This window comes from Oncorhynchus keta, chromosome 1 (assembly GCF_023373465.1).
Source record: "Oncorhynchus keta strain PuntledgeMale-10-30-2019 chromosome 1, Oket_V2, whole genome shotgun sequence".
NCBI lineage: Eukaryota > Metazoa > Chordata > Actinopteri > Salmoniformes > Salmonidae > Oncorhynchus > Oncorhynchus keta.
In genome coordinates this window covers 15462404-15523461 of record NC_068421.1, presented here as the reverse complement: position 1 = coordinate 15523461, position 61058 = coordinate 15462404, and the positions used below count along the sequence as shown (strand labels likewise).

General features: G+C 44.2%; 3 protein-coding genes across 5 annotated transcripts; 2 read left to right on the top strand and 1 right to left on the bottom strand.

Moving 5' to 3' along the window:
* Positions 1-498: 498 nt before the first annotated feature.
* Positions 499-19982, bottom strand: LOC118391055 (RAC-beta serine/threonine-protein kinase). The gene is made up of 12 exons (XM_035782072.2): positions 19853-19982; positions 12094-12257; positions 11740-11871; positions 11345-11456; positions 10920-11070; positions 7781-7912; positions 6649-6714; positions 6329-6520; positions 5848-5976; positions 4327-4541; positions 2610-2800; positions 499-2421 (listed from the first exon to the last, which is right to left on the bottom strand). Exons 2-12 carry the CDS (start codon positions 12137-12139, stop codon positions 2342-2344), a joined length of 1446 nt encoding a protein of 481 aa, XP_035637965.1. The 5' UTR covers positions 12140-12257; positions 19853-19982; the 3' UTR covers positions 499-2341.
* Positions 19983-23583: 3601 nt separating this feature from the next.
* LOC118390952 (integrin-linked protein kinase-like) lies at positions 23584-41745 on the top strand. 2 transcript variants are annotated; one of them, XM_035781863.2, is made up of 13 exons: positions 23584-23807; positions 24982-25274; positions 34970-35135; positions 35827-35922; positions 36023-36119; positions 36234-36317; positions 36583-36668; positions 36847-36956; positions 37154-37281; positions 39263-39384; positions 39526-39625; positions 39784-39914; positions 40051-41745. In XM_035781863.2, the coding sequence occupies exons 2-13, from the start codon at positions 25186-25188 to the stop codon at positions 40198-40200; spliced, it is 1359 nt and encodes a 452-aa protein (XP_035637756.1). In that variant the 5' UTR covers positions 23584-23807; positions 24982-25185; the 3' UTR covers positions 40201-41745. The 2 variants fall into 2 exon arrangements, with proteins under 2 accessions (XP_035637756.1, XP_035637832.1); XM_035781939.2 differs by having other exon boundaries at positions 23584-23818.
* Positions 41746-42237: 492 nt separating this feature from the next.
* On the top strand, positions 42238-59632 carry LOC118390751 (amyloid beta precursor protein binding family B member 1-like). 2 transcript variants are annotated; one of them, XM_035781733.2, is made up of 14 exons: positions 42238-42448; positions 43075-43728; positions 43877-44085; positions 45833-45892; positions 46265-46341; positions 46437-46497; positions 46683-46829; positions 47250-47377; positions 53754-53868; positions 55311-55395; positions 55485-55565; positions 56925-57040; positions 57152-57328; positions 57513-59632. In XM_035781733.2, exons 2-14 carry the CDS (start codon positions 43092-43094, stop codon positions 57666-57668), a joined length of 2049 nt encoding a protein of 682 aa, XP_035637626.1. In that variant the 5' UTR covers positions 42238-42448; positions 43075-43091; the 3' UTR covers positions 57669-59632. The 2 variants fall into 2 exon arrangements, with proteins under 2 accessions (XP_035637626.1, XP_035637443.1); XM_035781550.2 differs by having other exon boundaries at positions 55485-55580.
* The last annotated feature ends 1426 nt before the right edge of the window (positions 59633-61058 follow it).

Here is a 61058-nt window from a genome sequence, read left to right as displayed (position 1 = left end):
AGCCTTTTTGGTATTTACATAGCCAGTGAAGAGTTCCATATCGATTGTCTGTGTGCAATGCCTACAGGAGAGGTCAGTGGTGTTGGCTTGCATGTTAGATGTACACACTCTGCACGTTGTTGCCGCCTGTGTGGCTTTACTGCCACTGTCAATTTTAGAAAAAGTCTACAGCACCTCCTAGTGGCCATCCTAACATTGAAGGCAGCGTGAAAGAGATCCATCAGAGGGAGGTTGTTCCTGAAATCCAGTCCTGCCTTTACAAGGCGTGATTATGGGCTGGTGAAGATAGGGATGTTTCCCATGGCCTCAGCCCTTGCAAACAGCAGTCAGACTGGACTACCCTACTGCAGGTACAGAGGCTAAAGGAAACCGGCATTGAGCACAGACTAGAGAGCTGTTCTACAATGCCCCATCAACCTGCTGCTGTGCATGAGCACGCACGCACTTTAAGAAAGGAACACATGAATGATCAAAATGACAAACAACCAAAAGGAAAAACATGTTTAAACTTATTTTATATCTTTTTTTATATAATATAAATTTAAATGAGACAATGTCTCCCAAAGTAAGGAATAGTTGGACCACAAATCAATGAAAATAAACATGGTCTTAATGATCCTTGAGTGAAGGAATCTTTGAAAAGGGCAACAAAAATGAAATACATCACACCACTTGACTGTGAAACACAATGTTTGTTTCACCCAAACCACTCCTCTATAGGTCAGCTATAGGTCAGACAGGGGGTGTACACATGCATTCAGGACAGGTGAATAGTGGGAAGTTCACACAGAGAGGAAGAGTGAGGTAATAGAGAAAAATATAAAAATCTGTCCACAAGGGAATACAGTGATAAGCAGAACGACTGCCTTCGAGACAACAACTCCCATTGTTAGGGCAGAGACAAGACCATCTTGTCATTATATACAGCATCTGTTTCACACCAGGGTTAGGGTTTCAATCCATGACGTTAACTCAGTTGACTTCCTACATTAACTGAATTGAACTAACCCCAACCCTAGTTCAATGGTCCTACTCTGACGTCCCGACAAAGGACTTAATCTGTCACTTACATTACCTTGAAAATACGAACCACAACCTTCAATATCGACCGTTAAATAACTGAAGTGTCAATTTTCTATCAGTCAGTCTAGCCTCATCACAAATAATCAGTGATCCATGATTTAATAGTTTGCATTCTTAAATATGGGAACATCCAAATTATCTTCAAAAAAAAAGAAAAAAAATCGATAATTCAAAATAAAAAGTGAAAAGTTTGGAACAAATGATTGACAGCTATTCTCCTGGATATTTCTGCTCAGAACGTGACAGCTACTAGAACAATGTTAATTGCTGTGGTCACTTCTACACTTTCCCCATCTCTTATTTAATCCTGAGCATTCTAACCACCAGAGGAACAAGTCAATCCACACGGAAGCTCCACCACCACTCTTCTTTCCCTTTAAAACTCTCCTCGTTTAGCCGTCATACAGAATCCAAAACAGATACATGCAAATGCATAAACGTAAAACAGATGTTGAGATTCAAATGGTTGTTCATACATTCTCCTTCCACACACTCAAACATACAAACACATTCATTCACACATGCAGTGCAAGCAGGGAAATGGCTGGCCTCCGAGGTACACACACCCCTCATTCTCTCCCTGACCCGCTTTCTCTCTGTAGGAACAGTCCACACGATTTGTAACAGCAAGTTTTCAGCAAGAGCACTCGTAAAATAGAAAACTGCAGAAATATGGCTTTTAAAACCGTAACAATCAAAAGAAAAATAAGTTTAAAAATATTTTTCTCCTTTCATGTGTTTCTACATTTGTTTGGACTTATTTTTTATCCAGTAGTAAAAACAAAATCTGCAGTGTATGGGAGGTTTTAGGGGTTGCTTGTCAAAGTGTGTGTGTTGGATCGGTGAAGCATGCGTTCGGCTGGTGATGTGGTATCTGCTGGCATAACCCAGGGATGGAGAAGTGCTGTTGATGCTTTGATGTGCCCAGTGTAGTGGTAGTGTGGTGGGTAGACAGGCAGGGTCCTGCAGGCATGGCCAAGGCCCTGTCCGGCCCCGTCCGCTTCCACCTGGTCCCGTCAGAATGAGAGACGAGGCCGCCAGTCTATCCACACAGGCCTGCGGAGGTCAGTCATCACGCCATGCTCTTGGATCCATGTTTCCACCGCTTCTCGGTGTCAGAGTGTGTGTGTGTGTGTGTTTGTTTGTTTGTTTGAGAGAGTGTCAGTTTGTGTCATCCCAATTCCCCAGCAGTGCGAGTGTGTGTGAACGTGTGTTAGCCTGCTTGCTCATTTGAGTGTGTGCACGCATGTGAGAGAGGTCACTCCCGTATGCTGGCAGAGTAAGAGAACTGAGGGAAGTGTGTGCGCTGGTTCTGGTCTTCTGAGTCTAAGCTGTCATCTGGATATAACACGAGAGAGAGAGAGAGAGAGAGAGAGAACAACAAAAAAACAAAAAAAACAAGGAGATTTACTACAAACTACTTTTTTTCCCAAAACCTGTTTTACAATAAAAAAATAAAAAATAAATCACCATCCAGATTTTAAGACATTTTTAACAGTGAGACACACAAACACTCCTCAACTTACACTTGTCCGGGGGCGTTACGGTGATGGTTTGTGCTGTGAACTCGTCGTCAAAGTAGCGGGTGTCCGTCTCTGACGTCACCTGGGGCTTGAAGGGAGGCAAGAGCTTCCTCTCTACCACATCCTGCCAGTTGATGCTGGTGAAGAACTTCTGTGTCATCACATCTTTGGCATCTTCTTGTCCACCTCCAAGCCTACAGAATGATCAGCATCACCATTATGTTCTTCACTCAATGTATACTGAAAAAAAATAAAAACGCAACTTGCAGTGTTTGTCCCATGTTTCATGCGCTGAAATAAAAGATCTTAGAAATGTCCCATACGCACAAAAATGTATTTCTCTCAAACTTTGTGCACACATTTGTTTACATCCCTGTTAGTGAGATTTCCTCCTTTGTCAAGATAATTCATCCACCTGACAGCTGTGGCATGTCAATAAGCTGATTAAACAGCATGATCATTGCACAGGTGCACCTTGTGCTGGAAACAATAAAAGGCCACTCTAAAAAGTACAGTTTTGTTACACAGCACAATGCACAGATGTATCAAGTTTTGAAGGAGCGTGCAACTGGCATGCTGACTGCATGACCGCTGTCAGAGAATTGAAGATTAATTTCTCTACCATAAGCCGCCTCAAACGTCATTTCACAGAATTTGGCAGTACGTCCAACCAGCCTCACAACCGCAGACCACGTCTAACCACGCCAGTCCAGAATCTCAACCTGCGGCATCATCTGAGACCAGCCACCTAGACAGCTGATGAAACCGTGGGTTTGCACAACCGATGGATTTCTGCACAAACGGTCAGAAATCGTCTCAGGGAAGCTCATCTGCACGGTTGTCGTCCTCACCAGGGTTTTGACTTCAGTTTGGCGTCGTAACCAACTTCAGTTGGCAAATGCTCACCTTCGATGGCCACTGGCACACTGGAGAAGTGTACTCTTCATTGTTGAATCTCGGTTTTGTGAGGGCGAGTGGTTTGCTGATGTCAATGTTGTGAACAGTGTGCCCTATGGTGGCAGTGGGGTTATGTAAGGGCAGGTATAAGCTATGGACAATGAACACAATTGCATTTTATCGATTGCAATTTGAATGCAGATATGCCGTGACGAGATCTTGAGGCCCATTTTTGTGTCATTCATCTGCCGCCATCACCTCATGTTTCAGCATGATAACGCATGACCCCATGTAACAAGGACCTATCAGCTTCCAGGAATTGTGTAAAATGTCCCAGTTCTTCCATGGCCTGCATACTCACCAGACTTGTCACCCATTGAGAATGTTTGGGATGATCTGGGTCGACATGAACGACAGCGTGTTCCAGTTCCCGCCAATATCCAGCAACTTCGCATAGCCATTGAAGAGGAGTGGGATGACATTCCACAGGCCACAATCAACAGTCTGATCCACTCTATGTGAAGGAGATGTGTCGCGCTGCATGAGGCAAATGGTGGTCACACCAGATACGGACTGCTTTTCTGATCCACAACCCTACTTTATTTTTTTTAAAGGTATTGGTGACCGACAGATCTACACCTGTATTCCAGTCATGTGAAAGTCATTGATAAAGCTTATTGAATTTATTTAAATTGACTGATTTCTTTATACGAACTGTAACGCAGTAAAATCTTTGAAATTGTAGCATGTTGCATTCACATTTTTGTTCGGCTTATATATATATATACATATATATATATTTTTTAAAGACACCACCACCTACCTTTGCTTGGGGTCCTTTTTGAGCAGGCCAGCAAGCAGGGCCTTGGCATCGGGGGCCAGGTTCTTGGGGAAGCGGATCTCCTCCATGAGAATGAGCTCAAACAACCGCTCATGGTCCTGGTTGTAGAAGGGCAGTCGACCGCACATCATCTCGTACATGACCACACCTAGACCCCACCAGTCCACCGCTCGGCCGTAGTCATTGTCCTCTAATACCTGCAGGAGAGGGAGAAAGAGCGAGAGAAAGAGGGGGGAGACAGCGAGAAAGAGAGGGAGAGAACAAAAAGAGAAATAACAAATATAATTATGTGGAAGCCAAGGCACGGTGTCTCTTTCTACCTCAGTTGCAATGTAAACGATTACCTACACTACATGACCAAAAGTATGTGGACATCCGAACCATGAAAAACAGCGCCATACCTTTATTCCTCCTCCACCAAACTTTACAGTTGACACTATACATTCAGGCAGGTAGCGATCTCCTGGCATCCGCCAAACCCAGATTCATCCGACTGAATGCCATATGGTGAAGAGTGATTCATCACCCCAGAGATCATGTTTCTACTGCTCCTGGAGTCCAACGGCGGAGAGCTTTACACCACTCCAGCTGACACTTGGTATTACGCATGGTGATCTTAGGCTTGTGTGCGGCTACTCGGTCATGGAAACCCATTGAACAGTTCTTGTGTTGGCATTTCTTCCAGAGGCAGTTTGAAACTCAGTGGGGTGTGTTGCAACCGAGGACAAACAATTTAGGCGCTACATGCTTCAGTAGTTGGTGGTCCAGTTCTGTGAGATTGTGTGGCCTACCACTTCGCGGCTGAGCCGTTATTGCTCCTCGACTTTTCCACTTCACAATAACAGCACTTACTGTTGACCGGGTCAGCTCTAGCAGGGCAGAAATTTGACAAACTGACTTGTTGGAAAGGTGGCATCCTCTGACGATGCTACATTGAAAGTCATTGAGCTCTTCAGTAAGGCCATTCTACTTACAATGTTTGTCTATGGAGATTTCATAGCTGTGTGCTCGATTTTATACACCGGTCAGCAACGGGTGTGGCTGGAATCCACTAATTTTGAAGGGGTTTCCACATACTTTCGTGTGTGCGTGCTTTGAAGAATTACAAATATTTTGATCTCTGTAACACTTTTTTGGTTACTACATGATTCCATGTGTTTTATTTAATTGTGTTGATGTTTTCACTATTATTCTACAATGTAGAAAATAGCTAAAATAAAGAAAAACCCTTGAATGAGTGGGTGTCCAAACTTTTGACTGGTACTATATGTATATATAGTGTATTTGCAGTCCCGCTGTCTATTCCTGTTGATAATAATTTACTTTCCAATGGCAAAGTCGAGTTATTAACTTTCTTTGCTGGATAGACAATTATTGACTGTAAACCAGGCCAAGACAAGAAACCAGCAAGGAATGCATCTGAAATTGTTAACTGGACACACTGCAATGTACTATTCAAAGCACAACTAGAATGTATGATTTTGTTCACTGTGCTGTAGTTACCTCAGGTGCAAGGTATTCTGGAGTCCCACAAAAGGTCTTCATGGTAGCCCCATCTGTGATTCCCTCTTTACACAGTCCAAAATCTGTGATCTTTATGTGTCCATCTTTATCCAGCATTAAGTTCTCCAGCTAGAAGAGAAAGAGATGAGAACAAGAGTGAGTGAGTGACCACAGGAGAGAGTCAGCAGCAGAAAATACCACTGCTAACATGACAGCTGACTGTAATAAGTTCCACAGGCTTACAGGCTTTTCACCAAGAGACTGGTGCTCTTCTAGTTCAGTCTATGGTAGGATTGAGCCTAGACCAATTCAGAAGCACTTTAAATCCAAGACTGGGCTTAATCTTAAAATCAGCCAATATTTCCTATTGTGCGAAAAGTTAGTCTTGAGAATATACTTTCAATATGAGGAGGTGCGTGTAAAGGTATGGGCGAGTCAGGGAAACATCAGCCAGACATCCAGTCAGGGAAGCGGCCATTACCTTCAGGTCTCTGTAGACAACGTCCCGTGAGTGGAGATACTCCAGGGCAGACACAATCTCCGCACCGTAGAACCGTGCCCGGTCTTCTGTGAACACGCGGTCCCGTGACAAATGAAAGAACAGCTCTCCTCCGTTTGCATATTCCATCACAAAGCATAGCCGGTCATGTGTTTGGAATGCGTATTTCAGTGTCTGTGTGTGTGTGTGTGTGGGGGGGGGACAAGACAGTCAGAATTAGTGACCACTTTTGAATCAGATGGCTACTTGGTGAAATACAATCAGTGTTCAGTAGGGTCAGATGTCGTCAGTTAGGAACTCACCGTTAAGAAGGGATGCCTCGTATTCTGAAGGACTCTGCTTTCTGTTACCGTGTGCGCTACCTCATCCTTATGGAACACATCACACAAAAACACACCATGATGGACAGATACACTCAGCAGTGGACAACTGGATTTGGACTTCTGGGCTACTGAAGAACCCAAAATAGAACCTTGAAGTAAATGTGCATAATTAGTGCTGTGGCTCACTTGGTAATGCAAGGGATGTGGGTTCGATTCCCGCAGGGGACCAGTACGAACAAATATGAAAATGTATGCACTCACTACTGTAAATCACTCTGGATAAGAGCGTCTGCTAAATGACTCAAATGAAAAAGGAAAATGTCATCAAAATCAAGACTTCCAGGGATATGGTGCACGGCTCAGATTCACAAGACTTCCAGGGATATGGTGCACGGCTCAGATTCACAAGACTTCCAGGGATATGGTGCACGGCTCAGATTCACAAGACTTCCAGGGATATGGTGCACGGCTCAGATTCACAAGACTTCCAGGGATATGGTGCACGGCTCAGATTCACAAAACACCTCTAACGCAAAATCTTAAGAAATAAAAAAATATTAATATTAATGACAATGTTTGTTGCTAGGCAACCAGTTTAACTAGCTATCTAGCTAGCAATGGCAATCATGTTAGCATATTTCGTATTGAGATCACTGTTCTAAAACACGTTCTTGGGTTTAAAATAATCAATACTGAATCTTTCAGATTAAGTTTGCGAGTAAATTAAACATGTTCAATTGCTTTCATGAGCTTATTCTCTCACTGCCTAGGACATGGCCACAACGGTTAACCATCTTGGAATTAATTTCCAAGGACATTATTTCTTCTTAACTTTTTGCTTGAGGAGAAACATTAGAAACAGCTAAAGCAAATTTCCAAGAATCTTTTTGAGGAATAGAAACTTTGCTTAACTTTCTTCTTAAGTCTATAGTGAAGGGGAAAAAGTAATTTCTTAAGGTTTTGTGAATCTGGGCCCAGTAGTCTTTTCCCTATGTAGTGCAATACTACTTTTAACCAGCGCCCTATGGGTCCTGGTAATGCCCTATATAAGGAACCACTTTGGACGCATCTGTCTGAGTAACTGCCAGTCTCTTGAATGCCAAATGGTTACCTTAGCGATTATGACTTCTTTCCTCAGGATCTTCATGGCGTAGTACATCCCTGTGGCCTTCTCCTTCACCAGGATCACCTTACCAAACGTCCCCTTCCCCAGCAGCTTCAGGTAGTCAAAGTCACTCATGGTCTGTGGGGGGTGTGGGGGGGGAAAACACATTGAGGGTTCAAATCTCAGTCTTCTTCAAGACAGTTTGGATAACAGGATTTATTTGACCATGACAATTACAGCTTATGAGTAATAAAGAGTTTACATAGACCTGCACAACGGTTTTAGATGAAGAACGGGCAGAGAATGGAGCAGAAAACGCACCAACACACACTATGGCCCAGGTCACATAGGGAGATGGTAAACCAGCTGTGATGAGGTATTGTTACTAAGGAGTAGTAGATACTCTGAACTAGGATGCAGAGGTTCCAATGGACAAAAGCAGCCACATCTAGTGGAGGGCTGTTGGACAAACACAAAGAGCACTGAGAAGTCTGCAAGGTTGGTAGAGGGACAGTAGGACACTGACAGGTCTGCTGGGAGGACACTGACACGTCTGCTAGGGGGACACTGACACGTCCGCTAGGGGGACACGTCTGCTAGGGGGACACGTCTGCTAGGGGGACACGTCTGCTAGGGGGACACGTCTGCCAGGTTGGTAGGGGGACACAGGTCTGCTAGGGGACACGTCTGCTAGGGGACAGGTCTGCTAGGGGACACAGGTCTGCCAGGTTGGTAGGGGGTCAGGAGAACACTGACAGGTCTGCTAGGAGGACACTGACAGGTCTGCCAGGTTGCTAGGGGGACATTGACAGGTCTGCCAGGTTGCTAGGGGGACACTGACACGTCTGCTAGGAGGACACTGACAGGTCTGCCAGGTTGCTAGGGGGACATTGACAGGTCTGCCAGGTTGCTAGGGGGACACTGACAGGTCTGCCAGGTTGCTAGGGGGACACTGACAGGTCTGCCAGGTTGCTAGGGGACACTGACAGGTCTGCTAGGAGGACACTGACAGGTCTGCCAGGTTGCTAGGGGGACACTGACAGGTGTGCTAGGAGGACACTGACAGGTCTGCCAGGTTGCTAGGGGGACATTGACAGGTCTGCCAGGTTGCTAGGGGGACACTGACACGTCTGCCAGGGGGACACTGACACGTCTGCCAGGGGGACACGGACACGTCTGCTAGGGGGACACGTCTGCTAGGGGGACACGTCTGCTAGGTTGGTAGGGGGTCAGGAGAACACTGACAGGTCTGCCAGGTTGGTAGGGGGTCAGGAGAACACTGACAGGTCTGCCAGGGGGACACTGACAGGTCTGCCAGGGGGACACTGACAGGTCTGCCAGGGGGACACTGACAGGTCTGCCAGGGGGACACTGACAGGTCTGCCAGGTTGGTAGGGAGACAGGAGAACACTTGACAGGTCTGCTAGGTTGGTAGGGGGACAGGAGAACACTTGACAGGTCTGCTAGGTTGGTAGGGCGACACTGACAGGTCTGCTAGGTTGGTAGGGGGACAGGAGAACACTTGACAGGTCTGCTAGGTTGGTAGGGGGACAGGAGAACACTTGACAGGTCTGCCAGGTTGGTAGGGGGACAGGAGAACACTTGACAGGTCTGCTAGGTTGGTAGGGGGACAGGAGAACACTTGACAGGTCTGCTAGGTTGGTAGGGGGACAGGAGAACACTTGACAGGTCTGCTAGGTTGGTAGGGGGACAGGAGAACACTTGACAGGTCTGCTAGGTTGGTAGGGGACAGGAGAACACTTGACAGGTCTGCTAGGTTGGTAGGGGGACAGGAGAACACTTGACAGGTCTGCTAGGTTGGTAGGGGGACAGGAGAACACTTGACAGGTCTGCTAGGTTGGTAGGGGGACAGGAGAACACTTGACAGGTCTGCTAGGTTGGTAGGGGGACAGGAGAACACTTGACAGGTCTGCTAGGTTGGTAGGGGGACAGGAGAACACTTGACAGGTCTGCTAGGTTGGTAGGGGGACAGGAGAACACTTGACAGGTCTGCCAGGTTGGTAGGGGGACAGGAGAACACTTGACAGGTCTGCCAGGTTGGTAGGGGGACAGGAGAACACTTGACAGGTCTGCTAGGTTGGTAGGGGGACAGGAGAACACTTGACAGGTCTGCTAGGTTGGTAGGGGGACAGGAGAACACTTGACAGGTCTGCTAGGTTGGTAGGGGGACAGGAGAACACTTGACAGGTCTGCTAGGTTGGTAGGGGGACAGGAGAACACTTGACAGGTCTGCTAGGTTGGTAGGGGGACAGGAGAACACTTGACAGGTCTGCCAGGTTGGTAGGGGGACAGGAGAACACTTGACAGGTCTGCTAGGTTGGTAGGGGGACAGGAGAACACTTGACAGGTCTGCTAGGTTGGTAGGGGGACAGGAGAACACTTGACAGGTCTGCTAGGTTGGTAGGGGGACAGGAGAACACTTGACAGGTCTGCTAGGTTGGTAGGGAGACAGGAGAACACTTGACAGGTCTGCTAGGTTGGTAGGGGGACAGGAGAACACTTGACAGGTCTGCTAGGTTGGTAGGGGGACAGGAGAACACTTGACAGGTCTGCTAGGTTGGTAGGGGGACAGGAGAACACTTGACAGGTCTGCTAGGTTGGTAGGGGGACAGGAGAACACTTGACAGGTCTGCTAGGTTGGTAGGGGGACAGGAGAACACTTGACAGGTCTGCTAGGTTGGTAGGGGGACAGGAGAACACTTGACAGGTCTGCTAGGTTGGTAGGGGGACAGGAGAACACTTGACAGGTCTGCCAGGTTGGTAGGGGGACAGGAGAACACTTGACAGGTCTGCTAGGTTGGTAGGGGGACAGGAGAACACCGACAGGTCTGCCAGGTTGGTAGGGGGACAGGAGAACACTTGCCAGGTCTGCTAGGTTGGTAGGGGGACAGGAGAACACTTGACAGGTCTGCTAGGTTGGTAGGGGGACAGGAGAACACTTGACAGGTCTGCTAGGTTGGTAGGGGGACAGGAGAACACTTGACAGGTCTGCCAGGTTGGTAGGGGAACAGGAGAACACCGACAGGTCTGCTAGGTTGGTAGGGCGACACTGACAGGTCTGCTAGGTTGGTAGGGCGACACTGACAGGTCTGCTAGGTTGGTAGGGGGACAGGAGAACACTGACCACTTTGTTGCGGGACTTGGACATGGCCACCTCCATCTCCTCCATGCCGCTGCAGTCGCTGGGGGAGCCAAACGTTATGTCCATGGGAGCCTCTTCCACTCGCGTCTTCAGGCCGTTGGCCACCGCTTGGATCGCCCGCATCCATTCCTCCCTGGAAGGGGAGAGAGAGTTCAATGTAGACCACTTCAAGCCCAAAAGACATGAATCTACACTGACTGAGTGTGTGTGTGTGTGTGGATACGGTGGGTATGAGGGTGATTAACTAGTGAGGTCACTAATGGGGTCAATTGCAGACCTCTAATCCTGAAAGTTGGTGAAGTAAAAATAACAACTTGTAGAAGGAGGGCATTGCCCATTTTACAGATAAACAAATACCCAGTCAACTCTTCCACATTGTCCCTGCCTCTGGAACTTTCAGTTCTCACCTTTCCTCGTTACTCTCCACGTGGAAGGTGCGCTCTATGACTGTGGTCCACTGTAGGCAGCGGATGACAAACGTGTTGGGCCTGGGCCGTTCCGTCTTCATCAGCTGGCACTCTGCAGACAGGGAGTAATAGAGAGGTTTGAGTGTGCTACTGTAGACACTGGGTGAATCTCAACAGTCTTCCCTCGATTCCTCTCCTCCCATTCTCTCTACACCTCCTCAAAACAGTAGCTCATGAAGTAAGGAGAGGATTCAATGAGAGGAAACTGTTCTTCCTGCTGACGGACACAAGGAATCAAAGGAGAGACAATCTATGTGAACATGACTAGGAAACTCTCATCATCATCCAAGTACCACCAGGCTCTAGAAGTTGGCCCAGAAATGACAGACACCAACCTGCCACAGAGAAGTTGTTGAGGGGTGGGAGGCTGTGGTCGGACGACATCTCTGGCTTCTCCTTGTAGCCGATGAAGGAGCCATCACTCTTCAGGATGAAGTACCGCGGCCTCCACGTCTTAATGTACTCTCCTGCAGGGAGGGAGAAGGGCATGAGTGAGAGGGGGGAGAGGGGCAGAGTGAGAGGGGGGGGGAGAGAGGGGGCAGAGTGAGAGGGGGGAGAGAGGGGCAGAGTGAGAGAGAGAGGCACATAAGCCATACATATTAGGGTTTAACTAATTCTGAGTGGACTCACAGTGTCCTAGAAACAGAGACACTGTGAGACAGCGATGAGTGAAGCTCATCTCAGCTCACCCCTCTTATGGAGCCAGCCCTCTCTGACCACACTGATGTCATTCATGCTGGGGCGGAGGACTGCTGGGGCTCAGGGTGGGGGTCACAGGGGAAATACAGGGAAGGGGAGCTGTGACTGCTGGGGAAGGGAGTCAGATGTGTCTCTGACGAATGTCTCACAGTGCCTAGGGGACAGAAAGATCAAAGATACCAAGATATTAACCACAATTGAAAGAGGATACATTTTCATAATAAACAAACATTTGGAAAATACCTGAATACTTATTGTAGGTTTATGACAATGGAAAATGATTGTCCGCATGACGATTACGTAAATGTCACCGTAAATGTCACCTTTCCAAGATGTATGTAATGTAAACTTTAAATTAGAGGCATGGTCAGATGTCTGACAGTGACTTTCCTATTTTCGGTACCCAGTTTAACTTAACCAGGTACACAGGCCAGGGCGTTTTCCTGGATCAAAAAGGGGCTTAGGTTGTAGACGTGGCAATGAGTGTAGGGCTGTCAGGGCAGCAACATTTTTAGAGAAAAGTTGAGGCCCCCCATTTTTGAGGCAATTTCATGCAATTCTACACATTTCTCCAAGGAGCAGAGATTTATTTTAATTATTAAAAAAACTAATTTCATGCGATTTTACATACTCAGCCATGGAGCTGAGAGAAGATTTTTCAGTTTTAAAAGCTAGTTTCCTGCAGTTCTATGCATTTTGCCATGGCTAATGCTGTGTTCTTATGCTCATAAAAAAATTATTAGTGCCAAATGAATTGGTTTTGGAAATGTTCTATGATATATGCCATTTAGCAGACGCTTTTATCCAAAGCGACTTACAGTCATGTGTGCATACATTCTACGTATGGGTGGTCCCGGGGATCGAACCCACTACCCTGGCGTTACAAGCGCCATGCTCTACCAACTGAGGTACAGAAGGACCATTCTCCCTGACTGTCTAGCTTTTATTTTGACAATTGCTATTTATATAATTTTTAACTCAATCTTTGAGAGAGCGAGATAGATATATTACACACACACACACACACACACTTGAAGTCGGAAGTTTACATACATAGTCAAATACAATAAAACTCAGTTTAACAATTCCTGACATTTAATCCTAGTTTTAAAAAAATCCCTGTTTTAGGTCATGTTGCTTCAATATATCCACATCATTTCTCTCTCTCATGAAGCCATCCATTTTGTGAAGTTCACCAGTCCCTCCTGTAGCAAAGCACCCCCACAACATGATGCTGCCACCCCCGTGCTTCACGGTTAGGATGGTGTTCATTGGCTTGCAAGGCCACCCCCCCCTTCCAATTGACTCAAATGATGTCAATTAGCCTATCAGAAGCTTCTAAAGCCATGACATCATTTTCTGGAATTTTCAGGGTGATTAACAGGGTGATTAACAGGGTGATTAACAAAAGGCTAAGAAGCTGTGCTTCACTATATTTCACTTGTGATTTCATGAATATGAATATTTTCTAGTAAGATAATTAGCATAGCGCAACGGTCAAATAAATGTAGTTGCGGACAGTTCCGAGAGGTTAAACACCACAATGTAACTCCAAGTCAATCACACTTCTGTGAAATCAAACTGTCCACATAGGAAGCAACACTGATTGACAATAAATTTCACATGCTGTTGTGCAAATGGAATAGACAGCAGGTGGAAATTATAGGCAATTAGCAAGACACCCCCAATAAACGAGTGGTTCTGCAGGTGGTGACCACAGACCACTTCTCAGTTCCTATGCTTCCTGGCTGATGTTTTGGTCACTTTTGAATGCTGGCGGTGCTTTCACTCTAGTGGTAGCATGAGACGGAGTCTACAACCCACACAAGTGGCTCAGGTAGTGCAGCCCATCCAGTATGGCACATCAATGTGAGCGGTGGCAAGAAGGTTTGCTATGTCTGTCAGGGTAGTGTCCAGAGCATGGAGGCGCTACCAGGAGACAGGCCAGTACATCAGGAGACGTGGAGGAGGCCGTAGGAGGGCAACAACCCAGCAGCAGGACCGCTACCTCCATCTTTGTGTAAGGAGGAGCAGGAGGAGCACTGCCAGAGCCCTGCAAAATGCCCTCCAGCAGGCCACAAATGTGTATGTTTCTGCTCAAACGGTCAGAAACAGACTCCATGAGGGTGGTATGAGGGCCCGACGTCCACAGGTGGGGGTTGTGCTTACAGCCCAACACCGTGCAGGACGTTTGGTATTTGCCAGAGAACACCAAGATTGGCAAATTCGCAACTGGTGCCCTGTGCTCTTCACAGATGAAAGCAGGTTCACACTGAGCACATGTGACAGACGTGACAGAGTCTGGAGACACCGTGGAGAACGTTCTGCTGCCTGCAACATCCTCCAGTATGACCGGTTTGGCGGTGGGTCAGTCATGATGTGGGGTGGCATTTCTTTGGGGGGCCGCATAGCCCTCCATGTGCTCGCCAGAGGTAGCCTAACTGCCATTAGGTACCGAGAGGAGATCCTCAGACCCCTTGTGAGACCATATGCTGATGCGGTTGGCCCTGGGTTCCTCCTAATGCAAGACAATGCTAGACCTCATGTGGCTGGAGTGTGTCAGCAATTCCTGCAAGAGGAAGGCATTGATGCTATGGACTGGCCCGCCCGTTCCCCAGACCTGAATCAAATTGAGCACATCTGGGACATCATGTCTCGCTCCAATCACCAATGCCACGTTGCACCACAGACTGTCCAGGAGTTGGCGGATGCTTTAGTCCAGGTCTGGGAGGAGATCCCTCAGGAGACCATCCGCCACCTCACCAAGAGCATGCCCAGGCGTTGTAGGGAGGTCATACAGGCACGTGGAGGCCACACACACACTACTGAGCCTCATTTTGACTTGTTTTAAAGGTCATTACATCCAAGTTGGATCAGCCTGTTGTGTGGTTTTAACTTTAATTTTGAGTGTGACTCCAAATCCAGACCTCCATGGGTTGATAAATTTGATTTCCATTGATAATTTGTGTGATTTTGTTGTCAGCACATTCAACTATAAAGAAAAAGTATTGAATAAGAATATTTCATTCATTCAGATATAGGATGTGTTATTTTAGTGTTCCCTTCATTTTTTTGAGCAGTGTATATGTAAACTTCCTACTTCAACTGTGTGTGTGTGTGTAACAGGTTTAAACACCGTTTCCCATTGTTTGTTTCATTGAACAAGCATTCATGAGCATGTACCTGTGGAACAGTCGTTAAGACACTAACAGCTTACAGACAGTAGGCAGGCCTAAGACAGAGCTACAGGGAGACAAGCCGGACAGCTGATCATCCTCGCAGTGGCAGACCACGTAACAACACCTGCACAGGATCGGTACATCTGAACATCACACCTGCGGGACAGGTACAGGATGGCAACAACAACTGCCCGAGTTACACCAGGAACGCACCGTCCCTCCATCAGTGCTCAGACTGTCCGCAATAGGCTGAGAGAAGCTGGACTGAGGGCTTGCAGGCCCGTTGTAAGGCAGGTCTTCACCAGATATCACCGGCAACAACGTCGTCTATGGGCACAAACCCACCATCGCTGGACCAGACAGGACTGGCAAAAAGTGCTCTTCACTGACAAGTCGTGGTTTTGTCTCACCCAGGGTGATGGTCGGATTCGTGTTCATCGTCGAAGGAATGAGCGTTACACTAAGGCCTGTACTCTGGAGCGGGATTGATTTGGAGGTGGAGGTTCCATCATGGTCTGGGACGGTGTGTCACAGCATCATCGGACTGAGCTGGTTGTCATTGCAGGCAATCTCAACACTGTACGTTATAGAGAAGACATCCTCCTCCCTCATGTGGTACCCTTCCTGCAGGCTCATCCTGACATGACCCTCCAGCATGACAATGCCACCAGCCATACTGCTCGTTATGTGCCGGTTTTCCTGCAAGATAGGAATGTCAGTGTTCTGCCATAGCCAGCGCAGAGCCCGGATCACAGGTCCCAGACGTGCTCAATGGGATTGTTGGATCAGAGGGTGAGGGCTAGGGCCATTCCCACCATAAATGTCTGGGAACTTACAGGTGCCTTGGTGGAAAAATGGGGTAACATCTCACAGCAAGAACTGGCAAATCTGGTGCAGTCCATGAGGAGAAGATGCCCTGCAGTACTTAATGCAGCTGGTGGCCACACCAGATACTGACTGTTACTTTTGATTTTGAATCCCTCTTTGTCAGGGACACATTATTCAATTTCTGTTAGTCACATGTCTGTGGAACTTGTTCAGTTTATGCCTCAGTTGTTGAATCTTGTTCAGTTTATGCCTCAGTTGTTGAATCTTGTTATGTTCATACAAATATTTACACATGTTAAGCTTGCTGAAAATAAATGCAGTTGACAGTGAGAGGATGGTTATTTTTTTGCTGTGATTGTGTGTACACACACACACACACACACACACACACACACACACACACACACACTATATCTGGTTATAGTTGTTTAAGTTTACACCTTGTGTTCCATTTTCCATTTAGGCGACCCGAAAAAATAAACACTGAGGCAGCCCACCCAAAGGCTTCAATGGCATAAAAATCCCTGTAGGCTACTTGGTGCTGATCCCCTCACCTGTACAATGGTAAAGTAAGGCTTGGTACATACTCTAAAACAAAAAAAACTGTTTAGTAACAGAATTACAGTAAAATCTCCCTCAGTTTTATATGGTTACCCAACTTTGTATCTGCACAGTTCTACCTGTAAATATGTTTTTGTAACATGTTTTATGGATTGTTAAAAGCAGTGCATTGTTCTATTGTTTGTTAAACTTCTAACAAAAAACATTAATTTAGGTATACATTTTAAAGTGAAAAATCTAAGTCCACGTATTTACCATGGAATTGCCCTACTTCCACTGAAGAACTGCTGAGGGTTGTAAACAGAAATGCAGCCTCTTAAGGCTTCCTCAAACTCATCAGAATAAATGTAAGTTAACTCAATAAATCTGTAATTAATTTAGAAGTTTTTGCTGAGTAGATTTTAGGCTCACAATTTTACACCTAAATAGGATGTTTGGTAGAGTATTTCAAGTAAAATAAATGTGCATGAAAATTATTTGTGTATTGTTGAATGACAAACACCACATTGAAACATCCCTACTGTTGACCAATCACCGATGGCGTTTAGACTTCGGCTTCCGAACTTCAGCTTGCCTCCAGAAAAAAACCTTTGCCAAAAGACCAAAACCACATTTTGTCATAATATATTTTTTATTTAACTCGGCAAGTCAGTTAATTAAGAACAAATTCCCGAACGGCGCTGGGCCAATTATGTGCCGCCCTATGGGACTCCCAATCACGGTCAGATGTGATACAGTCTGGATTCGAACCAGGGACTGTAGTGACACACTTAGATGAAGTGCCTTACATCACTACGTCACTGTCTGTTCCAAACCGTTTTGGATGGGAAGCACGAGGACGCCTTCACAGGCATGCATGCATGTATAAAGTGAGGAGTGCAAAAAATGTGATCATCAAGGTTGACATGTTTTTCAATTAACCGATAAGTCTGTGTTGACAGACTCCTCTTTTTGACCACCCCCTGCCCGTGCGTATGTGGATCCTCATCACCAGACAGTGTTGGGTCTGTGTCTGTTCTGCAGCCAGATCTGCCCAGTTAGAACCCAGCAGACACCTGTCGCAGCTTGCCCTGGCACAGGCTGGCAGCACTCCCGGTCACTATGGGCACCCCACTATCAAATAATCCTCAACTTGTAGTGTAACAGCCGGATGGGCAGTGCATCACTTGGCTACACACCCAAATAACTGCCAGTTACCTCTCAGCTACCTCTCAAACATTAGCTGACATGGGCTAGTTGATCTGGACATTTCATAAATAACTAAAGTATGCAATGACTGACATGACAAGAGGAACTGACGATACAGTAGTAGTCAATAGTCATTTAGGCAGGTTACCTTAGTGTTCTTGGGCACAAGGACTAGGATGGTATGCTTGAAACATGTTATTACAGACTCAGTCAGTTACAGGTTGAAAATATCAGTGAACACACTTGCCAGTTGGGCAGCGCATGCTCGGAATACACATCCTGGTAATCAGTCTGGCCCTGCGGCCTTGTGAATGTTGACCTGTTTAAAAGGTCTTACATCGGCTACGGAGACAGTGATCACACAGTTGTCCGGAACAGCTGATGCTCTCAAGCATCTACCAAAGCACAACTCAAATTGCAGGTCATCATGTCACGGTGCGAATTTCAAGGAATCACAAGCAAAGTTGTTCCACTTTAGAGGATGAGCTTTTCCCCTACATCTTCCTACTAATAGGCCAGTCGTCTGTGGCGATCCTAAACATTCTGCTTCCCAGCTCCATGATCGTGGCAAGATGGCAGAAATAGCATAACATTATACATTTGAGTCATTTTGCAGACAAGCTGATCCAGAGCAACTTACAGAAACAATTGGGGTTAGGTGCCTTGCTCAAGGGCACATCGGCAGATTTTTAACCTTGGGGATTCAAACCAGCGACCTTTGGTTACTGTCCCAAATCTCTCAAAGGAAAACTCCAACCAAAACCTATTAGTCCATTGTTGATATAGTCCCAAAATGTTTTGCATGTCAGCAATCAAGTTCTCAACTTTCAAAATAGAGACTAATTTAAAATAAGTGATAGTTTTTGGGGGAACCAGCATTATGAGTGCTTAGAAACATACAAAGGACAACATGTTCTGCTTCAGGCTAGGCTACATCAATCTAACCATATACTATTGGGTGATTGGAGAGTCGTCAAATGTTCAATGTTTATCTGTTAGCACAATAAAACTACTAACAGTGGGAGGGGCCAGGCATTACACAGAAGTGACTGGTGTGTCTGTTTGAACTGTATTGTTAGCAGAGACACAATCCAATAGATCCATTCCGCTCAGTCAATTCCAAAACTATTATTAAACTAATCAAGTGTAAATCTCTTGGCTATTTAATGGCTTAATTGTTTTAATGGAATTCGGTACTAGTAAGCCACTTGAATTGATACAAATTCAAAAACCGTTAGACTTGAAACAGCATCGACTAGGTGGGTTTCTACTTTTAAAAGCAAAACTATGTTTTGGGTGATACAACTTAGCTAAATAACGTTACTGAATGAAACAGAAATTGGGCTACTTCCACTGAAGCGGACAAGCCTCAAATGCCGGGCCTTTTCAGAGTAACGTTATGTCGAGCAGTGACCCTGGGTCGATATTAGCCGACTCAACTCATCATAAATCGTGGAGTTCAGTTTAATCGGCTAGGTCAATAGCTACACCTGTCCCAGTCATAATGTTGTTGACAGATAAAACGAGACAACTGCATGGAGGTGTGGGTGAATGAACAGCAATGACACCTGGATAATGGTTCGTTAACACACTCTTCGAACTGAGTGTGTCTCGGTCAGACCTGCTGTGAACAATGGCCATTTAGCTAGCCATCTACTGTAGTACTGTTAGCAAGCGTACCTAGCTACCAATGACTGATGTTTACAAAATTAATTGACCTCTACCAGTGATCACACTGCCTCCAAAAAACAACGAACGAATGTCCGCTGAGCTTGTTTTTCTTCCAACAACGGCGGCATGTTGTCGCAGGTTAGTTACCTACTAAAAAGATAGTAAAACGGATGGGTCGCGTGAACTCGCGAAATTGTACGTTAGTTGCGACTAGTCAACTTTTAAATAATTACAAATCTTTATGATTGAGTTACAGTTTATATCTATTCATTTGAAGTATTATTGATCTGCCTTTTACGTTATAAAAAATATTTGCTTTTACCTTCAGTCCCTTGCTATTGCTGGTGCTTCAGTTATATCACAGATACAACAAGGAGACAGATATTTCACTGGATGTATATATGTGAAGCATCCGGTTGACGTTTCCACTCACTACCAAATATGGTAGTGAAAGGAAGCCCACTGGCAATGGGAGAATATGGAACGAGATGGATTTTGGCCGACATAAAGCATCAATGAAACATTTCATCTCAATATAGTTCTGTTCCCAAAACTAGAATATGTTATAAACAGAACGGACTAAGCTTTTTAGACTTCAACATTTGCAAAAGTTTTTAAAAATCGCGCTGTTTAGGAGTGCAAAGAAGAATTGAGTTATTTCACACGCGCACTACAGAGTAGGCGTTCCCTAACGGAAATACGCAGATGTTTACGAGAACGCGCCAATAAGATATCGCTTGCGCATGCTTGGCTCTGCCCTCCTCCTTGCTTGTTCTGCCCACTAAGACTAATTTGTTCACATTGGAAACGACAAGATGTGGTCTATCTTGGTTTATTTATAAAATATCTTTGGTCATATCAGCCGGCCAGGCCCTGTCCAAACCAGACAGAACAGCAACCCTCCACACGCGCACGAACAGGATATGACGTACTGAGAGACATCCCTACATCAAAAAACAATTTGGAAAAAACGATCTCTGACTGAAAAATCTTTTGAATGGTCATCCAATTTCATATTCAATGTCGGAAACTCGGGCTCCGACTTTTCCGTCATGACTTCACCTCATCCCTTTTCCGAGTTCCCAGTTGATAAAACAAAAGTAAGAGTTCCCAGTTGCACCATTAGCGCCTGAAAGTGATCACTGACACTCAAACATAGCATTTGAGTAGTAAGTAAGGCAAGCAATCGACTGTTGAAAATCGATAAAACGCGTAGGTGCTTTTAGATTCCCTAGCGTCGCTTTCAAATGTATTGAGTTCCACAAAAACAGTCCGTGGGAAGCCGAAAGTTAAATATAATTCCATTTAAACTTATTGCACTGGTGGGCAATACGGTTGGTCATTATGAAGGGGAAATTTAAGACAAAATATCTAAAAGGAACGTATTATTAAACAGACTTTCCAAACATGGGTCTGTTGTAGACCCCCCCCCCCCGTTCTTTAAAGTTGTATGGCAGACTACGCTACCTACTGTATGGGTATTGAAACAAATAAATAATAATATATTCCATTGCGGGGGGCCTGAGATAATACAAAAATGAATCAAACAACCATCCCACTCTTTCAGTCACATTCAAATCACATCCCTATGAGGACGGAGCATTAATCAACAGGCTTCCTTGTTAATGGCTCTGTAAAAATCCTTTGAGTCCCAAAAAACGCTGAGCCGCGTTTACAATGATGGCTAATTTCTCCGATTTTTCTCTCTTTCCACTGTGCAGTTGATAACCAAAGTAATAAACGCTACAAAGTCCATCTTCTTAACATGCGACATGTCAGGATCCCTCTGTTGACAAGGAACATCTTGCGTCTCTACTCCTAATACCATTACTTATTCAACTTCACTCTTCTCACTGCCTCCGGATCGGAGACAGCCCTTACTCTTACCACCTCCGTCTCCTTTAGCCTAACAGGACACTTCAGAAATGCAGGTGCATGTTCACCACCACAATTGCAGCATTTAGGCTCTAGGAAAAGTCATAAAATTTCAAGTTGAAAAAATATCATTTAGGGGGTTTTCTCTGCGGTTTAACATGACCCTTAAGACAACAAGGGTTAAGACTGAGTGTAACCTTGATTTTTGAGGCATAACATATTCTAATGTAACACAGTGGAACACCCCTAAACCGCTGGAACAAAGGAGACAAAGGTGCCGTCCTTGGCCAGCTCTCCCGCTATCTCTCTCAGAATGACCTTCTTGATCCAAATCAGTCAGGTTTCAAGACTAGTCATTCAACTGAGACTGCTCTTCTCTGTATCACGGAGGCGCTCCGCACTGCTAAAGCTAACTCTCTCTCCTCTGCTCTCATCCTTCTAGACCTATCGGCTGCCTTCGATACTGTGAACCATCAGATCCTCCTCTCCACCCTCTCCGAGTTGGGCATCTCCGGCACGGCCCACGCTTGGATTGCGTCCTACCTGACAGGTCGCTCCTACCAGGTGGCGTGGCGAGAATCTGTCTCCTCACCACGCGCTCTCACCACTGGTGTCCCCCAGGGCTCTGTTCTAGGCCCTCTCCTATTCTCGCTATACACCAAGTCACTTGGCTCTGTCATAACCTCACATGGTCTCTCCTATCATTGCTATGCAGACGACACACAATTAATCTTCTCCTTTCCTCCTTCTGATGACCAGGTGGTGAATCGCATCTCTGCATGTCTGGCAGACATATCAGTGTGGATGACGGATCACCACCTCAAGCTGAACCTCGGCAAGACGGAGCTGCTCTTCCTCCCGGGGAAGGACTGCCCGTTCCATGATCTCGCCATCACGGTTGACAACTCCATTGTGTCCTCCTCCCAGAGCGCTAAGAACCTTGGCGTGATCCTGGACAACACCCTGTCGTTCTCAACTAACATCAAGGCGGTGGCCCGTTCCTGTAGGTTCATGCTCTACAACATCTGCAGAGTACGACCCTGCCTCACACAGGAAGCGGCGCAGGTCCTAATCCAGGCACTTGTCATCTCCCGTCTGGATTACTGCAACTCGCTGTTGGCTGGGCTCCCTGCCTGTGCCATTAAACCCCTACAACTCATCCAGAACGCCGCAGCCCGTCTGGTGTTCAACCTTCCCAAGTTCTCTCACGTCACCCCGCTCCTCCGCTCTCTCCACTGGCTTCCAGTTGAAGCTCGCATCCGCTACAAGACCATGGTGCTTGCCTACGGAGCTGTGAGGGGAACGGCACCTCAGTACCTCCAGGCTCTGATCAGGCCCTACACCCAAACAAGGGCACTGCGTTCATCCACCTCTGGCCTGCTCGCCTCCCTACCACTGAGGAAGTACAGTTCCCGCTCAGCCCAGTCAAAACTGTTCGCTGCTCTGGCTCCCCAATGGTGGAACACACTCCCTCACGACGCCAGGACAGCGGAGTCAATCACCACCTTCCGGAGACACCTGAAACCCCACCTCTTTAAGGAATACCTAGGATAGGATAAAGTAATCCTTCTCACCCCCCTTAAAAGATTTAGATGCACTATTGTAAAGTGGCTGTTCCACTGGATGTCATAAGGTGAATGCACCAATTTGTAAGTCGCTCTGGATAAGAGCGTCTGCTAAATGACTTAAATGTAAATGTAAATGAGACAAGCAGAATGAAATTTCATATTTTTGTCTCGTTAAATTCTTTGAGTGAACCTATATCTGCAGGCAGCTTGGGGGCTATGCCTCTTCAACTCATCTGCCTATCACTGTAGAGAAGAGCTGGTTTATACAGCTCCCTAGTGGAAATGATGAGGCATTGCATTTATAGTGAGTTATTTATGACATATCTCAGCAATAATTCTCAAAGCGTAAAACTCCTTACTATCTTGGAGTTTCCCCTATATTTTGAATTACCATCCAAGATCCATGGTCACAGACAAAACAAGCTTTTCATCATTAAGTCTGGAAGACACTTTCACTGTTCTCTCCTCAAACTCTCGTCTTCCCCCACAGGAGGACACCCCCCCCCAGAGCCTTCTTAACGGACATGTTTGTTGTCATGTTGGGTTCGGTGAAATTATTATAAAAGCTAGCCTTAGATTAAAGGTGTCATTAAAACCAGAGGGAAAAACGTGCCCTGGAGGAACGGAGGTGTATCTTCACGCAAGAAAGAATAGTATGTTTTCCGGTAGAGGGCGCTAGTATGGGGCATTTGGTAGTGGACGAGGCCAAATCGGTTTTCTCCCACGTAAAACGACGACGAGGGTGTGGACACTGGGGACGTAGACAGTCTGCTTCAATCCCAGTATAACTAACTATTTCTCAGTCGAATTGTCTATGCTGTTTGAATCCATCGGGTAAGTAAAACGTACGTGTATTTTTACATTGATGTATTCACACTTAAATAGTCCTATTTCTCGGGTTTGTTTGCTATCGAGATTGCTAGCTTCAGGCATCTGGTCTGAAGTCAAAGAAGAAGGCGAGGAAAAAGGGACTGGCCAAAGAAGCGTCAACTTGTAACAAACTGATTGAAACTTCTTCAACGGTCTCCCTCCTTACGGGGCCTTTATAATGAAACTATGTATAACTTGTTGTGAAACAAAGTCGTTAGGTACTTAGGACAGTAACTAGCCACAGTATAGTATTGGACTTTTTCAGCAGCCTATTCTCTTACACGGGTATCCAAAACGTTTAAACTACGGCTAACGTTACTAGCCAGCAAGCTATCTGGAAAGCCGGGTTGGAGCATCGGGCCAGCTAGCTTAGTGGCTAGCCATGACAAGTTCATGTTGGTCTGTCTTTAGCTAGTAATTCCTGATTGTGGTTCACACAAGAATACACGTTCTTTGAACACTGTAACTTACACAGAGTAACATTTGGATTCATCCCAAATAAATCGCATCACTAACTAGGCTAGCTAGTAATATGGCTATAGCCAACTAGTAATTGCCAACTAGTAATTGCATACTCTGTCAGGTAAATTGGCTAGCTTTATGGTATTAGCTAACGTTAGTCAAATGGCATTTGGAATGCTCCCTAACAGCCACAGCTCATGCCATGGGTCTCATGGTTTATTTATCTGTATGCATGTAAGCTAATATCCAGGATACGTGTTTAGCATTAATATGTCACCTTGGCTTTACCAATACATTCATCTATGAAGTTAGAATCAGTCTTAACTAAAACAAAAATGATAAATTGTATGTAGCATAGCTATGTAACCCACAGTACACCACAAGGCATATGCATTGACTTTTTCTTTTCTTTTACAGTTTGTATTCTTCTAGTCCTGAGAAGCCTTAAAGAAATTGTTCAAACAGGGTTTCAAAATGTAGTGGGTTACAGCACAGCTCCTCATCTGTCCCAGAACAGATGGTTTGAGTCACGACCAGGTGTTGGGTCAATCACAACATCTATTAGTCTATGCATTGGTTGGAAGTTGAAACAGTGTTCCCTATCATGCTTAGAATGTATTTAAAAGCATGTAGTTATATCCGGTGATTATCATCCTTCTCATGTTTGTCTTTTCAGATATGTGCCACTGGTTCGCTGTAGTGTAGCTGTACATCTCCCGTCTTGTCCCTGACTGTAGCTGTTCTCTCCTTTGAGGGACGAATGCACTCCAGGCCACCCCTGAATTCCTTTGGCTGCCTCCCTTGTGTATTCCAGTTATCACACTCTAGTCCCATCACCGCCTCTCAGTGTAAGTTAACAGAAGAAGCCGAGTGAGCCATCATGGATGATATTTTTACCCAGTGCCGGGAAGGCAACGCAGTAGCTGTTCGCCTGTGGTTGGACAACACAGAGAATGACCTGAATCAGGGGTAAGTCTAACTTATCAGTACTTTGTAAAATAAATTTTTATTGTGCTCAGAGTGTCTCAAAAACAACTTTCTGATGTTGAATTGCATTGTAAAAGGATGTTATGTCACCTGCTATCAAGTCTCAGTATCAAGTCTCAGAATCATGCATGTATATAGGCATCGCAGCAACTTGTGACCAGCTATCAGGAAGCCACATATCTATTGGACTCACCCTTAGATGTCAAAATAGGTTGTCACACCCAAATGTTGGACTGCTCAGTCATTATTCCATAGCAAAATACACAAATGACACAGTTGCTTGGAGGAGTCATTCGAGGGATTCAGATTTAAGCATTTAATACTTTTACGTCTGTTCTTCACCAATCCCCTGTGATGTTATGAGCCTTGAGTTGTGTGCCGATAATTAGTTCCACACAGCTGAAACGGGAAAGCTTCCAGAAATGTACAGAGACCCACCACATCATCCCATGTACAATGAGAGGACATGGATCTCTTTTGGTTTACTAGTACATAAAAAGCTGATGGCAAATATTGCTGGGTAATTAATTGCACAGTCATCGTCTTTCTTTTGATGTTGTCGTCGAGGAGTGTGAGGGTTATTTGTTGCTGGGCTCCCAGCCAGCCCGACTCCCCAACTCTGTGTGAACTTGACCTGAGATTGGAACCCACTGCTTTCCGGACACATGACTTGGCCTGGTATGGGAACTTTAAATGAATGGCAGATGTCTTGGATATGTTTTCTCATTACCACTGCCCTGAAATCTGTTTGTTGACTACCTATTTGTATTAGGTTACTGGGCAAAGACCGAGCAAAGATGCTACAACTACAAAAATAATTGGTGCTTCCTGCCTTAGCTATTTTTGTGTGGCTGTTTTCATTTGCCTCTATTATAGACTGCTAACCTATAGCCTAGCTCTAATGGTTGCATTTGGAGGTCCATTAGAAAGCAGGCTTCATCATGCATCCTGGCCTCTTCTACTGTAAATATCCTCGGGTGACTCAGTAAAGGGAAACTTGGCAGGGCTTGTCCCCACTGATGGAACTCAGACATTTCTGGAGGAGGGTGACATGAGTTCTATATTCATGTCTATCTCTGCATCCAGATAGAACTATAGAGACATATAATTGTTGCCCCCAGGAAATGCTGTCTGAAGCTGTTCATCTCACTCTCATGCGGAGGCTTGATTGTTGACTACCTTGCTTAGACGTTACAGAGCATTATGCTGAGATATTTTGACCAGCTTTCATAGTTTTTTAAAATTAGTTTTCATACTGTAGCCTATGGTATACAGATGCATGGATTGTATTTGTGTGAGTGTACACGGCCACTCGAACACGTGGCCCTTCTCCATTAGCTGATTGCCTGTTAAGTCCTCCTTATTGGTCAGGGTGATGTATATTTTTCCCCGTGGTGAAGACACTTCCATACTGGGCCTTTCAGCCCCTGCTATAACTGTGATTGCATGGGTTTTTATAGCAGACTGTACAAACATCCACATCTTCCCTGTTGAATCCCACCATGTCCTATATTTCCCTATTCCACACTTTCTCAGTTACTGCTAGTTAAAGTAAAGGTGATTGTGAGCTCTTTTCTGTGTCTGTCTGGGTGCAAAAATGTAAATGCAAGATGCAGTGTAGTGGAATGCTAAATGTCCTTACAAGGAATAACACGCAAGCCTCTGGGGAACGGTCTTACAACCCTCCAAAAATGAGCATGTGAAAAGGGGAGGAGTGTAAGCCAGGGAATTGTTGTGGGCTGGACAGAGGAAACAAATGTGTGTGTGTGTGACAGGCAGGCAGAGAGAGAATTCTCCTGTCTGTCTGTGTGGGGCAGCTTTAAGACAAGCAGAGAGAATATCCTCCTGTGTGTCTGTGTGGGGCAGCTTTAAGACAAGCAGAGAGAGAATTCTCCTGTGTGGGGCAGCTATAAGACAAGCAGAGAATTATCCTGTGTGTCTGTGTGGGGCAGCTTTAAGACAGGTGGCTCAGTTATGACCATTTTTTTAGTTTTTCACAAGTTTGTCTTTTGCCCACACCTGGCACTCTGACACAACCTCCTCAGTCTGGGGAGGACAAGGGGACACATCAGTCAGGAGAGAGCTATTCTGACATGACCCTTACTAATACTCTGTGTAACAGAGATGATGGTGTGGATGGTTTAGTTAGTAACTACCTCGCTGGTGAGGATGGTGAGAGACGGGGGTCCAATCCTGCTTCCTTGTGCTGTTCATTGCAGCTACCAAAGCGTCATTGTGTCCACACCTAGGAGATGAGAACGTTCTACTGTTAACAGTATCCTCAAGGTAAACTGCGTGGGAGGAGCCATGTATGCAGTGAAGCAAAACACAGTCCCACGCAGAGCACTGCCAGATGTTTTACTGCACAGTTTCTTCAAGTGCAGTTGCAAAAACCATCAAGTGCTATGATGAAATTGGCTCTCATGAGGACCGCCACAGGAATGGAATACACAGTTAACTCTGCTGCAGAGGATAAGTTCATTAGAGTTACCAGCCTCAAAAATTGCAGCCCAAATAAATGCTTCAGAGTTCAATTAACAGACACATCTCAACATCAACTGTTCAGATGAGACTGCATGAATTAGGCCTTCATGGTCAAATTGCTGCAAAGAAACCACTACTGAAGGACACCAATAATAAGAAGAGACTTGTTTGGACCAAGAAACACAAGCAATTAACATTAGACCGGTGGAAATCTGCCCTTTAATCTGATGAGTCCAAATTTGAGATTTTTGGTGAACCGATCTCTGTATGTGTAGTTCCCACCGTGAGGCATGGAGGAGGTGGTGTTATGGTGTGGGGGTGCTTTGCTGGTGACACTCAAGTGATTTGTTTTAGAATTCAAGGCACACTTCATTCCATGTGTTATTTTATAACTTTTGACTTGTACCTGCATGCATGCATACATACTGAACAAAAATATAAACTCAACATGTAAAGTGTTGGTTTCATGAGCAAAAGACATCCCATATGCGAAAAAAGTTGTTTACATCCCTGTTAGTGAGCATTTCTCCTTTGTCAAGATAATCCATCCACTTGACAGGTGTGTTTTATCAAGAAGCTGATCCAACAGCATGATCATTATACAGATGCACCTTGTGCTGGGGACAATAAAAGGCCACTCAAATGTGCAGTTTTGTCACACAACACAATGCCACAGATGTCTCAATTTCAGCCATTTAGTTTCTTTCTTGTTTCTGACTGAAAAGTTCTGTTAATGAAATCCTTAATTTGTTTATGAAAAACATTTGCTATTCCCTCAACCCTTGCTCTCTTTATGTGAAAGATGTAAGCATCACATGCATCTGACCTATAGCCTAACATGATCACATCAATAAATTGGTTTTAAACTGTGAACACCGTAACACGTGACGTGAAAAATATATTAGAAACGGGCAAATGTTTACTTGTTGCGCAGGACGGAAAGGGGAAGTCAGATCTGTGGAAAACATATGACTTAGTCGTGGAAATGACTGGAGATCAAGAAAGGGGAGGGTATAGGATCAAGCCTTTTGGGAGCATAATGTGTGCCAAACGGTTGTTGTTGTTAGATTAAAATATCACTTTCTGACCATCTCCCTCTGGCTGTCCCTCACACTGACCAACTGTGTAAGCAACATTAAGTGTACCAGAGTCTGTTTTAACAATAAAGATATGTATGGCCTTTATTACAGCATAAAAAACAGTTGCATGCATTTGTGAATTGTGGTTTATTGTTTAGGCTAATTATTCAAAGCTCCCTTTGTTATTCAATTTTAAAATTAGAATGCTTGATTACATTTCAATGCATGAATGTCTCTGTATGCTGTGTGATGGCATGAATGATTGATACAATAGTCTATATATTGAAGTATAGGCTTTAGACTAAACAGGTTGCGCTCTTAGGCCTACAGCTCGATGGTGGTTGTACAAGGATGCTATACCAAGCCTACTAATGATAACGACATTACTTAATATTATTATTATAATAATGATCATAATTGTAATAACAATAAGGAGCTCAAGAAAAATGGGGGCATAGGAGTGAGAGCTGCATGCATATGTGTGACAAACAGGAGCTGTTAGATTTCAATATCTTTCTGCCTGTTTGGTACTGTAAACAGCACTAAATACATTCGTCTGTACTAATGAGAGAGAAAAAGTATAGTCTTTACAGAATAGTAAACATTCAAACAGGCAACAGAAGCAAGACCTGTCTTATTTCTGTAGATATACTGTACCAGTCAAGTTTGGACACCTACCCATTCAAGGGTTTTTCTTTCTTTACAATTTTCCACATTGTAAAATAATAGTGAAGAACATATGTAATCATGTAGTAACCCAAAAAATGTTAGAAGAAACTCAAATATTTTTTGATTTTGTTTAAGTAGTCACCCTTTGCCTTGATGACAGCTTTGCACACGCTTGGCATTCTCTCAACCAGCTTCATGAGTTAGTCACCGGAGTGACTTTACCGTAGATGGAAACATGTTTGTGTGTCTTCAGTTTTTGCAGAAAGAATGCAGAGGCAGTGGCAGAGCCATAACACCTTCCTCTCGTGCATTCTTCTGTTTCCTGTACTCCTCTCCCAGTGGTATTAGATAGTGCCACTCATTTCCCCTCAACATTTCCTCATGGTGGACCAGCTAATTACAAACCTATGCTAATGAGTGCCGTATTTTTTTAAGTGCAGTCTGGTTGGGTATGTCGTGAAGTCTGATCTTCCATTTAGGCCTACTCTATCGTAGTTCTTATTTTATGTCTTACACCTATCTCCGAGTTTTTATTCCTGCACTGAAGATCAAAACTCTTAAAGATAACATTGGCTGCGTCTACACAGGCCAATTTATTGGCAAAAAAAAGCTGATAAATTGGTCAAAAGATATGAATAGAGCTGCCTGTGTAAACGCGGGTGGTTCAGACAGTCGGTGTATTTGGTCCACTTAGCATAAAAAAAATAGCTGACACCAGAACATTACAAAAATGACTCCCTGGCTCTGCCCAACCCCCACTCTTCATAATGTTGTGTGTGTGTGGACTGTTCTTCCAGTCTGCTGGGTGGTAAAGGAGTGTCAACCATGCCTGTAGGCCTACTATCTGTAGGTATAATAAAAGCACATTCAAGAATAAATCATCCTCAACATGAATTATAGTTTCACTTCTGTAGAGTTCTGCTGTGGGTGAACATCATTCAGCCTTAAATCAGTGCTGTGACATACCATGGTAATGAGTTAGAGGCTCCTTGTTTGGTGAAGAGGGAGGGTGGATTGTGTACGGTCACAGAGAATGCTGTTTATATTTAATTCCCTGGGGGAAGGGTGGTAGTGTAGTTAACCCATATAGCCCAGCACCTGACTGGGCAGAGCAGACAGTAGTCTGGGAGGGTCATTAACATAACGTTATGTCTGTGTTGGAGGGGCTGGCCCTGGACTAGTGTGTGAACTGTCGAGCCAGCTGTACCCTCTGGGCCTTCCCAGCTCCCACTGGAGCCAGCTGTACCCTCTGGGCCTTCCCAGCTCCCACTGGAGCCAGCTGTACCCTCTGGGCCTTCCCAGCTCCCACTGGAGCCAGCTCTACCCTCTGGGCCTTCCCAGCTCCCACTGGAGCCAGCTGTACCCTCTCGGCCTTCCCAGCTCCCACTGGAGACAGCTCTACCCTCTGGGCCTTCCCAGCTCCCACTGGAGACAGCTCTACCCTCTGGGCCTTCCCAGCTCCCACTGGAGACAGCTCTACCCTCTGGGCCTTCCCAGCTCCCACTGGAGACAGCTCTACCCTCTGGGCCTTCCCAGCTCCCACTGGAGCCAGCTGCAATTTATCTTACTGGCTACAGTCACACTAAACCAGTATGAGATTTCTCAAATCACGGTCATGCCTCTTTAATTGGTAGCTTGGCTCTCATTTCTGTGGATGGCTTGTTACCTGTGAGTTTTACATTTTTTTTTTTTTACAGTATTCAAATAGACTAGTGTGAAAGAGAATTGAGTAGATCCATATCAGGCCATTGATGTTTGTCATATGATCTCACTGTGAGCTCAGCGTAGTGACAGAGTGTAGACTGAGTTCTTCCGTCTGCCGATCTGAGCCCTGTTGGCAGGTGGAACTGCCTGAGGTAACCCCACCCGGGGGTGGGGGGGGGGGGGCCAGGGCGGCAGGAGAAAGCCCTTCTGAAGCCCCCTGGGCAACCGGCTGGAAAAGGTCGGCGACACCCCCATGTCCTGTCTACACTGACTGATTCATTGGCCTGGGTAAGAGCCCTGCACAGGCATTCACTTTAAGCTTGAGCTCTACCCATGCCCACAATATTCAGGCTCTACACTACTCAGGCCTGATTTCTTCTGCCAAATTTAAGGCCCTGCACGCAATCAGAAATACATTCCTCTGTCACAGGAGTCGCTATTGCGCGATGAGACAAGGACATCCTGGGCCGGCCAGACCCTCCCCTAACCCGGACGATGCTGGACCAATTGTGCGCCACCTCTTGGGTCTCTCGGTCGTGGCCGGCTGAAGTGACTGCGGTGCAGTGCCTTAGATCGCTGCGTCACTCAGGAGGCCCCACCCACATATTTTTTAGTGTGTATTGCGTATACTCACTCTGTCCCCACGATGGGTATCTAAGTCGTGGACATACACCACTTTGATGAATTAGTATTTCTTCACACTAGGTGCAGCAATGTGTACACATGGCGGTAGGTCTATGTGTGAATGTTCCGTAATGCACTTGGTGGGGAAACACTTCAAAAATGTGCACCGCATTTTCATGGACAGAGATGGAAATATCTGTTTGAAATTTTGAGAGGAGAGATCTAAAGATGCAACAATTTATCATGGGTTGCTAATATGACTAGGAATGCTGCCTTTGGCTGCAAGACAATAAAATAAGTGGAAAGAACCAATTGAACAGGAGAATGCATATGAGGAAGCCTCAAATAATTGCCTCCGTGTTTCTATGGTGGGATTTTGGTTATACGCTACTTTAAAGCAAGGTAAGACATTCCTCATAATGTGAAGTAAAATGTCCAGGTTAACCAAACAAATGGTCTAGGTGCCTGTGCATTTGATTTTAAAGGGTAACTAAACAAACTTCCTGTCATCCAGGACATCTATATCAGGGGGTGTGGTAGGAAGGCCCAGAAATGAGTTAGACTCCAACCGCCCAAGCCATAGATTATTCTCTCTGCTTCTGCACGGCAAACGGTACCGGTGCGTCAAGTCTGGCACCAACAGGCTCTTTAACAGCTTCTATCCCCAAGCAATATGATTGATAAATAGCTAACAAAATCGCTACACAGACTATCTGAGTTGACCTTGTATCCTCATTGACCCTTTTATTTTTGTCTCTATGCCCACTCACAGGGCTCTACACACACAGACACCCTGATACTCCAACACACAAACACTCACTCACACATAATATGTACATACATTTATACTGACTTGTGTTTTGATCGTGTGTCAAATTGCAATATTTGGTTAAAATAATTGCAATTATGTACTGCAGCGCCAGCTGTGCCACCAGAGACTCTGGGTTCGCGCCCAGGCTCTGTTGTAACCGGTCCGTGGGGCGATGCACAATTGGCCCAGCGTTGTCTGGGTTAGGGAGGGTTTGACCGGTAGGGAAATCCTTGTCTCATCGCGCACCAGCGACTCCTGTCTAGGGCCGGGCGCATTGTGCGCTAACCAAGGTTGCCAGGTGCACGGTGTTTCCTCCGACACATTGGTGCAGCTGGCTTCCGGGTTGGATGGCTCTGTGTTAAGCAGTGCGGCTTGGTTGGGTTGTGTATCGGAGGACACTTGACTTTCAACCTTTGTCTCTCCCGAGCCCGTATGGGAGTTGTAGCGATGAGACAAGATAGTAACTACTAAACAATTGGATACCATGAAATTGGGGAGAGAAAAAGGGGTGCCTATATCGTGCAGCTGTAGAATGAACTCTGCTTGAGAGCCATTGTCTGTTGGAAAGGCCTCTGTAATAACAGATTTAGCCCATCTATACAACGTCATCCACCCATATTTCCGTATGGTGTGTGTCTGGGGAGGCAGGGTCTCTGTGGTCCTCATTGAGGCTGTTTTCCCTGGAACACAGTCTCCTGTGTGTATGTTGTTGTGGAAGTGGAGGGTTAGGACTCCAGGAAAGGGCCAGCTTTCATCACAATAACCCCTCAGTTCTCAACCACCAGATATAAGCATTCAGCACTTTTCTCTCTCACTGTCTTTCTAGCAAGTGCCGCATGATTTCATTTATACGCAGAGGTTCATACACCTTGGCACAAATCACAAGCTCATCAGAGCCCTATGAAATTCTTCTGAAATTCTGGAATGAGTGGGGAATGGAAATTTTCATCGTCAAATTCCTCTCCAACTGTTGCTCTGTGAGTTGACTGGGGGAGAGAGGGATCTGTGGGGAGGGGCTGAGGTGATGAAGGCCAGTGACAGGAGAACGCAGTAGTAGCCAGAGAAATGTAGGATGACATAGCAGCTGGGGAGTTTGTGTGTGTGTGCCCCTGGTGAAGGAAGTCTCCCCGACCCTTATAAGGCCTGCAGAGAAAGATTGGCCTGTTGTTTTAGTCCCCCTTTCCTGACTACCTCACTACTATACTCTGGCCAGCACTCCCTCTGACTGTCCCTCTTTCTGTTTTTCTGCCTGGGCTGCATTCAGTATGAACAAATGTAATGAAATGTTCAATTAAACATTAATTGTGCTGTTCTGAACGACCAGTTGAAAAATTGGGAAGGGTTGGAGATTGAGGTCAGGAACCGCTGTCAGCATGGCTGCTGCCCCTTTTAATTACATCACTTATTCTTCAAGCCACACCCACCAAACGGAGCGAACGTACGTCAGTCTGAAGAACGTTGAACGTTTTGGAGAAAGGTGTCGTTCAGTAGAAAGCGTTACACAACGTACCAAACTTCAATCGAACTGAACGCACTAACCCAGCTCTCTCTTGCCACTGTCTGGTTGACTGTCGTTGTTACTGTTAGGTTCTCAAGGTCATTGCTGGGATGCTGGAGTAAGGAGGCGTCACTCCTGTCCTGTCACTGAGGCCAGTCAGGCCACTGTCCTAACATGTGTTTCTGTCACTGTGACTAAGGCAGAGTGGGATGAGTTACCACTGCCAGCAGCACATCTTCTCTGTCGCTGTGACTGACTGTAGGGCAGGCTGAGTTCACATTTAGTTCCTCTTTCCTTGCTGGATGTTGACCGAATTTCAGTATCAATCAAGATCAGCTGTTTTTGCCCAGTAGTTTGCTGCACTGCATTCCCCTGTCTACTTCCTAATTCCACTCTGCTGTTTTCTATAGATATAAACACTTTGAAGCCTTACTTCAAGGTATTGTATTGTTTCTATATGCCATTAGGCATCGACACACAGCCATTAGGCCTAGCAGGCACAGGGAGTGTTTGCCTACCTCACATTTACTAACAGGCCTATGCTGTAAGTAGCAGTATCTCACATCCTTTAGCACTGAGAATCCAGATAGTCCTACACCATTACTTAGCAATAAATAGTCCTGCTAGGAAGTTTCAGTTCTATGCTGCTGTTATATTACAGGGTTGTGTGGTGTCATATTTAGCCTCTGGTCATTTTACAAATAAATATGTTTTCACATCATTTCCCTTTCCTCATTGCTAGTAGTAAGCAGTCTGGTGTGAAAGCAGTACGGTGTGATGTTAATGTGGTGCTGTATTCTGTCCTCAGGGATGACCATGGCTTCAGTCCTCTCCACTGGGCCTGCAGGGAAGGCCGCTCCAGTGTGGTGGACATGCTCATCATGAGAGGGGCTCGCATCAACGTCATGAACAGAGGAGATGACACGCCCCTGCACCTGGCCTCCAGCCACGGCCACAGAGACATCGTGGGCAAGGTGGGGCTGATTGGACACATACTGCACACACACACACACTACTTCAAACACACCTACACACAGATACAAACACTTGAGTTCAATTAAGGTCTCTTTAGGTTGATTTTGCTTCCCCTATAAAAGCCCAGGAAGGAACTTATGAAACCAGAGTTGAAAGCTGCTCAACACCCAAACTCACTGCATAGTTAAGACTTGTCTACTCTTGTTGCAGTGCTGACATCAGTCATTTCACGGGGAGAGACACTGGCACCATTTCCCAAATAGTGTTGGATGGAAATTGTTTTTAAACTGTACCAAGTTGCAACATAGCGTCTTCAACTCAAGCCTAAAGTGTCTAAATGAAACACTTTGACACACACACAGTGATTTGCCTTAGGTAATCAAGTCTGTTATTTTCTTTAAAATAATTGTATCTTTCTTTCTGTTCCTTCGAGTAACTCTCAAATCTTATCATTCAATGCAGTAGTGTTAGTCTGCTATGACAGGTTTCTGGTTTCGTAGTGCTGCAGACCAGTTATGATTTGGTTTAATATTAGACATGTCACAATACCTCTGGAATGTATGAGCAGACAGGAGAAATCCTTTTCCAGGCCTGCCATAGGTGGATTACTAGCATCACTATATATAATCCAAACAGGATCTGGACAGCCTTGTGTTGTGTCTAATCTAATCTTGTGGTTTGGTCTCCTAGCTGATCCAGTGCAAAGCAGACGTCAACACTGCCAACGAGCACGGCAACACGCCGCTGCATTACGCCTGCTTCTGGGGTCAGGACCCAGTGGCTGAGGTCAGTATGCCCCCTGGTGGTCTACTGTGGGTACTGTCTATTTCTATGTGAACAACAGTTTATGTATCACTGGAGTTACATTGATGTCTATCTTCCTCAGGACCTGGTGACTAATGGAGCTCAGGTGAACATCTGTAATAAGTATGGAGAAACTCCTCTGGACAAAGCCAAACCTCACCTACGTGAAGCCCTCCAAGGTATTCAACATGCCATTACTCTGCATCATCCATTGTTGGCAAGAAAACTGTGATTTATTATGCGTTAGCCCTGTTACCTAATCAATGCGTGCTTTGTGTTCGCCCCCCTCTCAGAGAAAGCAGAGAAGTTGGGCCAGAGTTTGACCAAGGTCCCCTTCAAGGACACGTTCTGGAAAGGCACCACCAGAACTCGACCCCGTAAGTCCCACAGCTACAAAGCTTTTTACTAGCTGCCTGCTTTTCATTACAAAGCTTGGAGAAAACAAGAAGTGAATATCAGGCACAGTTTATAGGAAGGAATGAACATCCGGTAAATGTCCCACTGGGGTCTCTGGTAGTCTCCAAGGTGCCTGATGACATTTCCACTGCCTTTCAGTGTGCTAAATTGTGCAGAAATAGTAAGGCTTTTTGCCAGACCTCGGGCTTTCGCCATGCTCTTCAACTCTGTCCTCTGTGCGTGCAGGTAACGGCACGTTGAACAAAGCAGCGGGCATTGACTTCAAACAGCTCTCCCTCCTGGCTAAGATCAATGAGAACCAGTCTGGAGAGGTATGGAGCTGTTGTTTCTACATGACTGCTGTTTTATCTGTTACTGATGTCCACAACTCATGTTACAAAGTGATTCATCTCTGAAACACTGACACACATCAGCATATGTTTTGCATCAAGTTATACTGTATATTGTGGAGGTTATGCTGGAACATTGTCTCAATCATTTTTTCTTTAGTTGTGGCACGGACGCTGGCAGGGGAATGAGGTTGTGGTGAAAGTGTTGAAGGTTCGCGACTGGTCCACCAGAAAGAGCAGAGACTTCAATGAGGAATATCCCAAACTCAGGTAATAACTTTTTACCCGCTTGTTGTTCATTGTAGGTGTATTTTCTCCTGTTCTGTGGATATAATGTCTGTCTGCCTCTTACATGTTTTTATTTACTGACCTGTTGATCTGTATGGAAGTTATTTTGGATTGTCCCGCATATGTCCCATCCTATGTGTCTCTTTCCCCGTGACCCTCTTCCTCGGGGCCCATCCCAGGATATTCTCCCACCCCAATGTGCTGCCAATGTTGGGAGCGTGTCAGTCTCCTCCTGCCCCTCACCCCATCATCATCACACACTGGATGCCCTATGGCTCCCTCTACAACGTGCTTCACCAGGGCACTGGTGAGTACCACACTAACCTGCATTGTACTAAAGATTTCCAATGTGGGACAGTACGTTGAGTTAAGGTCATGGAAAGACGAGAAGGGCGCCGAAGGGGATGGCTGATGTTTTATATGCCAATTGTGCTATTTTGTTTGTTTGTTTGCATTGTTTGTATCTTATTTTTTTTAACCTTATTTTGTACATAATGTTGCTGCTACCGTCTTTTATGACTGAAAATAACAGCGACTACTCGAACTGGAAGATTTTTCCGTTAACGAGTCCGACATGAAGGATATACTGCTTTCTTGGGAACAAGCCCTAATCCCCGTCATTTGCGTGAAGAAAAGATGGAGAAAAATGGGGTGAGGTCGTACTGACTTCTGAGAATTCGTAGGCGAGTGAGTTAAACCCCCGCTGCCATCTGTTCTATTGGCCAATGTGCAATCATTGGAAAATAAAAATGATGACCTCTGGTCAAGCTTATCCTGCCAATGGGACATTAAAAACAGTCATATCTTATGTTGGAACGACGACACGGATATAGCTGACGGGATTTTCCATGCACCGGCAGGACAGAGAAGCTATGTATAGTAAGACGAGGGGTGGGGGTGTGTGTCTTTGTCAATAACAGCTGGTGCGCGATGTCTAGTATTAAACATGTCTCGAGGTTTTGCTCACCTGAGGTAGAGTACCTTATGATAAGCTATAGACCACACTATCTACCAAGAGTTCTCATCTATATTATTCATAGCTGTCTATTTACCACCACAAACTGATGCTTGCACTAAGACCACACTCAACTAACTCTTAAGGCCAGAAGCAAAGAAGAAAATGCTCACCCAGAAGCGGTGCTCCTAGTGGCCGGGGACTTTAATGCAGGAAAACTTAAATCCGTATTACCTCATTTCTACCAGCATGACATGTGCAACCTGATAGGAAAAAAACTCTTAACCACCTTTACTCCACACACAGATATGCATACAAAGCTCTCCCCTGCCCTCCATTTGGCAAATGGTCAAATGACGCGGATGCTACGCTACAGGACTGTTTTGCTAGCACAGACTGGAATGTTTTGGGGAATCATCCAATGCCATTGAGGAGTATACTACCTCAGTCATCGGCTTCAGCAAGAAATGCATCGACAACGTCAACCCCACAGTGACCGTACGTACATAGCTCAATCAGAAGCCATGGATTACAGGCAACATCTGCATCGAGCTAAAGGCTAGAGCTGCTGCTTTCAAGGAGCGGGACACTAATCCGGATGCGTATAAGAAATCCCGCTATGCCCTCTGACGAATCATCAAACAAGCAAAGTGTCAATACAGGATTAAGGTTGAATTCTACTACACCATGGCTCTGACGCTCGTTGGATGTGTCAGGGCTTGAAAACTATTATGTACTACAAAGGGAAACCCAGACACGAGTTGCCCAGTAACAGGAGCCTACCAGACGAGCTAAATGTTTTTTATGCTCTATTTGAGGCAAAAAGCATGCATGAGAGCACCAGCTGTCCTGGATGGCTGTGTGATAACGTTCTCGGTAGCCGATTTGAGCAAGACCTTTAAACAGGTCAACATTCACAAAGCCGCGGGGCCAGATTCATTACCAGGACGTGTACTCAAAGCATACGCGGACCAACGCTTCTACACCCTAGCCATAAGACTGCTGAACAAATCATCAAATGGCCACCGGACTATTTACATTGACTTTATTTTATTTGCTAAATGTTTTCTGAACTCTTTCTTGAACTGCACTGTTGGTTAAAGGGCTTGTAAGTAAGCATTTCACATTAAGGTCTACATGTTGTATTCAGCATATGTGACAACGTTTGATTTGATTCATCGAATATGCCTGGATGTTTGTTTTAGAGTTCAGGCTTAAGAATTGGAAAAGATTTAGCTAATCATATTACTGTACTAGTTACTAGAGAAGGAGTACAATGTTACAGCTGTTGCTAATGTGTGAAAATGACTGCCATGGATCTGTTGTCTGTCAGACTTTGTGGTTGACCAGACACAGGCGGTGAAGTTTGCTTTGGACATTGCCTGTGGGATGGCCTTCCTCCACACGCTCGAGCCCATGATCTCTCGACACTCTCTCAACAGTAAGAGCGTCATGGTGAGAGAAGGACTCACATTAACAGTACATATTCACTATGGTGATGTAGTTGTCATGTTTCACTCATGCTTCTTATGCCTTGGTGGATGACTTCATTGTGTTTGAAACCCACTGTTATAATGACCTGATATTCCTTGACAGATCGACGAGGACATGACTGCCAGGATCAGCATGTCAGACGTCAAGTTCTCCTTCCAGTGTCCAGGCAGGATGTACTCCCCAGCATGGGTAGCCCCTGAAGGTACATCACACACAGCCATTTTCTCTCTGTTGCTTACTGCATTTCACCTTTTTTAAGAATGTAAATAATTGGTTTATCTAACTATAATGTATGGAACTCCTATAGCTATGTGTGTGATTCTCCCTCTCTGCCTCTGTGTCTGTCCTGTGCCCATGCAGCCCTGCAAAAGAAGCCTGAGGAGATCAACCGGCGGTCAGCAGACATGTGGAGCTTCGCTGTGTTGCTATGGGAGCTGGTGACCAGGGAGGTGCCCTTCGCTGACCTCTCCAACATGGAGATAGGCATGAAGGTGAGACCACTTGAGTTCAGGGTGCTAGAAGTTATAGGATTCATTACAACATGGGAATCTCAACACAAGTCTCAGTTTAGTCTTGTCCTTCCCAGAGTGTCTCTGACATAGTTCCCTCTCTCTGTTCTGTCCTCAGGTGGCCCTGGAAGGCCTACGACCCACCATCCCTCCCGGCATCTCACCCCACATCTGCAAGCTCATGAAGATCTGTATGAACGAAGATCCAGCCAAGAGACCTAAATTTGACATGATCGTGCCCATCCTGGAGAAAATGCAGGACAAGTGAAAACTGCTTTTTTGCTCTGCCTTGAATTACCCTCCTAAACCCCTAGATATCTTGTCCCAGATATCACCCAAATATGTGGTGCTTACCAGTATTGCCTTAGACCTACTCTCACTCCTTATTGCTGCCCTCAATGCCACTGTAACTTAAGCCTCTGAAAACTAAAATGGCGACAGTCACTTGTTTTACTCTTGATTATGATTTTCTTTTATTTACTTATCAAGATGAGTTATCAGTACTTTCATCTACGTCACTGTCTCATCGTGTCCATGCAGGAGCTAAGAGTTGACTGTTCTGACTGTTGTGCTCTAATCATGTGGACTGAGTACAAGCCTCTATCTTTGACTGAATAACCTGTGGAGGTCAGGATGACAATCTGTCTGTTGCACTGCTTCCTTTCTTTACCTCTGGAGGGGGTCTCACTATCTAGGGGTCAGAAACTGTAAAGTGACCTGTAACCTGTTATTACTGATTAATGAAAGCTCTTACGAAAACATTATGTTGCTATATTAGCCTGAAGCCTGTCTTGTGGAACTGAGTGTGTACTGTATGGCTGGTTTACTTTGTTTCAAGGGCAAATTGTATGTATGCAAACAGGATTATAGGACTGCTCCTGCTTAGACTATTTATCCGACCAAGCATTTCAATGTCCAGTATTCTTCAGGACGTGCAGGGGAATGAGCAGAACCACTTTTTACATGTGCTTAGGTGTCCGCATACTAGGTTCTTGTTGCTCCTAGCAGAACTCGACTAGGCGACCATCTGTGCCTCATACACCCTTAAGATATTTGCTTGAAAAACAAGAAAAAAGCGGCAATATTACTATTTGTCCCTCTTCAGAAGCCGTACAACAACATATCTATAACATTTCCTCAAAATATTCTGAATTCATGTTTAATGTTGACCTTTTTGCAGAGGTCTTAGTCGCTCAATTTTACATCTAAGATGTTTGGTGCAGTATTTCTCAAGTAAAATATTTTTGCCTGAAAACGTGTCATCTCGTTGAACGACAACAAGTCATTGAAGAGTCCCTACTGTTGACCAATCACCAATGAAAGGACGTAGACCAAACTTGCCTCGACAAAAATGTGTGCCGAACAGCCGGGAAAAACACAGGATATTGCCGAACACCAAAATGGAAGAAAAAAAATCTGACATGCTTATTACATTGATAATTTCTAACATTTCATCCACTGTATATTCTGCCCTCAGATCATTGGGATGCGTTTTCTTCAACTCCCAGCTTTGTTGAATTCTGTGGCTATGTTTATGCCTGAGGTGATTCCCAACATTTCACAGGAGAGTGGACAATAAGGGGATAACATTAACATTCTGCATTGTTGTAGCCCCATATGAGTTATTTCATCCTTTATTGACCTATGTAATACTTATTTGTTTTTTTAATATGCATTCTTTCTGTCCACCAGCTTGCTTATTTGTGCTGAATCACCAGGGTAAAAGCCAAAAACGAGCATGTCTTATACAAAACTATGTAATTTATATATAAGTATATTAAAAACAAATAAAAATAATTTATATAGTCTGAAAGATCTTGTATTGGTGTGTTTCTCAATCTAGTGAGTGATAGTGGATGTTCATTCAAGCAGCTTGGTGCAGATGAGCAAAGTGTTTATTGCATAATTATCAACATTTACGAGTGTTCTGTCCAACATGTTCTCAATTGGCCGACTTTGTATTAGGTCCACTATGTCATTGATTTAGTACTAAAGTACCTATTTAAATCTCTTTTGATAATGCATTCTGTAGACTCCGATCAGCGATCATAGCTCCCGAGTGGCGAAGCGGTCTAAGGCACTGCATCTCAGTGCAAGAGGCGTCACTACAGTCCCTGGCTCGAATCCAGGCTGTTTCACATCCGACCGTGATTGGGAGTCTTATTAGGGCGGCGCACAATTGGCCCAGAGTCGTCCGGGCGTGGAAGTAATTGTAAATAAAATTTGTTGTAATTAACTGACTTGGCTAGTAAAATAAAGGTTACAACTTTTTCTTAAATCATCATAATAATCATAAGATGGTTGAGTCAGAGATCCATCCGTACGAGGCAACACATTGACAAATTAGTGATGTACGCCCCCCAACACCAAAACGTCTGTCACAACTCCGCACAACACCGCAGCAGCAGCATCTGCTGGGAATACAGATAAACGACCCATCTCCGCCTTCATAAATGATTGTGTAAATATGTAACAATAACGAGAATATATTTGATCGAAGGACACATACAGCAGAAGTAAGTAGATTTGGTATCTAATGGTGCACATGTTGAATTGCTGTTCTTTGTGGTCGTGTACCAATTATGGCCATATTATTATGGGTTGATGGCGGATGATGCATGTTATTTCAGATGGTCACCTAGCTAGCAAGGAGGCTAACGAAGCCTCCTACCTTGCCTTTTAGTTGATTTAACGTTAGCTTGAACCACAGCTGATATGTTAAATTCATTTACATTGTTATTGATGGCTTGCTAAATTAGTAACTAGTGAGACAGCAAGAGAGGCCTAGCCAACTAATATTAGCTAGTAAGTTAGCCAGCTGTCTAGCGTAGCGATGTGTCATCTCAATGTAGCTAGCTAATGGCGCAGTTAACGTTAGCTACCTAGCTTACTAGGTAGCTATTTTCTAATTTCGATTTAATGAGTCAACGCTAGTTAGGCCGTGTAGCGAGCTAGCTTGCTAACATTACATTTACCTTGCTAACGTACTAACGTTAACGTTACAATGTCAAACAGTTGGCTAGCCAGCCAGGTCACTTGTCTCAAACTGACTCGTAACTAAACATTCGAGTGATCAGATGGGCAAAGGCATATCTTAGCTATCTATTTTCTCTCTAACCATACCCTCCTCGATTCCCTTCAGAGCTGCTGTATAGTACCATGGGTGGCCATGATGATGATGACGTATCTTATCATGTAGCCAACAACCAACATCAAGATGAAGTGCTGAAAAACAAATTGAATGACAGCGGCCTTTGGAGTGACCAAGAATCCACAGACGGCAACAATGCTAAGTGGGTCAAGGAGGGCAAGAACCAACTGAGGAAAGTAGCCGAGAAACATCAGGACCAGGACCAGAATGGGAACCAGGAGGACTTCTCTCCTCATAACACCAACGAGGAGGAGGAGGAGGAGCAGCAGAGGAACGAGGAGCAGACCAAATCTCCCAAGACCGCCAAGACCCTGGGCCTGAAGGAAGAAGAGTCCAATGCCACCCTGAAAGAGCCACTACTCATCAACACCCTGGTGTCTGCAGAGGATAAAGATGATGAAGGCGAAGAAGACGACAAAGAGAAGGAAGATTCATCTGAGGCAGATGAAGAGGCCGGCAGTCTTATAGAGGAAGAGAGGGAGTCCAAGCAGAGGGATGCAGAGGCTGAAAGAGAGGGAAGTGGGGTGGCTAGAAATCCCTGTCTGCTGTTCTCTAATGTGAATGGAACACCAAGTGATGAAGAAACCAACTGGTCAGCACTGTCTCAGGAAAGCACTGTTGAAAGCCCTCCAAATGAAAACAAAAGTATGGGCGTGTTTGTTGAAATCAGCTGTGTGACTGTTTTGTTGGAACAACAATAATGATTATTGTCTAGTCTAACATAACAAGTGCTTCTCATGTTGCAAGCAACGTTAAGACTCCTCGTTCTAACCCTCCCCTTCTCTCCACACAGAGTCCTTCTGGGACTCGGAGGCCTTTGAGGCGGACACAGACCTACCCTCTGGGTGGATGCGGGTTCGAGACACTTCAGGTACCTATTATTGGCACATCCCTACTGGCACTACTCAGTGGGAGCCTCCCTCCACTCTGGACAAGGTGGGAGACTCCATGATGTCCTCCAGTATGTCCCTGGAGACAACACCCTGTGAGGAAGAGCCAGAGGTGAGATCTAACCCATAGGCCTTAGAGATGATGTGTTTATTTTGCAAATGTATACATAAACTGATATCACATTTACATAAGTATTCAGACCTTTTACTCAGTACTTTGTTGAAGCACCTTTGGCAGCGATTACAGCCTTGAGTCTTGAATATGACACTTCAAGCTTGGCAACACCTGTATTTGGGGAGTTTCTCCCATTCATCTCTGTAGATCCTCTCAAGCTCTGTCAGGTTGGATGGGGAGAGTCGCTACACAGCTATTTTCAGGTCTCTCCAGAGTTGTTCGATTGGGTTTAAGTCCGGGCTCTGGCTGGGCCACGCAAGGACATTCAGAGACTTGTCCATGAAGCAACTGCTGCGTTGTCTTGGTTGTGTGCTTAGGGTTGTTGTCCTGTCGGAAGGTGAACCTTCCCCCACAGTCTGAGGTCCTGAGCACTCTGAAGCAGGTTTTCATCAAGGATCTCTCAGTACTTTACTCAGTTAATCTTTCCCTCAATCCTGACTAGTCTCCCAGTCTCTGGTGCTGAATAACATCCCCACAGCATGATGCTGCTACCATCATGCTTCACCGTAGGGATGTTGCCAGGTTTCCTCCAGATGTGATGCTTGGTATTCAAGCCAAAGAGTTCAATCTTGGTTTCGTCAGACCAGAGAATCTTGTTTCTCATGGTCTGAGAGTCCTTTAGGTGCCTTTTGGCAAACTCCAAGTGGGCTGTGATGTGCCTTTTACTGAGGAGTGGCTTCCGTCTGGCCACTCTACCATAAAGTGGAGTGCTGCAGAGATGGTTGTCCTTCTGGAAGGTATCCCATCTCCACAGAGGAACTCTGGAGCTCTGTCAGTGACCATCGGTTTCTTGTTCACCTCCCTGACCAAGGCCCTTTTCCCCCTATTGCTAAGTTTTGCTGGGCGGCCAGCTCTAGAAAGATTCTTGGTGGTTCCAGACTTTTTCTGTTTTAAGAATGATGGAGGCCACTGCTTTTGGGGACTTTCAATGCTGCAGACATTTTTTGGTACCCTTCCCCACATCTGTGCCTCGTCACAATCCTGTCTCGGAGCTATATGGACAATTCCTTCAACCTCATGGCTTAGTTTTTGCTCTGACATGCACTGTCAACTGTAGGACCTTATATTATCAGGTGTGTGCCTTTCCAAATCATTTCAAATCAATTGAATTTACCACAAGTATTCCTCAAGTATTCCTCTTTAAGTATTCCTCCTTTCACCCCCCTTCCGGAATACCTAGGAATAGGATAAGTAATCCTTCTCCCCCCCTAAAAGATTTAGATGCACTATTGTAAAGTGGCTGTTCCACTGGATGTCATAAGGTGAATGCACCAATTTGTAAGTCGCTCTGGATAAGAGCGTCTGCTAAATGACTTAAATGTAAATGTAACAAGTGGACTCCAATCAAGTTGTAGAAACATCTCAAGGTTGATCAATGAAAACAGGATAGATCTGAGCTCAATTTCGAGTATCATAACGAAGGGCCTGAATACTTATGTAAATAAGGTATTTCTGTTTTCTGTTTTGCATAAATGAGCTAAAATGTCTTATGGGGTATTGTGTGTAGATTGATAAAGAAACATTTAATCCATGGTAGAATAAGGCTGTAACGTAACAACATGAGGGAAAGTGGAGGGGTCTGAATCCTTTCCGCATGTACTGTATATGTTCTGAGAACACTTGATCTATGCTCTCCAATTAAGACTATTTTGAGAAAAATGTCATGTTTTTGTCTGACTACTAGGAAACATGGGGGGACCTCTCTAACCCAGATGAAGGGACTAGTGATGGAGAGCTGTGGAAGGTATGCATGGATATTAATAAATACGAATGAGAATCAGGACATGGCCAAGACCTCACATTCAGGATATCCTTTAACACTGACAACACAGTAAAAAGAGAATCATTATTTTCATGTGTATGGAAAGTGTTTTTTATGTCTCTGATTATTCATTGGAAAACATAATTTGAAACATACTTAATGTAAACCCTCCCAACAGATAAATCATTGTTATGTGGGAAATAGTAGACAGAAAAGCAGAAGCACTTGACATTTCATCGCTTCAACCGTCAATATTTCAGTTTTAGAAACAGAGTTTAGAAAGCAGCACATTAGGATTTTGATCAACTTGGTGTTGATGAATTGACTAATTCATTGCCTTCTTGGTGATTGCAGGAGGGAGAGGTGGCATCTGACCAGAGCCTGAAGGAGTTTGAAGGGGCAACCCTGCGCTATGCATCCATCAACCTCAAGTAAGTCATCTCATTCTCAGCCAAAACACTCTTAAACCCTCCTCTCTCCCTCTTGTTCTTTCTCAAATGATAACGGACTGATAACTGTCTCATAGCTGTTCCCAATACGAGGAAGAGGAGAAACTTGATCCCCATGGCACTGACCTGGAGGCTAAGGTAAATTTGAAAATCACATTTACTCTCACTAAAACGTTGAGGCAGGAAGACTAGTCATCTGTCTGTCCCTTCCCTGTTAACGTACAACTACTCTTTCCTTTCCTAATTGGACTGTGTTTGTCGGTTTATCTCTCTCCCTCTCTGGCCCGTCCTGTGTTCTCTCCGGCCTCTATTTGCTATGTCAGTATTTTGCCGTGCGCTCTCTGGGCTGGGTGGAGATGTCTGAAGAGGACATGGCACCGGGAAAGAGCAGCGTGGCTGTCAACAACTGCATTAGACAGCTGTCCTACCATAAACACAACCTCCACGACACTGCTGGCATCTGGGGAGAGGTGAGTCTGAGGAGCAGGGCCACAGGAAGGGACTGGGGTGGGCTCTTCCTGTCTGGGGGAAGAGCCTTGTGATGGGGTTGATGTTTGGGCGTGGAGACCCTCTGTTTACCTTGCTTTGTATTTTTTTTTTTACCCAGCAACTGAAGCAATTACCTCTCACATTGATGCTATTCCCTGCAACTGCTCTGTGTTGAATAATGTTGAATATCAGAGTAATTATAATCATCCATATGGACCACTGCTTGGGAATGTCTCTTCATCTAAACCCGGATCAAGTCCAACAGTTGTTTCCTAGAGTATTATTAGTTGTAGCACAGATGGGCACATAGCAATCTATCAAATTACATTTCAATGTCATTCAATTTGCTGTGCATGGTGGTGCTTCAGGAGGATCAATATATGTTTGTGTTGTGTTACCAGGGTAAGGACATGCTGATGGTCCTGCAGAATGACACTATGAATCTGATCGACCCACTGGGACAGACTCTGCTGCACTCGCAGCCCATCGCCAGCATCCGCGTGTGGGGCGTGGGCCGAGACAACGGCAGGTCAGTGTCCACCAGAACAACCAGACGCTGTTTGGCACCACATCTGCACTACTGTGGCAGTCAGTTAAGTGGTGTAGCTACTTTTACAGGAACAGGAAATGCTGTTTTAACTCTTTAGAAATTGTACTATTTTATATAGTTTTTATTTAGCGCTTTTTGTTAGTTAATTGTCTATCTAGTCTTAGCAGTCAACTTACTATTACTTCATGACCATCCACACCTATTAAGATATATTTGGCACTGGGAATTACATAATAGCTGGTAATTTGTTCCATTTTCTTAAAGGTTCAGAAATCGTTCCTCATTGCTAAAATTCAAATAGTTTACCTAATTTCAGTTTGTGACAAAACAAGCAAGTATAGTGTAGAGCAGGTATTGCAGTTCCGTCGGGGGTACGTTTTCCAACGGGGCTATCTATACATTTGGATGATTATTTATTTTTTTGCCTGAGTTGCCTCATTTCACTGTCCATTTTTTTTAACCATCTAGTGTTGAGCGAAATAACACAATGTCAAATACAAGCAGCCTAGTCAAATAATTAACATCCATTCACATTAACTGCAGGAATTCCACTAATGGTCTCTATGTAGCCAAACGGAGCTGCTGCTCATGTTGGGATCTGTACTGATGGTGCAAAAGCCATGACAGGGAGACATAGTGGAGTGGTAATGCCCGTGCAAGCAGTTGCTCCCGACACCACTTGGGTACCATGCAAATCAAATGTTATTTGTCACATACACATGGTTAGCTGATTTTAATGTGAGTGTAGCAAAATGCTTGTGCTTCTAGTTGCGACAATGCAGTAATATCCAACGAGTAATCTTAACCTAACAATTTCACAACAACTACCTTATACACACAAGTGTAAAGGAATGAATAAGAATATGTACGTAAAAAAATATATGATTGAGTGATGGTATAGAGTACAGAATATACATATGAGATGAGTAATGTAGGGTATGTAAACATATAAAAGTGGCATTGTTTAAAGTGGCTAGTGATACATTTATTACATACATTTTTCCATTATTAAAGTGGCTGGAGTTGAGTCAGTAAAAGTCGCAGCAGCCACTCAATGTTAGTGAAGGCTGTTTAACAGTCTGATGGCCTTGAGATAGAAGCAGTTTTTCAGTCTCTCAGTCCCTGCTTTGATGCACCTGTACTGACCTCGCCTTCTGGATGATAGCGGGGTGAACAGGCAGTGGCTCGGGTGGTTGTTGTCCTTGATGATCTTTATGGCCTTCCTGTGACATCGGGAGGTGTCGGTGTCCTGGAGGGCAGGTAGTTTGCCCCCGGTGATGCGTTGTGCAGACCTCACTACCCTCTGGAGAGCCTTACATTTGTGGGCGGAGCAGTTGCCGTACCAGGCGGTGATACAGCCCGACAGGATGCTCTTGATTGTGCATCTGTAAAAGTTTGTGCTGCTGTGCCTTCTTCACCACGCTGTTTGTGTGGTTCGACCATTTTAGTTTGTCCATGATGTGTACGCTGGGGAACTTAAAACGTTCTACCCTCTCCACTACTGTCCCGTCAATGTGGATAGAGGGGTGCTCCCTCTGCTGTTTCCTGAAGTCCACGATCATCTCCTTTGTTTTGTTGATGTTGAGTGTGAGGTTATTTTCCTGACACCACACTCCGAGGGCCCTCACCTCCTCCCTGTAGGCCGTCTCGTCGAGAGGTTCTTTCTGCTAAGGGAATGCCTGACAGCTTGAAATACGTTTTGGACACTACAGTGAAAATGGTTCACTTTGTTAAAGCAAAGTCCCTGAACTCTTGTGTATTTTCTGCATTATGCAATGATATGGGCAGCGACCACGTAACGCTTTTACAACATACAGAAGTGCACTGGTTATCAAGGGGCAAAGTACAGTTTTTTTAAATCGAGAGACTTCCGGCAAGAAGCTAAAACAAGAAGCTCCCACGCTGAGGTCTGTTCAACGCTGGTCCGACCAATCTGATTCCACACTCCAAGACTGCTTCCATCACGTGGACTGGGATATGTTTCGTATTGCGTCAGACAACAACATTGACGAATACGCTGATTCGGTGAGCGAGTTCATAAGAACGTGCGTTGAAGATGTTGTTCCCATAGCAACGATTAAAACATTCCCAAACCAGAAACCGTGGATTGATGGCAGCATTCGCGTGAAACTGAAAGCGCGAACCACTGCATTTAATCAGGGCAAGGTGACCGGAAATATGACCGAATACAAACAGTGTAGCTATTCCCTCCGCAAGGCAATCAAACAAGCTAAGCGTCAGTATAGAGACAAAGTAGAATCTCAATTCAACGGCTCAGACACAAGAGGTATGTGGCAGGGTCTACAGTCAATCACGGATTACAAAATGAAAACCAGCACCGTCACGGACCAGGATGTCTTGCTCCCAGGCAGACTACAATACAGTGCCACTGACATGGCCTGCAACCAAAATATGCGGCCTCTCCTTCACTGCAGCAGAGGTGAGTAAAACATTTAAACGTGTTAACCCTCGCAAGGCTGCAGGCCCAGACGGCATCCCCAGCCGCGCCCTCAGAGCATGCGCAGACCAGCTGGCTGGTGTGTTTACGGACATATTCAATCAATCTCTATCCCAGTCTGCTGTTCCCACATGCTTCAAGAGGGCCACCATTGTTCCTGTTCCCAAGAAAGCTAAGGTAACTGAGCAAACGACTACCGCCCCGCCCCGTAGCACTCACTTCCGTCATCATGAAGTGCTTTGAGAGACTAGTCAAGGACCATATCACCTCCACCCTACCTGACACCCTAGACCCACTCCAATTTGCTTACCGCCCAAATAGGTCCACAGACGATACAATCTCAACCACACTGCACACTGCCCTAACCCATCTGGACAAGAAGAATACCTATGTGAGAATGCTGTTCATCGACTACAGCTCAGCATTTAACACCGTAGTACCCTCCAAGCTCGTCATCAAGATCGAGACCCTGGGTCTCGACCCCGCCCTGTGCAACTGGGTACTGGACTTCCTGACGGGCCGCCCCCAGGTGGTGAGGGTAGGCAACAACATCTCCACCCCGCTGATCTTCAACACTGGGGCCCCACAAGGGTGCGTTCTGAGCCCTCTCCTGTACTCCCTGTTCATCCACGACTGCGTGGCCACGCACGCCTCCAACTCAATCATCAAGTTTGCGGACGACACAACAGTGGTAGGCTTGATTACCAACAACGACGAGGCGGCCTACAGGGAGGAGGTGAGGGGTCTTGGAGTGTGGTGTCAGGAAAATAACCCCACACTCAACGTCAACAAAACTAAGGAGATGATTGTGGACTTCAGGAAACAGCAGAGGGAACACCCCCCTATCCACATCGATGGAACAGTAGTGGAGAGGGTAGCAAGTTTTAAGTTCCTCGGCATACACATCACAGACAAACTGAATTGGTCCACCCACACAGACAGCATCGTGAAGAAGGCGCAGCAGCGCCTCTTCAACCTCAGGAGGCTGAAGAAATTCGGCTTGTCACCAAAAGCACTCACAAACTTCTACAGATGCACAATCGAGAGCATCCTGGCGGGCTGTATCACCGCCTGGTACGGACACCTACACCACCCGATGTTACAGGAAGGCCATAAAGATCATCAAGGACAACAACCACCCGAGCCACTGCCTGTTCACCCCGCTATCATCCAGAAGGCGAGGTCAGTACAGGTGCATCAAAGCTGGGACCAAGAGACTGAAAAACAGCTTCTGTCTCAAGGCCATCAGACTGTTAAACAGCCACCACTAACATTGAGTGGCTGCTGCCAACACACTGACTCAACTCCAGCCACTTTAACAATGGGAATTGATGGGAAATGATGTAAAATATATCACTAGCCACTTTAAACAATGCTACCTAATATAATGTTTACATACCCTACATTATTCATCTCATATGTATACGTATATACTGTACTCTATATCATCTACTGCATCTTTATGTAATATATGTATCACGAGCCACTTTAACTATGCCACTTTGTTTACATACTCATCTCATATGTATATACTGCACTCAATACCATCTACTGTATCTTGCCTATGCCGCTCTGTGCCATCACTCATTCATATATCTTTATGTACATATTCTTTATACCCTTACACTTGTGTGTATAAGACAGTAGTTTTGGAATTGTTAGTTAGATTACTTGTTGGTTATTGTCGGAACTAGAAGCACAAGCATTTCGCTACACTCGCATTAACATCTGCTAACCATGTGTATGTGACAAATAACATTTGATTTGATATTAAAGTTTTCTTTACTGACCATAATTTTCACTTGTCTGACCGGTTGCATGATGAGGAGTTTCTCACACGACTGGCCTATCTGGGTGATGTTTTTCATGCCTGAATGATCTGAAACTAGGATTACAGGGACTCTTCACAACTATATTCAATGTGAGGGACAAAATTGATTAAGAAGTTGAAGCTCTTCTCTGTCTGCATTAACAAGGACAACACACAGGTCTTTCCATCATTATTTGCACACAAAAAATCATATGAACTCAAGCTTACGGACAATGTCAAATGTGATATAGCGAAGCACCTGAGTGAGCTGGATGCGCAATTACACAGGTACTTTCCCGAAACGGATGACACAAACAACTGGATTCGTTATCCCTTTCATGCCCTGCCTCCAGTCCTCCACTTACCGATATCTGAACAAGAGAGCCTCATTGAAACAAGCGGTTCTGTGACAATTTAATTGAATCAGAAGCCACTGTCAGATTTCTGGATTGGGCTGTACTCAGAGTATCCTACCTTGGAAAATCGCACCGTTAAGGCACTGGTGCCCTTTGTAACCACGTACCTATGTGAGCGTGGATTCACAGCCCTCACTAGCATGAAAACTAAATACAGGCACAGACTGTGTGTGGAAAATGAGACTCTCTCCAATACAAACCAACATTGCAGAGTTATGTGCATCCTTTCAAGCACACCCTTCTCATTAACCTGTGATGAGTTATTCACCATTTTTGATGAACAAATAAGGTTTTCTATGTAAGATGGTTAAATAAAGAGCAAAATGATTTATTATTATTTGTGCCCTGGTCCTATAAGAGCTCTTTGTCACTTCCCACTAGCCGGGTTGTAACAAACTCATTCTTATGTTTACTAAATGTAGTGTGTGTGTGGCAGGCTTTCAATGATGTAAAAAAAAAAAACATTTGAGAGTGCGCTGACCCTGGTGCTAGAGGGGGTACGCAGCTGGAGGTTGAATGTTTGAAGGGGTACGGGACTATAAAACGTTTGGGAACCACTGGTGTAGAGAATCATTGTACCATCTAAACCGCAGTGAAATATATTTTCCATAACTAAAAGTATTGTGTTTTCAGCTGTTTGAAACGGGTACAAAACCGAAAGTAAAAGATGCAAAAACGAAGCACGGGAAGCATAGAAATGGAGCAAATGCAATAGATCTTGCCGCTTCTTAGACTCGCTTTCAATCCGAATGAGATGTATAACTCTTTTCTACGTGAATTTGGTCGAATCTACTAAATAAATTACATATTGCAACTTTAGGTATTACTAAAACATATTAGTTTTCATGCCTTAGGGTCGAGTTTTCCCATCCTAGACCTCTGGATGTGGGTCTGTTTTCCACTTATTTGCCCATTGAAAAACTGTGTCATTTAAGGCTGCATGTACACAGACAGCCCAGTTCTGATCTTTTTTCATCTAATTGGTCATCAGATCTTTTTAGAGCTGAACTGATTAGTAAAAAGACCAATTAGTTCAATGCAGCCTATGAGTCCAATGGCGGCAGCGTAGCCTAGTGGTTAGAGCGTTGGACTAGTAACCGGAAGGTTGCAAGTTCAAACCCCCGAGCTGACAAGGTTATCTGTTGTTCTGCCCCTGAACAGGCAGTTAACCCACTGTTCCTAGGCCGTCATTGAAAATAAGAATTTGTTCTTAACTGACTTGCCTAGTTAAATAAAGGTAAAATAAAATAATAATAATTTAAAAAATACTGCAACCCTGAGACACCACTGCCCTCTGGTGGGTTGTCCATCGTATTGCAATTACATTTACTTTCAAGGCATTGACATTCACTTAATATCAGATTTCCATTTTCGACTAGTGTTTTTGTAATAACTGTGATTTAACTGTCCATTATTTATTTTCATGCTGCATTTTGCTGCCCTATACAGGGAAAGGTATTGTACACATTTCTGTCTTTATGCTCTAATGTCCCATGGTGCTTTTCCTACATATAGTTTAATTGATTGTATTGTCATATCTAACATGATTCATTGCAATAATTTTTGTGCTTTCAGTTTTTCTTGTCTGTTGCTATCATTCAATTTCGAGAAATGCATTTGGTTCATGTACCAGTATGTATATGGTGTACTTCTCTGTATTTGTTACAACAGAGACTTTGCTTATGTTGCGCGAGACAACCTGACCCAGGTACTCAAGTGTCACGTGTTCCGCTGTGACTCACCTGCCAAGAACATCGCCACCAGTCTGCATGAGATGTGTTCCAGGGTGATTATTCTATGTCTTCTATGTCACATATACTGCTGGTCCAACGTTTTAGAACAGCTACTCATTCAAGGGTTTTTCTATATTTTTACTATTTTCTACATTGTAGAATAATAGTGAAGACATCAAAACTATGAAATAACACATGGAATCATGTAATAACTAAAAAAGTGTTTAAAAAAATGTAAATATATTTTATATTTGAGATTCTTCAAATAGCCACCCTTTGCCTTGATGACAGCTTTGCACACTCTTGGCTTTCTCTGAACCAGCTTCACCGGGAATGCTTTTTCAACAGTCTTGAAGGAGTTCCCACATATGCTGAGCACTTGTTGGCTGATTTCCCTTCACTCTGTGGTCCGACTCATCCCAAACCATCTCAATTTGCTTGTGGCAGCCATGCTGGTTAAGTGTGCCTTGAATTCTAAATAAATCACACCATAACACCACCACCTCCATGCTTCACAGTGTGAAATACACATGCAGACTCTGCTTCTCACAAAGACACAACGGTTAGAACCAAAAATCTCCCATTTGGATTCCAGAACAAAGGACAGATTTCCACTGGTCTAATGTCCATTGCTCGTGTTTCTTGGCCCAAGCAAGTCTCTTCCTCTTATTGGTGTCCTTTAGTAGTGGTTTCTTTGCAGCAATTTGACCATGAAGGCCTGATTCACGCAGTCTCCTCTGAACAGTTGATGTTGAGATGTATCTGTTACTTGAACTCTGAAGCATTTATTTGGGCTGCAATTTCTGAGGCTGGTAACTCTAATGAACTCATTGTCTGCAGCAGAGGTAACTCTGGGTCTTCCATTCCTGTGGCGGTCCTAATGAGAGCCAGTTTCACCATAGCGTTTGCGTGATGGTTTTTGCGACTGCACTTGAAGAAACTTTCAAAGTTCTTGAAATGTTCCAGATTGACTAACCTTCATGTCTTAAAGTAATGGCCTGTTGTTTGTCTTTGCTTATTTGAGCCTTTCTTGCCATAATATGGACTTGGTCTTTTACCAAAATAGGGGTGGTATACGGAAGATAGCCCTACCTAATCACAACACAACTGATTGTCTCAAACGCATTAAGAAGGAAAGAAATTCTACAAATTAACTTTGAACAAGGCACACCATTTAATTGAAATGCATTTGAAATGCATTTGAGAGAATCCAAGAGTGTGCAAAGCTGTCATCAAGGCAAAGGTTGGCCATTCGAAGAATCTCAAATCTATTTAGATTAAACCCTTTTGGTTACTATATGATTCCATATGTGTTATTTCATAGTTTTGATGTCTTCATTACTATTCTACAATGTAGAAAATAATAAAAATATATAAAAACCCTTGAATGAGTAGGTGTTCTAAAACTTCTGACTGGTACTGTATCTAATATACTATTTCCTGTGGAATGACTCATTTCATGATGACTTGACCATGTCTTTCTCTGTACATTCAGATAATGACAGAGAGGAAGCTATCCAAGCCATTTCTGAGCAGGTACAATTATGACCAGTGCAAACCCATGGAGATTCCTGCTCAAGGTAACCCCTGTGATAGGGTTATAGAGTTAATTTTATAACAGACGTACAACACTAGACACTAACTCCCTACACATTTTCTTCCTCTGCAGAGTTTCCCGTTCCAAAAAATGAGAATTTCCAACGTTTCCTTGTGTATTACCTTGGTAACGTACCTGTGTCCAAGCCTGTAGGTAAGGGACGCATGGGTAAGGAAATCTTTTATTTACTTAGTTGTTTGGTAAATACACTATATATACAAAAGTATGTGGACACCACTTCAAATTAGTGGATTCCTGCCACACCCGTTGCTGATAGCTGTATAAAATCGAGCACACAGCCATGCGATCTCCATACTCAAACATTGGCAGTAGAATGGCCTTACTGAAGAGCTCTGTGACTTTCAACGTGGCACCAACATAGAATTTGTCAAATTTCTGCCCTGTTACAGCTGCCCCGGTCAACTGTAAGTGCTTTTATTTTGAAGTGGAAACGTTTAGGAGCAACAACGGCTCAGTCGGGACGTGGTAGGCCACACAAGCTCACAGAACATGGCTGCCAACTGCTGAAGCGCATAAAAATCATCTGACCTTTGTTGCAACACTCACCACTGAGTTCCAAACTGCCTCTGGAAGCAATGTCAGTGCTATAACTGTCAGTCGAGAGCTTAATGAAATGGGTTTTCATGACCGAGCAGCCGCACACCATCCTAAGGTCACCATACTCAATGCCAAACGTCGGCTGGGGTGGTGTAAAGCTCGCCGCCAATGGACTCTGGAGCAGTGGAATAGCATTTTCTTGAGTGATGAATCACGCTTCACCATCTGGCAGTCTGACAGGCGAATCTGGGTTTGGCGAATGTCAGGGGAACACTACCTGCCCCAAATGCATAGTGTCACCTGTAAAGTTTGGTGGAGGAGGAATAATGTTTTTCATGGTTCAGGCCCCTTAGTTCCAGTGAAGAGAAATCTTAATGCTACAGCATACAATGACATTCTAGACGATTCTGTGCTTCCAACTTTGTGGCAACAGTTTGGGGAAGGCCCTTACCTGTTTAAACATGACAATGCCCTGTGCACAAAGCGAGGACCATACAGAAATTGTTTGTTGAGATCATTATGGAAGAACTTGGCTGACCTGCACAGAGCCCTGACCTCAACCCCATCAAACACCTTTGGGATGAATTGGAACGCAGACTCTCTAAGCCAGGCCTAATCGCCCAACATCAGTGCCCGACCTCACTAATGCTCTTGTGGCTGAATCGAAGTAAGTCCCTGCAGCAATGTTCAAACATCTAGTGGAAAACCTTCCCAGAAGAGTGGAGGCTGTTATAGCAGCAAAGGGGGGGGACCAATTCCATATTAATGTCCATGATTTTGGAATAAGATGTTCGATGAGCATGTGTCCACAAACTTTTGGTCATTTATATCTGTGCAGTAAAACATCTGGCAGTGCTCTGTGTGGGACTGTGTTTTGCTTCACTACATACATGGCTCCTCCCACGCAGTTTACCTTGAGGATACTGTTAACAGTAGAACGTTCTCATCTCCTAGGTGTGGACACAATCAATGATGCTTTGGCGGCTGCAATGAACAGCACAAGGAAGCAGGATTGGACCCCCGTCTCTGTGAACGTGGCCCCTGCCACTCTCACCATCCTCACCAGAGAGGTAGTTACTAACTAACCCATCCACACCGTCATCTCTGTTACACAGAGTATTAGTAGGGGTCATGTCAGAATGGCTCTCTCCTGACCATGCTGTGTCCTCTGTCCTCCCCAGACTGAGGAGGTGATGTCAGAGTGCCGGGTGCGGTTCCTGTCTTTCATGGGTGTGGGGAAGGACGTCCACACCTTTGCCTTCATCATGGCCGAGGGCCCCGGGGACTTCATCTGTCACATGTTCTGGTGTGAGCCCAACGCTGCCAGCCTGAGTGAGGCGGTGCAGGCCGCCTGCATGGTGGGTCAGCAGACTGAACAGTTGACTCCATTATGGATGATTAAGTGGTCTAGAGACTGGATGATATGTTGTCTATAATATAGAACATGTCATGAATGCCTGTCAATGTTTCCTTGAATAGTATTGATGTGTTTTAGTGTCTTTACTTATGGAGTCCTGTTGTATATCTGTGTTCTGTACTCAGCTGCGCTACCAGAAGTGTCTGGACGCGAGGCCTCCCAGCCTGGGCTCCTGCCTGCCCACTCCCCCTGCTGACTCCGTGGCCCGCCGGGTCAGGATCGGGGTCCAGAGTCTGCTGGGAAGCTTCAAGCAGTACAGGTCAGGGTCCCAGTCCCCCTGAGCAGAAGAGAGAAGATCTCCCCCCCCAGTAATACTAACCCATCACAGCAGCTCCAGCTTACTCCTCTCTAACTCTCATTCTCCCTTTCCTATCGGACTTGCACTCTTTTTGGCCTTCCTTAGAGAATGTCTTGTCATTAGTGTATGGCGTTATATGTAACTGAGGAAATGCTTACTTACTAGTGATTGCAAAGTACGTTTTTCGATACATCTACTGTATAACTCTCCTTTAGCTTTGTACTCAAACTGAATGAGCCCTGACAACTACCCCTTCTTTGTTCTGTTGCTGGGATGTCATCTGTTTGTCACTATTTTTGTGTTTTAGCAGAAACCATGTCTGGCAGGAAGTGTTCGTATGACGGGATGTAAGTACATGTTTCTTCACAGTAGGAGGTTAGGACGTATTTAGGACGATTCCACACAGAAATCCATCGCATTTCTTCCTCAGTGCAATTATGGTTGAGTCATGGGGCCATGCTTCTCCAAACAGTAACACCTCTTTTTCTACTGGTGTCTAAAGGTCATCCAATCACTGTCGGGAACCTAGTATGATGTTTGTTTTCTACCATGTCAATACCCTGTACACTCCTCAGCCTTTCTACTCCTGCCCAAATGAGCTTCTTGACACTAGCCATCTTAGAGCCCAAGTAGAGTGTGTTGTATTCTTCTGTTAAATAAGTGTAGAATCATGTGCCACGTCGTAGTGAACAACCACTGATTTCAGGGTATGCTGGAGTTGTTTCCCATACATTTTCATCAACATTTGCAAGTTCAGTGCCTGTGTGCAATAATCAAATTTTCCTGTATGTGGTATTGGTAGAATGGCTTCCATAGGCGTATATAGCAGCACACACTGTGCTGTGGTTTCTATAATGTAGGGGCCTGGCTATATCTGACTAGTGCTTGGCCAACAAAAAGAGCCAATGGTGAAAATAGACTTCTGGTCATGAAAAAGTGACCTATAAAATACAGCATCTCAAGGCCTCGGTTTTCCATCTGTTAGTCAACCACAGCTTTTAACCACCTCCACTGAATAGTAGTATAGGACCTCACCACACACTGCATGTTTTAATAGCTCAGAGGAATAACCAGGATCATATCTTCCTGCAGCGGTTTAGTGCTGAACTCTTAGTTATTGTAACATACTAGATGTGTGCTACTTCATGGGCTGAATTCTGTACCTGTTAAGTGTTTGTAAGGCATGTCACTAGCCTGTATCCGTGTCTATCAATATATATGCTCGTAGTAGATTAGTTGTCACTGTCAGGTCCTTTCCACTGAGTAGCTGAGAGCAGGTCAGTCAGTATCTGTCTCCCTTAGTTACCGCCCTGGGACAGGGATAACATTGAGAGGATGACTCCAGTGTTTTAGGATTCTGTTCTTCCACTTTTTGCTCTGTTTGTCCCTGGACACACTTAAGTATTGTTTGTATACACTATCATGGACACTACTGAGGAGCAGTTGCGCATTTTTGATTATTGATTGTATTAGAGAACGTTTTTATGTTTTAAAAAAACAAATGAATTGTGTTTGTCAGAAGTATTTAGTGCAATAGTTATTTGACCTATAACAAAATAAAACTTGTAAAATATAGAAACACTATCTGAAATTAGACTAGATTGTATTGTATAATACTATAGTGTATTGTATAATACTATAGATTGTATTGTATAATACTATAGATTGTATTGTATAATACTATAGTGTATTGTATAATACTATAGATTGTATTGTATAATACTATAGATTGTATTGTATAATACTATAGATTGTATTGTATAATACTATAGATTGTATTGTATAATACTATAGATTGTATTGTATAATACTATAGTGTATTGTATAATACTATAGATTGTATTGTATAATACTATAGATTGTATTGTATAATACTATAGATTGTATTGTATAATACTATAGATTGTATTGTATAATACTATAGATTGTATTGTATAATACTATAGATTGTATAATGTATATATACTATAGATTGTATTGTATTGTATAATACTATAGATTGTATTGTATAATACTATAGATTGTATTGTATAATACTATAGATTGTATTGTATAATACTATAGATTGTATTGTATAATACTATAGATTGTATTGTATAATACTATAGATTGTATTGTATAATACTATAGTATAATACTATAGTATTGTATAATACTATAGATTGTATTGTATAATACTATAGATTGTATTGTATAATACTATAGATTGTATTGTATAATACTATAGATTGTATTGTATAATACTATAGATATTGTATAATACTATAGTTGTATTGTATAATACTATAGTATTGTATTACTATAGTATAATACTATAGATTGTATTGTATAATACTATAGATTGTATTGTATAATACTATAGATTGTATTGTATAATACTATAGATTGTATTGTATAATACTATAGATTGTATTGTATAATACTATAGATTGTATTGTATAATACTATAGATTGTATTGTATAATACTATAGATTGTATTGTATAATACTATAGATTGTATTGTATAATACTATAGATTGTATTGTATAATACTATAGATTGTATTGTATAATACTATAGTGTATTGTATAATACTATAGATTGTATTGTATAATACTATAGATTGTATTGTATAATACTATAGTGTATCTTTTGTCACCGCTCACTTATCATTGTGCTCTTTTTGTCTAATTCTGTTGTGTTAGTACTTCTAAGGTCAACATTAAAAACAAGTGAGTGTTGGAACACTAGCTTATTAATTTATTTCACTATTTATGTAAATTAGGTGTATAAAATGTATCTGTATATAAAAGTCCCTGCACAATAAATAAATGTGAACATATCTTATTTTTGGTGTTGCATAGTTTTTTGCACAATTTGCATGGTTTTGGTGTGATGTGACTGAGTGAAGCCATGTGGATTGTATTCCAAAGAGCAGTTATTAGATTAGATCTGTCTGTAAATTATGTCTCCTTTCGTAACTGGTGGCAGAACCACAGAAATCCTCATTTTTCAATCAATGGATTTTATCTGACAATTCCTGGCAATCCCATTAAAATAGAAGAGAAGCCAGGCAGGCTGTCAAGTCCTTTTCATATGTATGAAACCTGCTGACATTGGTTTTACCATATGTATTGTGAGAGGCGCAAGAATAGAGAGAGACTGAGGACTCATTGTATCTGTGCCATTATAGCTTCTGCGACAGCCTCAAGAGCGCTGACCATGCTATCTCCATTTTGAGGTAGTCCATTTTCTTCACGATTGGCTGATCCCTCCTGATGACTCAGTTGGACATGACTCCAACGGGTCACCAGGATGGTTTGGTTAATGAAGTTGGAAGTCCCACCCAGTTGACTACATTAAAATTATAGAAGCCCTCAATGGCGCTGCCTA

Coding starts and splice junctions, on each gene's coding strand:
- LOC118390751 (XM_035781550.2), top strand. CDS start 43,092: ATGGGTGGCCATGATGATGATGACGTATCTTATCATGTAGCCAACAAC. Junction 43,729..43,876: donor CCCTCCAAATGAAAACAAAA/GTATGGGCGTGT, acceptor CTCTCCACACAG/AGTCCTTCTGGGACTCGGAG. Junction 46,830..47,249: donor CTGCTGGCATCTGGGGAGAG/GTGAGTCTGAGG, acceptor TTGTGTTACCAG/GGTAAGGACATGCTGATGGT.
- LOC118391055 (XM_035782072.2), bottom strand. CDS start 12,139: ATGAATGACATCAGTGTGGTCAGAGAGGGCTGGCTCCATAAGAGGG. Junction 11,457..11,739: donor CAACAACTTCTCTGTGGCAG/GTTGGTGTCTGT, acceptor CCCTGTCTGCAG/AGTGCCAGCTGATGAAGACG. Junction 7,913..10,919: donor CCAAGTCCCGCAACAAAGTG/GTCAGTGTTCTC, acceptor CACCCCCCACAG/ACCATGAGTGACTTTGACTA.
- LOC118390952 (XM_035781863.2), top strand. CDS start 25,186: ATGGATGATATTTTTACCCAGTGCCGGGAAGGCAACGCAGTAGCTGTT. Junction 36,957..37,153: donor GAGGAATATCCCAAACTCAG/GTAATAACTTTT, acceptor GGCCCATCCCAG/GATATTCTCCCACCCCAATG. Junction 39,915..40,050: donor ACATGGAGATAGGCATGAAG/GTGAGACCACTT, acceptor TTCTGTCCTCAG/GTGGCCCTGGAAGGCCTACG.